The following is a 72,089-nucleotide window of genomic DNA, read 5'->3' as shown; positions in this document are numbered from 1 at the left end:
TCACTAATGTCCTTCATGTTGTACCTATGTTGATGTTTCTTTGTTTCTATTGTGCTCAACATCTTAGTGGCCTTCCTCTCTTCATCTTCATTTCTCCCAAAGTTATTTCACTCATAGCTATGATTTTAAACACTGTCTACATGCCAACAATCTCCAAATTTATCTCTCCATATCAGGCCTCACCTGTGACCTCCAGACTCAGATTTTTCAGCTGTCTACCTGGTATGTCCATTTGAATGTCTCCTCACAGACATCTCAAACTTACGATGTCCAGAACAGAACTCTTGATATTCTTGTATCCAGGTCTACAACCCATCTTCCCTATCCTGATAAATGGCACCACACTATCTGCCCAGTTATGAAATCTAGAAACCTGGAAATTATTCTTTTCCTCTTCCTTTTATTTATCTCTCATACAATCCAGTCACTACCATCTCCAAAATATATTTTGTACCCGTTCATTCTTTTCTATCACTACTGCTGTCACCTTAATCTAGCATTTCTCATCTGGATTTCTATAGAGCTCAAGTATCAGTAGGTGTATTTTGAGGCCTGTGTCTCTTCCAAATGCCAGTTTATAATGACTTTCTTCCTTTCATCACTTAAATTAAATGAAGCCTACAGGTTGTAGAAAGAAAACGAACTATGTACTATATTTCTCTGAATTTAGGTGCAAATGCTATTTGTAATATAAGGATGTTATTGGAATGTAACATAATATTTTAAAAGGATTTGTGGATTGCTTGTGCTTGGGCAGGCTGGCCTCTGAAAGCCTGGTTTCTCTCCATGGGACCCAGCATGACACTGGGCTGGCCCCATAAAAGCAAGTTTTTTTTGACATTCTCTCTAGGACAGCCTGAGGCAAGATACCCATCTTAACCCTGCTGCTTCTTTTGTACCTGTTAAGACTCTCTGGATCAATTGTTATTCTTTCCCTGATCACATGGAGCAAAACCGGTCTTTTAGGAAAACTCTAGGCTCACAGAATGGCGCCCATTCTCCAACTGTGTGGTTTGCCCCATGCTGTGCCCTGACCTCTTCTTCCTTGCTCACTGGTTCTGGGGACACAGAAGGAAGCGCTAAGGCTGGCTCTTGGTTGACTGCTCTCCTGGGAGTCCGCATTATCTCTGTAAAGTCTGGTGCAACTCGAGGAATAAATCTGCTCTTTGTTCCATCTTTCGAACTAGAAATGATCTATAGTCACGTGAACACATCTTCTAACTAGTTTCTCTGATTCCAGATTTTGCTTCTGCCAATCCATTTTTCACATAGCAGTCGGAAACTGAGTTTTAATAAACTTTAAAATTGAAATACACATACCAAAGAACACACAAATCCTAAGTATGTATACTCCTTGATAAATTATCATTAAGTAATCACTACTCAATTCAAGAAATAGAATATAACCTTTAGAGAGATGTTGTGATGAAAATGGCCTCCATCCTGGCAGACAAGTTAAATTTCAAAAGGTGCATAGTACATAGAAAAGAACAAAAGTTGGAGTCTGAAGACCTAGGTTTGAGACCTGACTCCATAACTCACTTTCCAACCTTTCTCGTACACAGCATGAAGAAGAAATTATAGTACTATTCAGTATTTAATATATATTTATTTAGTATTTAGTATATATATAGTATTTAGTATATAGTATTTAGTATTTAATATAGTATTTAGTATAGTATTGTTGTCAAAATCATTAGACATTTCCACCTTTTTTTAATTGAGGTAACATTGGTTTATAACACTATATAGGTTTCATACCTTCAACAGTATAATTCGACATTTATGTATACTATAGCATGCCCATCACCAAAAGTGTAGTGTTCATCTGTCACCATACAACTGACCCCCTTTACGCCTTGCATCATCCCTCCACCCCACTTCCCTCTACTATCCACCCATCTGTTGTCTGTATCTATGAGTTTTTTTGTTTTGTTTTGTTTGTTTTTTATATTCCACATATGAGTGAAATCATACAGTATTTGTCTTGCTCCCCCTAACTTATTTCACTTAGCATAATACCCTCAAGGTCGTTTCCACGTTCTTAAACATCAATTTTTAGGACTTTATTTGACCTACCAGTAGCATTTGTCACAGTCGATCACTTTTCGTCTTTTATGCTTCCTTTACCTTTGTCCTCCAGAATACCACACTTGTATGCTCGCCTTCTGCATATCTGCTACTTCTTGTCTTTTTCGCTGTTTCCTCTTCATCAGCCTGAACTCTTAATGTAAGAGCCCCTCCTCCCTTTCCTCTATCTATACTTCTTTGATGATCTCATTCAGTCCATAATTTTAAATATTATCTGTAGGTGGACAATTCCTAAATTTGTGTCTCCAGTCTGATCTCCAGGCTTATGGATACAGCTGCCCGATCAACACTTCTACTTGTACTTCTAATAGGCATCAAAAACTTACTGTATCTGCAACTGAATTCCTATCTCCCTCGCCAAACCTTCTCTACCCCTGGTCCTACCCTTCTCAGCTAATAGAAACTCCATCTTTTCAGATGCTTTGGCCAAGATCTTTAGAAGCATCTTTGACTCTTCTCTTTCTTTCCACCCCACATCAAATCCATCAGTAAATCTTATTGACTCTGCCTTCAGAATATGTTCAACCACTTCTCACATTTCCACACCCGGGTCCAAGCCACCATCATATCCTTCCAGGACTGTTACGTTTACCTCCTAACTGGAGGCCTGAAGTATGTGAGGGAGTCAACAGAGAACACAGGAAGAGCGGTCATGACAGAGGAACAGCTAGTGCAAGGGCCCAGTGTCTCTTCCCATCGGAATGTAAGCTCCGTGAGGGAAGGGATTTTGGTCTTGTCCACTGCTCTATCAGAGTGTCGACCAATGCCATAGCAATGCCTCAAAAATTATTTGTTAAGTCAATGAATTTTCACTTTTAATGATATCTCATGACAGGGAAACTATGGGTTTTTGGTATACTATTTTTTACAAAATTATAAAAATTTCACAAATAATAATAATTTTTGTCACTGTTACTTCTCCCTGCCTTGCCTATCTTGTTCTTTTTTATTCCACCTTTTAGTTATGCTTTTTATTTCTAAGATCTTTCCACTAACTATTTTTTCACTTCAGAAAGGGAAGGAGAGTGGGGTAGGGGAGTGATGTTTTGTGATCTAATATTTTGCAACTTGATATTTTCTTCTTAAGTATGCATGATAAGATTTGTAATATTCATTAAAATATAACAGGAGCAGTTACAAAAATTTATCTCCATGAACATATTTTTTCTTCATGAATGTTTACCTTATCATTTCTTGGGTAATATTTTCAACCTAATCATAATGTATATTTTTATTTTGAAATTCTTTGAACTTCAACTTAAAAAAAATAAGAAACATATATTGCTATTAGCTTAAACTCCTAAGTTTCAATTAGCCATTGATAAGTTGTGTTTTTCAAATAGCAAAAAAGAAAATTTAGCTGGACTTATACGTATTTTCAAGTTTTCCTTTGATAAACAATGAAAAATGACTCTTTCTCCAGTGGAAACTTTTTATCTCTTCCCTTTTTTAATGAGGAAAATGATAGTAAGACTCAAATGTTTGTTTGGAATCTTCTGCCCAGCTAGTTCAGAGTAGATTAATACTCACTTCTACCCCGAAGGCCCCATGTGTGGGAGCACAGGACTGTTCAGTGCCAGACCACTGCCCTGCCCGGCCTGCTCCCTGCAGCTGCTGGGAACAGCCTGAACTAGGAGGTCCTCCCAGGGTTTTTGGACCTGTGTCTTCTGTCCCTCTGAATCACTTGGTCTACTTTCCTGGGTTTTACAGTGATGCTGGCGGATGGCTAACCTTATTTTTCATATTACCCCTAAAACTTTTTTTTCTGGAAGATGTCCAGAATCTAGGTTTCAGTTTTTATAAAATTATCTTGAATCTCATAAAAATACCAAGTATGAATTTTGAGTGCTATGAATCATAAAACCTGTTTTCAATGCTTGTAGAGAGGAAATGCTGGTGAGCAAAGTACAGCACATTCACAGTTAGGATTGTTAGTGCCTCTGTAATTAAAAATCTTTTTCTTAATTGTTATTCGGTTTTAAAAGAAAGTGAATTTATTTGAGCCATTGTTGGTTACTCCTAATTCATAGCTGGTTAATTTAGCCTCCACCAGCATCAGCCTTCCCCACCGCCTCTCTACACACACACATGCAAGTTCTATTTTTGAACTTTGATCCCTGGAAACTACTGGGAGAAAGAAAAAGGTGTCAGCTAGTAAGCACAGTTTTCCATGAGATTTTAAAATGAAATGCTTTTAAGAATTGATCTGTAGAATTCAACTTTTTACTCAAACAAATATTCAATCTAATACTAAAAAAAACCCCTAAAAAACCTCTCTGCACTGTTACTTTGAAACTTTGCTTTTACTTTCTAATGATGTTAAAGAGCCCTTACTGTTTAATTAAGTTCTTATTGGACTCTAGAGAAAAGGCATTTTAAAAAAGCACTTATTCTATTAGAAAAGCTCATGTTTTACACGGGGAGAGTATTAAAACTGTGTCCACACATGGCAACATCCCTCATTATTGGATGTACTCTTAACCTCCTTAAATGGATAATTCTAAGAAAAGCTATATGTTTTGTGTTAGTAATATTAATAAACACATATATTTGCAATTGAACTTTTTTCAGAAGGATTCTTTTCACTGCTGGATTTTCCCTAGTCTGAGATGCACTTGCTTTGTCCTTCCAATAGCTGTAAGAATTGATGCTATGTGACAAAGGGAATATTTGGGGATAAGGTTGTTAAGTGGTGCATGCAGTTGTCGCTGCATAGTCCCTAATATTTTGACCAGAATAATAATAAACATTTATTGAGCATTTACTGTCATGAATGTGAAATTTATCTTGTCCTTACAACAACCCTATAAGCTAAGCAGAAGTGATAATCGAAGCATTTGACAGCCTGTAAGGCATGGGTTCTGGCCTATCGGAATGGATTCGCGACCCAGCTGGGGCAGGGTAACCAGGCTTCCGCTATTCAAGACGTTAGCTTTTTAAGGTTTTACTTCAGTGTTATGGGATACAGAGGAGACCGGGGGTGGGACCTGGGTGGAGGTTGTGTGTGTGGGGGCAGCGAGTGCTTGAGTGGGCAGCTATTTATCTACTAGGATGAAAGTATTTCAATATTTTAGGAACCAGCTCTCCCATAGTGGTGCGTGCTGGGGAATATTAGCACCAGTTGTGGTACTGTTATTATCCCCCAATTTGCAGTTAAGGAAATCAAGGCATAGAGCGATCAAGTAACTGGCTTAAGGTCACAGCTAATCCGTGATAAAGCTGGAGTTGAACCAGGAATGTTGGTGCTGGGGCCTGTGCTCTTAGTCGCTGTGTGATACAGCTCCACGGATGCTGCTTATCTGCTACAATGAACAGTGTAGGGACTGAGTGGAAGGGAGATCAACGGACTCTACATTGAACATCCAGGCTGCTCCATTCTCCATCCCAGATGACATCGTAAGAAATTCAGTTGTGAAATGACCTTCAGAAACCATGAAGGAGAAAATTGCAATAGAACGTGTCTGGTACATATTTTTTTAGTTTGCAAAAGTATGGGCAACTATTTGTGTAACTACATATTTTCTATGGAAACAGGCTGATTTAAAAAGAAATGAGAAAAGGTTATGAAAGTGTTTAATGAAATTGTAATGTGAGAAATGTTACATATTAAGTCTATGAATATACATATATATATTATAAATATATATTTTATATATAAAAGACATAAAAATTGTAATGTGAGAAAATGTTGCAAATTCATAAAGTGTTATATATCAAAAAATGGGTAACTACATGAGGTAACTGTGCTTTATGTTTTGCTAGATCCTTTAATTCTTACGATTCCTGACTTTTTATTGTTTCAACCTTGATCCCACATTGGTTTTTATTAGAGAGGATGAGAGCGCAGCTGCTGTGTGTGGGGTCAAGATCTGAGGGAGTGCCAAGCAATGTTCTAGCTTATGGATGCCTCAGTTTTGAGAGAACAAGACCGGATTCCGTGTCTAGCACAGTATCTAGCTGATGGGTGCTCTATAAAGGTTTGTTCCAAGAACAAATGTTTAAAGATTAGGGATGAACACAGAGGAAGATGAGCCACCATTTTGGGGCACAGGGAATGTACATGTTCTTCAGGGAGAAGAGTTCTATACGTACATGTTGCCTTTCTCTTTTGATCACGTCAGTTTTGTTAGAATAAAATGGCAGTAGTAATACATTCTAGTTTCTTTTGACATTTTGCTTTGTGGTCAATCAGCAGAATTTGATTAAGAATGTGGGCTCTGGATCATTACTACCTGAGTTTGACTCTCAACCCCCTACTTACTAACTTTGAAACCCTGGACACATTACTTACCCTCTTTGTGCTTCAGTTTCCTCATCAGCAAAATTGGGATAATAATCGTACTTGCCTTACAGAGCAAGTACTTTCCTGAGAATAAAATGTGTTAGTGAGTTAATATATGTAAAGTACTTAAGAAAGTTCTTGGGCTCAAAGAAAGTGCTCAAAAATGTTGATTACTTCTGAAAGTCCAAGCATGCTGATGACAAACTAAAGTTTACTTATGAAAATAGGGAATGTCAAGAATTTTCCAAGTGTGCTATACTCCACGAGAACCATTATTAGATGTATGATGAATGATTGAGACAAAGAGACTTGTCCATTTAATGGGATCTATTCATCTTGTTAATTACAGAGATTCATTACAGGAGATTTAGACAGAGTGTCAAAACAGAGGCCCCGCTTACTGTGCTCCTGAAGATCAAGGCTGTGCTTTATTAGCGAGTTCGTGGGGAGAATAAGACAATGGCTCTGCCTAATGAGGTGATCGAATGAGCTACTACAATAGAATCATCAGGTTCAGTCAAACATTAATTTTAATTCTTTCACTGAATTCTTTGGAATGTCAAATGTATGCTGCAGCAGAGCAGGATTGGAACCATTTTCATCATAAATTTGAATGCACCCATTAGCCACAGCTCTCCCAGCCATGAAGAGTTATTGGCTACATCCCCCAACTCTCCCGACCAAGAGGGGAGAGCTTCTCATGGTAGTTTTGTCATAATTACCTGAGAATGTTGGGCAAGTCCCCAACCTCTTTTGGGCCTTGTTTCCCATCTTTAAAATGAGGAGTTACATTAGACGTTCTCTAATTGAAATTTCTAGTCTGTTGTTATTATAAGGTTGTGACATGAATTTAATCAAATTTGGAGGAGACCTAGAGTTATCAATTACTTACTTGCTGGGCTTGGTCAGGCAAGCTACTTAGACTCTTAGAACTTCAGTTTCTTTATCTGTACAACGAGGGACAGAACAGGATTTACCTCATAGGGTTGCAGCGAGGATTCAGGGATATAGTGTGTGTGAGTTACCGGGATCATTGTCTGGCTCTATCATAGCCACTCAATAAATTTAGATATTATTGTGATTTATAGTAAAGTTGGCAGTATATTTAGACATTGTCACATTAATTCCATTCCATTGTTATTTATACAAAAACAGTACACTAGAGCCTCACATTTAACTTTAAGCTTCCAGTTAGGTTCCCATGTAGAACATTTCTTTGAGACAAATGCTAGTGAATGTTAATAATAGCCAAGCTTGCTTGAATCTCTTGGCGCAGTGCCTGTTGCTGTGCCTCATGATGGTACATCACTGGGCATCAGCAGCATCACTCACTCTGTAGAGAAATCCTCTAGGGTAGATGTGGTTATCCACGTACAATCGCTTTGCACGTATCACGTAATTTACTCTTTACAATAATATTATTAGATAGGTTTTTTTAAATTCCTATTAACAGATGAGAAAACTGAGTGTTTGTGACTCCAGTGTTCTTAGTCACACATTGCATATTCCTGTCTTATCGTGTTACGCATGTTGCACCGTGGTATCTCTCACTCGTGTGCTAGGAACAGTTTTCTCCTCCCTCAAAGAGCTGGTTATTTCCCCCTTCCTTGTTTGTCTGTAAGGACCACATGACTATTTCTTCCTTTACGTTATGTCTACTAAGAAGCTTAGATCCAAATATGAGGCTCAAATATAGTAATTCTATAACACTGATAAATTGCATGTTGAAGCTTCCGAAGTATTGATATTTTACTCTTTTTAAAAATATTTTGCCTAGTCTTGATTTTTAATTCTGAACTTACATTTTTAGTTAAAGATCTGTTTATTAAAACAGCCCCCTTTAAGCCACAGTCAGATCTTTTGTGGAACAAGACAAATAAAGGAATAAATAAATCAAACCTATATTCATAGCTTGATACATTGATCAACAGGGTGGATTAAAGATCTAATAGTTATTAATTGAGGGTGACCATTGCTTCTGATTGTTTCCACAGCTTTATGAATCCTAAATAAACGAGTGATAAAATATACGTTTTTGAACGTCAATATTGTGGATTATTATCTGGAGTTGTAGTTCTTTTCTGGGAGGTAAACATCTTTAAGAGCATGCCGAGTCTAATATGTCCTTCAATAACTGTTGACTGGCTAGTGAAACGTTCTCAATTAATAACTCTAAATGTATGTATCCTGAGAAGTTGTCCTTCACAGATATTTTACAGAATATAGACAAAACTGAAAGGAGGAATAATAAAAAAAAGGAAACAGAAGGGGGTCATATTTCCATCTAATTATTCAGGGGACATTCAATTCAATAGAGAAATTGAAAGAGGTGTTCTAAGATGTGGCAGAGATAAAGTAATTATGTGAATAACACTAGGCAGTATGGCTTCTCTGGATGCCTTTACCAGATTGTGGAATCCTCTGTGAACAGTTCTTAAGATTAGACAGGATACACTCAAACTCTGAACTAAATCTTTTAACCTACTTTTATGATTCTACCTTATATAGAAGTTTAACTTTACTAATCCAACAGAGATTTACTGAGTCCCTACTGTGCTCTAGGTTTGGGCTTGAGATACCTGAGGGAACAAAGCAGACAAAATTCTTGTCCTCAGGTGGTAGGCTGAATAATGCCCCCCAGAGATGTCCATATCATAATTCCCAGAACCTGTGAATATGTTACTTTATATGGCAAAAGGTGCTTTGCAGATATGATTAAGTGAAGGATCTGGAGATGGAAGATTGTCCTGGATTATTCTGATGAGCCCTAAATGTAAAAGTGTCTTCACGAGAGGGAGACAGAGGGAGATTTTCCTTCAGAAGAGGAAAAGCAATGTGATGATATACGCAGAGACTGAAGTGATGTGCTTTGAACATGTAGGAAGGGCCCACAGGCGAAGAAATGTGGGTGGCTACTAGAAGCTGAAAAAGGGGAGGAAGCAGATTCTCCCCTCAGAGCCTCCCCGCCAACACCTTGACTTGAGCCCAGTGATGCTGATTTTGGAGGCCTGACCTCCAGAACTATAAGAGAACAAATCTATGTTGTTTTTAGCCATGAAGTCTGTGGTAATTTGTTATAGAAGTCATGGGAAACTAATGCATTCATGGATATTTCATTCTAGAGGAGGGGACAGATAGTAAATCATAATTACAATAAACAAATATATCATGTAGTATGTTAGAGGGTAATAAGTGCTATGGAAAAGTGGAAAAGTGGTACAGGGTAAGAGGGATGGAGAGGGCATGCTCCATGCAGGGGTGCTGATGAGGCATGAGGGGGACCGTTTACTATACAACTAGGATCAGCAGAGGAGACCTCACTGAGAAGGTGAGGTTTGAGCAAAGATGTGAAGCTGGTAAAGAAGTTAGCAAAGTGGATATCTGTGGGAAAATTATTCCAGGCAGAGAGAACAACAGTACAAATACCCTGAGACAGGAGTCTGCCCGGTGTGTTTGAGGAAAACAGCAAGGGGGATTAACTTGAGAGGGAGAAGAGACAGAAGATTAGAGAGGCAGCTGTGGGCTGATCATGTAAACCATTGTAGGACACTGTAGGCCACTGTTGGCCATTGTAAAACCTACTGTGAGGAAGAGGAAACCACTTTACAGATTGACTAGAAGTTATTTTCTAGAAGATACTAAATATCTGGTCAATTCAGTTAAATAGTTTTTAACTATTTCAAACAAATAATTTCAAAAAAAATTATTGATAGGGTAAACCAGAGAATAACCGTAGACGCAGAGACATCTCCTAAATTAGTTTCAGAAAATCAAACAGTTTGGAAAAATGAAATCAATCAACTGATTATGTGTGTGAGACAAAAGTTTTCCATTGTTTTTGAGTGTAAATATCGAAGGACTCTAATTGAAGCCAACTGAGTTTCAGCTGATATCACTGCCTCCTTTTATTTTATAAATTTTTGATTGATTATTTTAAGGTCAAACTCTTAATTTTGGTGAAATAATTTCTTCTTAAAATTTTTTTTCTTCTTCTGGCATATAGTTTTGGGTTATAGCATCCACTTTTGGTGGTGTCTATATCTGGATTTAATGTATTTGAAACTGTGGCAGATTCTATGTGTGAGGTGGGAGTATCAAAGAATAGTAACTAAATTTTAGTTGGATGGCTCAGCCGCAGGCCTGCATGGCAGAACAACCTGGGCTGATTGCTTTGAGCAGAGGCCCTGGCAAGTTGGAGGCACAACGACACAGTGATTGCCAGCCTAGTCCTGGCCCAGTGGTTCAGTCCATATTCCAAGCACCTTCTGCCGTTTCCATGGCAGCAAGGTTTACCCAACGAGTTTTCCATTCCATACCCTGATGTGGTTAAATTCTAAAACTACCTGCAGATGTGGTGTGATTTTGGGCAAAATTTCTCTTTCTTTTTCACATGTTGTATTTGGATTAAGTCTACCATGCCAGTTCTATCAAAGATCTCTTGTCCACTTACATTTTGGCTACATAACTTGATGACAAACTCATTCCAGAAACAGTCTAGAATCACTGCATCCAGAATTTTGTTCAAGCTCAACAAATAAATATTTGTTAAATAAATGAATAACCCAAGGTTATTAGCAGGGAGTGTCTGTCCTTACCTTCCCAGCTACTCTTAACTTTAAGTTTTTGCAGATTCCTGGGCCTGTTTTGACGTTAGAGGCAGTGTATCAGTGGACTCAGACCATCAGCCCAGGGGAACTGGAGCAGAACTTGCATATGGGGTACCTGGGATGGGTCCCAGGCACTTGTACTTCCAGTGAGCTGGATCTTCCACAAATCATACCACATTCGTCCAATCTTTACTAACAGGCTTCTCTCTTGATTTCTTATTCTATGCTCTAGTTCCTTGTGTGACTGGTTCCCTGCATGGAATGCTATTCCAACTGGCTGGTGCCCTGATCACCTGCATGGTGTGTGGGAAGGCCAGTTTCATTTCGCAGGCCAAGGAGTAGGATTAGGGGTTTGTATCAGGGTTCTCCAGGGAAGCAGAACCAAAGGAATACCAGAATAGAGCAAAAAGAAAGGCCTCTCCAAGCAAGAGAGAATTCTCCAGTAGACTGCCTTTGAACTGGAACTGGAGCATGGCTCTTCTGGGCCTCTACCTGTGGGCTAAACCCTAATGTAGTATATCATATGTATATATGTAATATACATATATATATAATATATAATGTACACACGCACACACACATGCACATACACACACACCTTATTGGTCCTGTTTTTTCTGGAGAACTTTGACTAATACAGTATCCTAGAGACCATTCTATCCTAGCCATTTCTCCTTTTCCTTTCCTTTGCCTGTTGCTCTCCAGTGTGTAGATAAGACATCTGAAGCTCAGAGAGGTCAAGTGACTTGTCCAAGATATCAGCTAATTGGTGACTGAATTGGCATGTTGAGGTGGGGGGAGAGGGAGCATCAACAATGACCAATATATTGACCTGCCGGATACCCAGGATTGTTTAAAGGAATAGAGATGTCAGGAGAATGTACATATTTGAGACAAAGTTATACCCTCATTCGATTGTGTTTAAACCATCAACTGTGGCAGAGATTTGCAGAAGATATTCAACGTGCAGGAGAGGCGTTCTCAAAAGGGAGACATTTCTGTCTGATGATTATCCTATTGAGAATAAAGATTTGATTTTGCGAAAGAACAAACTTCCAACATGTGTGAAAAAAGCAAAGTTTCCATTTGTCAAGGACGCAGCGTTCTGACAGCAGTTTTGTTTCTCTGGTTAGTGATAACTGGCTTTCCCTGATGCTTTCACAAGACGAGAACCTCTTACTGTCAGAGAAGTCACACTCTGAAAGCCAAGATTTTTTTGAACTTTAAAAAAAATTCATGACATACAGCACTTTCAATTTTAAATTTTATTTTTTAAAATTTTATAATAGAAGAAGCAATATCAACCATGTTAGAGTAAGTTATAACTGGCTTTTAGAAACTGAGATGTGACGCTTTGACTATGCCTAGACATGAAACATATTGTGGAGAATGTGGGTCATTAGTTGCACAATTCAAGCTGAGAAAGACTTCTCCTTGCAATTTTTTTTTCCTGCCTTCTGTGTTGGATAATTTGAGAGTATTTTTTTGTTTTAATTTATTTAGTCTATAATTTTTATCTCCATTTCATATTGTCTTGAGAGATACAGTTATTGAGATAAGGGAAAAACACAAATGTATATAGTGTATAGTAAATATACATTAATGAGCATTGACAAAGAAATTGTGCTAAGTTTTATGGAAGATACAAAAATACAGAGGACTCAGCCTCTTTGTCAGTTTAGGAGGCAGAAAGTTTTTAGTGCCATAAGGGAAAAATTGTTATAGGAATTTATTCACTCAATTACTAAATATTTATTGATTGTATGTTATAGCCTAGGCACTCTGATAGAGGAATATAAATGACTAAGATCCATTGTTCAATGTGTGGAAGCTGAGAGAAAAATGCAAAAAGCAGGAAAAAAGTACTGTGAAATGTACTAAAATATAAAGCTTTTTCCTTTCTTTTGTGATCTCTCTCTCGACTTGTCATGGTGTTATTTGCTAGTTGACCTTCTAAGTAAATAAAAGTTAAAATGTTAAATTAATAGCATTAATTCTATTATTCATCTCTATATTGTGCAATGCCAATTCAAATGTAAATATCACAACATTTCACTTGTGTGTGGAGTCGCTGAAATTACACAATTTGTATTGCGTGCCTTGTCCTTCGAGGGTGCCTCTAGCTGGTCAGAGACAAACTCAAGACAAAATAAAGCTGGTCAGAGACAAATTTAGACAGAATGAAGAAGGTTGGAAGGAAGAAGAGAGGATCCCCCAGGCATGAGCTGGCTGCGGGGCAGTTGGAGCACAGGGATACTCGTGGGGCTGGTGCAGACCCTCACAGGAACCTGAGGGTCCTGTTCTGTGATTTGGCATCCATGTGTCTTTGCTTGGGCCTGATGCCTGCTGGGTTCCTCCTCCCACCAGCCAAGGGACCTAGATGCAGCTCTCCAGCAGAGGGCTGGGGCAAGGAAACTCGAGCCAGGTGTCCCCTATTTCCATGGGCCCACCATCCAACCCAAGGAAGATGGGTGACCCCTAAACATCTTAAATCTCTGAGCCAGGATGTATTCAGTACCTGGGTGAGGGTGGGGGAGAGGCTTGCCCCTGCACCGGCCCAGAAAAGTCTCCCCTGGAGTGGGAATGGCAGCAGCCATGCCTGGCCCTGAGATGCCACAGGGTGTGTGCCAACCCCAGCCCACCCCAAGCTCATGGCCAGGCCCCTTCCTAGGTGAAGAGTGGCAGCAATTGCGAGGTGGGGGTTGGCTGGGGTCTGGGACAAGGGAATGGGTGGCTGAGAACCCGTCCCAGGGATCCCATCCCGGGGAGGTGGCATTGTGCGGGAGCCGGAGCTGCTAAGCCCCTCGTGCGTGCTCCATTGTCCCATTGGACTTCACTTACGAGACACAGATTCGCAGATAAAACAATTAAGAATTTCAAGATCGACTGGCTGCATGCCCAAGAAGCCAGTCAGTCCTACTCTGGAGCTGAGATTTTTGATATTGTTTCCACAGCTGTGACGGCTCCATCTTCCAGAGAAAAGAGTTCCCTCTTTGTGCTGAGTTAGAGGAACAGTGAGCCTACGGATATTTTCCCCTTCCATCTTTCTTTACTTAAACTGCAGTTCAAGAGACTAATTTTTAATGTCTTTTAATGATTTCCTTTGCTTTTCCAAGGATGGTCTCATCATCCTTCCTGGTGGTTTCGGATTTGCTTTGGATTTGGGTGCTGGGGTTTTGAAGCTTCACAAAAGCAAAGTTCACGTGAAGATTGTGGACAAGTATTGAATGCAGTCAAGGCATCAAGATAACCCCTGATGACAACTTAGCCACAAAAGGACGTTCCATGACAGTTGCCAATACCTGGACGACCCTGCGGGCTCAAGTACAATGTGCAATGTGGCTGCTAGTTATTTTCAGTGAGGCCGTCTGGGCCAGGGTAAGGCCAAGGGGCTCAGGAGTTGAACAGACTTGGGACTGAGTTTCTCCTCTCCTGTTAGGTGATTTAACCTCTTCATCTTTCTGTGCCTCAGTTGCCTCCTGCACAAAATGAGGATCATGGTTTTATCTTTTCTTATAGACTTCTTGTGAAAGTTAATCGAATATACATGCAAAGTGTTTGTATGGTACTGGACACATAGTCAGTTCTCAGTAGATGTACATTCTACATCTTTTCATATGCAAGTATGAACTGAAAAAGGGAAGGAGGCAAAGTTTCTTTACATAACACTGTCCTCCTTTTGGCACCCTGTGCTGGGGGCCCCCGTGCTTCAGGCATTTCTGTCATGCTGCATCTGGTCCATTCTCTTCCATGCAACCAGCTCTTGCTTGCTCCTTTCACTCTTGTCAAACACTATATGTCTTGTGTCCCACCTGCTCAGGGCAATGTTTTAAAAAATAGTTTATTGGGTGGATTCAATTTGTTTCTTAGTTGCATCCTAGATATCTATATCAAATATTGAAGTCAGCGAAGTCAGGAAGAAAAATTCCAAAAGAGCAAATAGGAGCCTGGAAAAGGGGGAAGGAGAAATGGAAAAATATAGGGGGTTGTTAGCGAGAACTAGCATGCCACTTTAGATTTTAAGTTTCTTGAGGGCAGAAACTGGGGCTACATGGTCTCTGTATCCTAAATGCCTTAGCACAACACCTTGCTTACTTTAAGAGTCCAACAAATTTGTAGAATAAACAGCAAATAGTGATGGGCACCCAGGACTGTGGAGGCTGTGGCCAGGGGCAGGGTCTGGGCTGAAGGGGAGGCGCGGAAATGACAGGAGGTTTAAGAGGGTCTGCAGTGCCCCCCTCCCCACTCCTGAATGAAGCAGAAAGAGCTGAGCACTTCATGGTTTGGGTTGTAGCTCATTATCAGCATAGCTATGTGATCTTGGGCAAATAATTATGCTCTCTGGGCTTCGGTTTCCTCATCTCTCCTCTGTATAATGAAAATAAAAATAACCACCAGATGGTGTTAATGTGTGCATTAAAAGAGCTTGTCACAGTGCTGGGCACAGGGCAGGAAATCAATAAACATTATCTGTCTATTCTGCCTCCTTCCAATCGTTCCCTTCTTTTCACCTGGCAGACTTTCTATTTTGCTCCTGTCATGAAGAGTTAATAAAAAGTTTAGTGCTAAAAAAGTGCCACTGTTGTTTTTGGATATTGTGAAAGAATGTAGATGGATTATTGCAAAACTTTTGCACTGAAAGAAAAACAATGCAAGCATCCATCCTTCTGGTGGTGGGATTAGCAACAACAAACTCTGGGCGGAAGGGACAGCACTTTATGTTTTATTAAACCCAGAGGCAATACCAAGAGTTGGTAAGAGCATGGGTTTTGTGGTCAGACAGACTTGGTTTGGTCACATGTACTTGCCATTCTAATCAGGCAAGTTACTTCTTTATGCTTGGGTTTCCACATCTGTAGTATACCTACTTCATTTGTTTATTCATTCATTTATTCATTCATTCCTGAGCACCTCCACAGCCTGTGCAAGGTGCTGGAAACACAATGGCGATGACAGATGTGCAGGTAACGTGATGTACAGAAAGCACACTGACTTGCGGCGTGCTGAGCCCTGACGCCTGAATAGGAGTCAGGCAATGCATGAGGGGTTGAAGGAGGATTGTTAAAGATGGAAGGTGACTGAAGGCCAAGAGACGGGTTTCAGGAGCTGAGAATGCCAGTGTGCTGAGACACAGAGCTCTAGGGATGAGCAGTGAGAGTTAAGCTTCTGGGGTGAAGTAGCTGGATAGATTAGGAAGGGCCTTGAAAACCACGTTAAAGAATTCAGAGTTTATCCTAAGGGTGACAACAGCACTTCTCAACACTACGTCCCAGTGGGACCTGAGTCCAGTAGGACCCACTGAGAACTCTCTCCATACCAGAAGATTTCCAACGCACATTAGTATCTATTAATGTTCTTTGGTAAAGGACTCTGTTTAATACTTGTTTAACAGCTTTCTCAAACCTAATTAATATTTTTTAAAAATTAACCTCTTATGAACTGATACCCCAGAGAATGTGCTTGAGGGAAATGATGAGAAATGAGAAACCAATTCAAGGTTGTAAGGTGGGGCCCAACATGGCCATATTTGCATTTTAGAGGTAGATCTAGTGATATTTACCACATAGGGAGCACCAGGCACTCTTCAGAGCACTTAACTCATTCAATTCTTATAACAAGTCCATGAGGTAAGTATTATTATTTTTTGCATTGTTAAAGTTAGGAAACCAAGGCATAAAAGAATTAGGTAATTTCCTAAGGTTATGGAACTAGTTATAAGAGGAAGGCCTTGAACATGATCTGGGCCAGTCTGGCCTTGGAGCGCATACTCAGCAGAAGGATCTGACAGCATGGGGCAATGGGCTGGAGTCAACAAGACTGGAGACAATTAGGAAGAGGTTGTTGCCATAATTCGGGTGAGAAATGATGGCCACTTAGACTTCAGACATTTGTTTAGAGGATTAAATATTATAACATGATTAAAGTACCTAGTATAGTTTTTACCATATGGTAGGCACTCAACAAATAATAATTTTGTCATACAAATATGGAAACTTGATATATGAGATATGTATATTCCAGGTTAGTGGGGTAATGGAGGGTGTATAAGTTTGATAGGGCTGCCAGAACAAAGTACCACAGACTGGGTGGATTAAACAACAGAAATTCATTGTCTCACAGTTCTGGAGGCTAAAAGTCCAAAACCAAGGTGTTGGCAGGGTTGGTTCCTTCTGAGGACTGTGAGGGAAGGATCTGTTCCAGCCCTTTCTCCTTGGCTTATAGTCAGCCATCTTCATGTTTATACATGGTGTTCTCCCTGTATACATGTCTGTCTCCAAATTTCCCCTTTTCATAAGGACATCAGTCATATTGGATTAGGGCCCACCCTGATGACCTCATTTTAATTTGATTACTTCTATAAAGACCTTATCTCCAAATAAAGTCACATTCTGAGGTACTGGGGTTTGGGACTTCAACATATAAATTTTGGGGGATACAATTCAACTCATAATAGAGGAGTTATTTAATAATGGCACCATGAATGTTGGTTATCCATATGGAGAAAAATCCTGGATTCCCACCTCACAGAGTACTCAAAAATCATTATCTGAAGGATTAAAGAATTAAATGTGGAAGGCACAAATCTTAAAATGTTTAGAAAATAGAGAGTAGAATATCTTTATAATCCACAATCTGGAAGGATTTTAACATGTGAAACAAAAAATGCTAAAATACAACACAAAAGATGAGATTTAAAATATTTAAATTTGATCATATTAAAATTAAGAACTGCTTGTAAAAAATGATAGCATAAAGGAAATGAAAAGGCAAGCTGTGGTTTGGAAAAAGATGTTTGCAAAACATATAACTGATAGAAGATTAGTATCTAGAACACACAAAAAATCAGTAAGAAGAAGAAAAACAATGCATTAAAATATTGGACAAAGAGATGAACAGATATTTCACAGAAGAAACATGAATGGGAAGGGAAATATAATTTAGGTCCACAATGTGATTTCCTTTTACAACCATCTGGTTGGTAAGAAGCTAGACAATTCCAAGCATTATCAGAAATGTGGCTGAAGGGGAACTCTTAAGTACAGTTTGAAGGAATGTGAATTAATTGATACAAGATTTTAGTGTTATCTCATAAAGTTGAACATTCTCATACCTTATGACCCACTAATCTCACTCTAGGTATATAGCCTAGAGAAACTCCCACACAAGGTGATGAGTACGAGACCATCCATAGTAGAATATTTTCTAAGGACAAAAAATTGGAAATAATTCCAATGGTTATTGACAGAATAATATTTAAAAAATTTGGATACCAAAACATTAAGGTATTGTAGAACTTTGAAAATGAATAAAGTACTACTGCATACAACAATATACGTGAATCTTATAAATCTTGAACGAAAAAAGCAAGTTACAGAAGATTAAGTTACAAAACAAGGAAAATTAAATAATATATTGGTTCATATGCATGTTTATGTGATAAAACAATAAAATGCAAGAGAATGATGACAACCATAGAATTCAGGATAGTGGTTACATCTGTTATCTTTGGGGGCAGGATACAGAGGAATGGAATGAGGGCAGAAACATACCGATAGACGTAACAATAGCAGAAATGATCGAGTATAGTCCTTGTTATGGATTGAATCGCTCTTCCCTCAAAAAAGATACGTATGTTGGAGTCCTAACCCCCAGTATCTCGGAATGTGACCTTATTTGGAAATAGAGTTGTTGCAGATGTAATTAATTAAGATGAGGTCATACTGGAGTAAGGTGGACCCCTACTACAATATGACCTGGGTGCTTATAAGATGGCCATGTGAGGACAGAGACATGGAGAATGGCATGTGAAAATGAAGGCAGAGACTGGAGTGATGCATCTACAAGATAAGGAATGCTAAAGATTGCCAGCAAATCACCAGAAGGTAGGCAAAGGACGTGAAACAGATTTTCCCTCACAGCCCTCAGAAGGAACCAACCCTGCCAACACCTTGATTTTGCACTTCTAGCCTCCATACAGTAAAAGAACAAATTTCTGTTGTTTAAGCCACCACATTTGTGGTACATACTTTCTTATAGCAGCCCTAGGAATCCCTTAGTGGATTTAAATTAGGTAGTAGGTGCATGGATGTTTTAATTTATGTTATAATTCACAACTTACAAATGTGTTACATATGTTACTTTTTTTGTATCAAATAGTTTTGTTGTTAGTGTCTTCCATACTCGGACTCCTAGTGACCCTACGTTACAGCAGAGGGAAACCCTGCCCAGTCTTTTCGTGCTATCCTCTCATTTTCTGTCGCCATATCAGACAATGCTCTGCTGCTATTAGTACGGTTTTCATCAAATAGTTATGTAATAAAAATAAAAAGACAAAAGAAGGTATTATTATGTTCATTACTACCAAACTGAGGCATGTTTCTATTATTAATCTTTATGGGAAATTCCAGAAAAGCCTTTCTAGACAGTTTTATTAAAACTATAAAAATCAACTTCCAACACTCCCTTTGATTTTTATGGAGTTTTTAGTTCAACCTCCGTGTCACTGAGTCCCTGTCTCTCTGACTTGATTTATAGTGTGCACATCTTCGGAGGGAAGCGTCCTGCATCTAATCCTGAATGAAAGTGATTGCCAAGCACACACCTGTCATAGGATGTTATCTCCCTGGAGACAGGCTGACGTCAGCTTTGCATCCATTTGACACAAAGGGAGCCCTGGGCATCTAACATCACATCAAGGTTTCAGGCACGCATGCCACAAAAGTGCGTGCCTTCCCCGAGCCTAGAAGCCACACCAGAGCAGAGACTAGTATGCTTTGTTCACACAGCTGTACTTCTGCCTTCTAGAAACAGCACCTGACATAAAGTAGGCAATGAAGACCTTTGCTGAAGAAATGTATGAGTGAATAGTTTTACGGGGGTCCACTTCTCAGATATCAGAATACAAGCTACCACTTTTCAAAAGAGTTTATCAGCCATCCCCCATCCCCACTAATTTTTGATCTGCTTGTTTCCTCATCCGCTGAGTCACCAGCTCTTCTTCCTTATGCAGGCGGTCAAAGACTTTCTTTAGGAACTTTGAATAGGGGATCAGATCTGGGTCCCATAAGGCCAGATACATACACACACGTGTGTGCTATTATTTTTTTCTTTTAAGAGTAGTTAGCTGTTTAATCTTCCATACAAATTAATAGCTTGCTCTACTAATAGCAAGATATTCTTTCTATATTTACGAGAAGACATGTAGGTACTTTAGAATCTTTTATTGATACTCAGCTGAAATTCCTTGATTAAGGAATAGATTCTAAAAAAGGAACTCTAAAAATACATGCAAAGTAGATAAGTTTTTAAAAAATGGGATTTATCTAGTACTTTGAAAAATAAATTACTATTGTTTTGATATATTACATAACGAATGTTATGATTTGACATTGCATTAATGAGATTTTTTTTTTCTTTTTTTACCCAGTAGATAGAGCAGCTGACATTAGTTAGGGGTTCCAGTGAGAGAAGGAGAGTTTTCCAGATCTCGAACTATAATACTGGAAATGCTGACTGTACAATTGATAAATTCAAGCAACATTTGATAGGTGACCAGGCATAGTTCCAGGTGAGGTTGGAGAGATGAACAAGACCTCCACAGGAATTCAGTTCAGTGGGAGAGACATAAGTAAACAGATAATTGCAATGTAATGTGATTAAGTGCTATTAATCATTAAAGGAAAAGTGGTACTCTATGTCATTCACATTTTCAATGTGGTTTATCACATAGTTGTTCTTTGGATACTGGCCATCCAGACATAATGTTTCTCTACTAACCAGAACATTTGATTAACTAACTTGTTCAATTTCCTGACCATACCCGAGTAACAGTTTATTTTACAAGTCATGATCATATCATTAAAAAAATTCTCAGTATCTACCACAAGGGAAAACTGTGCAATCATTCTTTTCTGTAGTTAATGACTAATTTATTTTATCTCGCTTCAGCATTTTATGATCCTTTTCAATTTCCAGAAATTTAGAGGCCTCTTCTGATTTTAGAATGGAGAAAAGAGGGTTTATTTCCATGTGGCACTGGTTTTTCACATAGGTGGTAACAACGTTTTACTAAAATAAAAAGAGCAAAGATCAGTAATAGATTCCCATACGTGGTTACCTGGAAAAATGAGACAGTTAATAGGTATGGGTCAAAATGATATTAGCAAAAAACAGTTACAGTATTAAAACGGCTCAAATCACAGTTTCTTATGAAGTAGTGGATATTTGTCTACTTGATCACGAAATTTTCTGCACAAAATTTTTAGATTCACATCTCTGGGTAAATATATCTAGAAATTCTCTCACCATTGGGCTTTTTTAATCATTAAAATGTTACAATCCCTTATCTGCAGGCGCCCTTCAAGAATACTTCTCATCCCTTTTCTCACATTCCTTAGAAAGCCAGAAACATAGTCCAGTCCTCTAAGTGACAGCGAACCCTAAGGCAGGGACTGTTTCCATTTACAACACGTGGCTTGACTACCTGTTTTTAACCCCTGGGGATATCAGCCACTAAGCCTTTCTTCAAATACACCATCTCTTTCTTTCTACCTGGTTTCTTTATCCTTTTCGAGCTGGATTTGGGATGATTTCGCTCTGCAAACTGCAATCTGACAGTCCAACACGCTATCAAGCCAGCTGTCTGTAAGCTTTCCTCAGCTCTCCAGATTCCTATTTTGCAGCCTTAGAGATGGCGCCTTTCGCTTGAAAATGAGTTAAAACAAAACTTTTCCCTAAGTGGTCGGGCTGCTGAGAGGGCAGCTCTGAAGCTGCTGGGGGTGCCGTAGCATCCGAGCGGGATGCCCTCGTCTCTCCGGGTCCGGCTCTGGGCTCATGGAAAAGGGGGCGGAGAGGAGGCAGAAGAGAAAGAGGCGGAGGTCACCCGCGCCCTCCATCTCGCCCAGGCTGCGAGCGCCGCTGGGTGCTGAGGGATCGGAGGAGCCGAGCGCGCCCGGCAGGTTCCGCGCTGGGGGAGCGCGCGGAGGGACGCGCGGCGAGACCCGGCCGGAGCCGGAGCCGGGGCCGGAGCCGAGCGCGGCGCCCGAGGAACCCGCGGCGGCGGAGCGGAGCCGGGCGCGATGGCGCACCGAGCGGCGCGCTCTGCTTCTCCGCCGAGAGCCCTGCCGGCGGCCCGCGATGCCAAGGTAAGCACCCTTCCAGCGGCTGGATTCCCACGCGTCGGCCTCGGGATGCTCAACTCGACGGAGGTTTGGCTACCCCACCTCCGGTCGCCCGGCGGCAGCTGCAGCCGGCCGCACTGGAGGGCACCTTAGCCTGAGCTTGGCAACAGGTTTGGACCAGATGCCCCAAGCTGGGAAGATTCGCAGAGAGCAGGGTACTCGGGCTGACCCGTCCCGATTCTGCGCTACCCGCACGGGGACCGGGTAGAGAGGGTCTCAGAGGAGGGAAATGGGCGAAGGGAGCGATCCCCTTTTCGCCGCGTGGTTCCCTCCCGGCGACACTTCGAGTCCCGCACCTGGGCCAGAGCAGGCCTTTGGCGCCCCCGGGGGTGGGAGGGAAAACGGCCCTCTGGCGTTTGAGCAATCGCAGAAAGTTTCAGCAAGTTAGGAGGTTTGGGAAGGATGTTGCAAGCAGAGCAATGCGGGCGGCGGGGACGTAACGGGAGAAAGTCGGGCTGTGAGTAAGACCTGGAGGAGGCGGCCGCCCTCCCGGCAACCCGGGCGGCCCCACTGGAGCGGGTCCCAGGAAAGGCTGGCTCCGGAATTCCCAGCCTCCCGGAAAGCTGCTCGGGAAACGCCAAGCGAATTAGCTCGGGGCGGGGTGGCTGTGGTCGTGGGTATTGAGGGTCTGTGACTCAGGCCTCAACTCACTAGGGAAAGAGCGACGAATAAATACTTTGTGTTGGATGTTGCTACCCTGAAGCCGTAACTTCACAGCATCTAGGCAGATGTGCTCATGGTGAACGCCCTCGCCTCCTTTCCTATCACAAGCCAGGGTTTCTGCACAGGTGGTAGCTGGACCAGAAAACCGTTCTAGAGCCTCAGCGCTCTGCCTTCCATGGGTCACTGATGCGTGTGGTTTGCTGATATTTGATCTAAATCAAATAGTTTTAGAACTTATTCAGAGAAGCCCCATTTAACATCAATGAGCTTGCTGGTCCCCTGTACCCCCTCCCAAAGTTTGGAGCAGACTGTTTTGTCTGCCTGACAAACAGGTAGTTCACCTAAGGACTAATCTGCAGTTTGGGGACAAAGCCCATCAAAGAAAAAAGCGAAAACCTTAAAATATTATCTAGTTATTTAAATAGACTATTATGCCTTTAAGAACTTTATTGGGTTTAAATCTAATCTTGTTAGTGATTTTTGTAAAAGTTTTAATGTGTCAGTGAAGTGTCAGGAGGAGATTCAGGAGGTGCCCCTGTGCAGAGGGGCCACAGAGGTTAACCAGGGGGTCTCAATTTTGGCAGCTTCTTTACCTTGAAAATGAGTCGTGGAACCACAGGCAGATGTGTGCTGTTTTCACTATGATGCAACCTTGCTTTTGATAGGCCAGATAAATTTGATTCCCACCACGGGGTGCTGGAGCGCTTCGGTCTTAAATGTCAGATGAGCAGTTACCGGTGCTCATAAATCCTCTGTCTTTATGCTACAGATGTCTGGACGGCAAGCCTGCACTGTTTTGAGAGGGAGATGACTTGAGTGGCCGGCTTTTATCTCCACAACAATGTCCATGAACAATTCCAAACAGCCAGTGTCTCCTGCAGCTGGGCTCCTTTCAAATACAACTTGCCAGACGGAAAACCGGCTCTCAGTGTTTTTTTCAATAATCTTCATGACAGTGGGAATCTTATCAAACAGCCTTGCCATTGCTATTCTCATGAAGGCATATCAGAGATTTAGACAGAAGTCCAAGGCATCGTTTCTGCTTTTGGCTAGTGCCCTGGTCATCACAGACTTCTTTGGCCACCTCATCAATGGAGCTATAGCAGTCTTTGTATATGCTTCTGATAAAGATTGGATCCGCTTTGACCAATCAAACATCCTTTGCAGTATTTTTGGTATCTGCATGGTGTTCTCTGGTCTGTGCCCACTTCTTCTAGGCAGTGTGATGGCCATTGAGCGATGTATCGGAGTCACCAAACCAATATTTCATTCTACGAAAATTACATCCAAACATGTGAAAATGATCCTGAGTGGCGTGTGCCTGTTTGCCATTTTCGTAGCTTTACTGCCCATCCTTGGGCATCGCGACTATAAAATTCAAGCCTCGAGGACCTGGTGTTTCTACAACACAGAACACATCAAAGACTGGGAAGATAGGTTTTATCTTCTACTTTTTTCTTTTCTGGGGCTCTTAGCCCTTGGTGTTTCCTTCTTGTGCAATGCCATCACAGGAATTACACTTGTAAGAGTTAAATTTAAGAGTCAGCAGCACAGACAAGGCAGATCTCATCATTTCGAAATGGTCATCCAGCTCCTGGCTATAATGTGTGTCTCCTGCATTTGCTGGAGTCCATTTCTGGTAAGAACCTAACATTTTGACACTTTCTGCTTTCTTCGGTTAATTCATGTTCAATACAAGTTTTGTTGTCTTTTTCAAAGTGGTTAGTCTTGATGGGCAGCACTGTTCAGTCTTTTAAATGCTACAATTTACACCTTACTTCAGCGCTGAGCTCTGGCTTAGAATTAAGCCATTTATGCCACACATGGTTATTTCCCCACAAGCCCTGAACTGAAGGAAATGCCTTGCTAAACAATTCTAATGGTAGTGTTACCTGCTTGTATTGCAGTATAAAGTAATTTTAACAGAAATAACATAGTTTTAATATATTGAATATGATTAGTTTCTAAAATGTGAAAAAAATGACCAGCTATAATACAATATTGGACTGGACTCCAGTAAGTCTTGGTAGAAAGTTATCCAGACTTTTAATTTATGGTCAAGCTACCAGGTTCTTCTAAACACAATCACCAGGTCTCAGCTTGCAAAGGGAGGTGATGAGTCGAGATAGTTGGGTGGTTCAGGTGAACTATATGGATAGACCAGGTAAGGAAGTCACGAGTTCACTAACCCAGGAGCGATGCAAGGAGTGCAGGGAGAGGTCTGATTGGCAGGAGGGCCAGGGATTCTTCCATTATCATTTCGTTCCTTTTTTTTTTTTTTTTTTAATTTAGCCAGCAGCTATATTTGACAGCTTGGCATTTTTATTTGGAAATGAAGCCTAAAATTATGGAATTAGCAGCAAACATAAGTCATGTATATTACTTTCCAGGTAGAAGACAAGAAAAAAAATGCTTATGATTGATAGTCTGACCTTAACTCCCTCCAGCAGTTTACTTTATGATGGAAAGAATAACAACATGCCAGGAAAGAAAAATCCTTCTGTGCGTAGCTAATGATGGCAGCAAAGATTATTTTCATTCTTTTTTTTGTAGCAGTGGGGAAACGGGCTGGTGTCCAGGTGATACAAAGGGAGAGGTGAGGCAAAGGGGTGAGACAAAGGTAGACATAACACAAAGGTCGTGGTCACACCTTGCATGGTAGTATGAAGGTACTGGTTACTAAAGCAGTTTTCTTAGCCCCCAACAGGCCCATTGCCCACGAATTGTTGCCAGTGGAGTTTTAATAGACAATCCTGATGATCCTGATGCACAGAAAAGTTTGTGGGAGCTGCTGCTGCAGACAGATCGTATGATAGCTGCTTTTATTTTGCAAAAGGATTTCTGCTTTTTGAATATTTATTTAGTTCCCTTCATGTTATTTCCTCACCATTTGAATTTAGCTTCTTGCATTGTTAAATCATTTAAATATTTTTTCATGGTGTTCCTGAACTGGTCCTAGGAACTGACCCACGGTGGGGCTAGGCTGGGTCTGTCTAGGCAAGTCAACACTTTGAGGCCTGCTTGTTGTCAGTTTAGATGACCCCACGCAGGGATCTGACCTGTGCTCACAAGATAATTGTCTCAGTCTGAACAGCAGAGGCCAGTTCTCTCAACACTTGGAATCATTTCAGTGATCATTCTTGAAGAGTTTAATTTATGCCACTTGACAGAGGGCATTTCCTTAGAATAATGCTTCTTTTTTTTCCTTAAACTTTGAAATAGAGTAGCTTTTCAAAATGCAAAGTGAGTCTGAGCAGAGTTAAAATTAATTTGGGGGTTGGAAAGGGAATACGAATAAGGAGAGAAAAAAGGAAGCTGAAAATATTTAAAGACATTTTAAAAGTGAAGTTCATAGTCCTGAAGAAAGCCTGAAAATAATGAAATCGTGAACTGAGTGGGAGACAGAGAGTCTGGACAACTGAGGTAATCACTGGGGCTTTGGTTTTTGTTTGATCTGAGTCACCTTTAAAATTTTGCTTAGTTCTGGTTTTTGACTTGGAGAGCTAGGAATGATGGGTTAACTACTAGACTATGGAAGGTAGCAAAATTTCACTCTCGCCATGGCTATTTTGAATTTATGTTTTCCTCTAATTTCTTTTCCTGAATTTTTGGTTTGCTTCACTGTTAAAGTAGATATTACCATTTAATTCATATTTTGAACATATTTCCTAGTGGAAACATAATTTTATTTTTGTGAAACATTTTCTGAGGTCTACGTTCTATTTAACAATGAATTATTGATACGTCTGTGACATCAATAATATATCAGTACTTCTCAAATGCTTTTTAGTGTGAAAATTATTTCTGTGTTAGATGTGTAGTAGGTGTACCACAGACACTCCTTGATGGATTGATATTTTGAGTTGTTTCAAGCATTCTTTGCATTCCTGGTTTCTCTTGTGGAGACTTGGCTCTTCATGGCAAGTTCTGGCCAAAGAATTTATAACTTCTGTGGGCTGAACACAAGGCCTTGGGCGTTAGGTAAGGCCATCAGACAGTTCTAAGTGGAAACCTAGTAAAACACTCAGGCTTGGAATGCCAAAATAACACCCAATACTAATACCTCAGTTGAAACATTTCTCCTTTTTTTGTTAAATGCCTAGGAGGAATTGCTTAGATGTTAGTGACTGAGCCATCATTCTCCTGCCCATCCTATATTTTAAAAGCTTCTTAGTTTTTTAGAATACCTCTGAAACCAAGCTTCTATATGTACTATAGATGTAGTACTATATACTACTGCAGATGTACCCATAGATGTACTATAATGGTGACAGCTTCCAGGTCAATGCCCTACTTTACACCGTGTACCTTCTCTCTATGATTGATAAGCACAAATTGTTGGATTTGTAATTTGAATTGAACATCTGCACACACTCTGTGACCTGTGCTCACTGTCATTTTCAAGCCTCAAAATGAAGCAAAGGTACAGGTGGCTACGCTAAAAGGAGGAAATGAGCAAGGCAGATGATGGTGTCTGTACTTGATAGGATGCATTGCATCAGGGCTTATCAATAGTGGCATAATTTCTAAAACTATTTAAATTTGCAGCTGATGACAAAGGAGATACTTTATTAATTTTGATGATTGAATTCTAACCAATACAAAGGTAAGATGTTCATGATGTTTGTTTGAATTCTCTCTCTCTTTTTAATACACTTTATTTTTCTTGAGTAGTTTTAAGTTTACCAAAAAGTGAGTGGAAAGCACAAAGTTCACATAGACCTCCTCATGTCTCCCCCAACCCCCCAGGCGTCCCCAAGATGTTAATACATCTTGCATTGGTGTGGGACACATGTTATGATTGATGAGCCAATACCGATGTATTGTTATTAACTTAAGTCTTTGGTTTACATTAGGGTTCTCTCCTTGTGTTCTACGTTGTGTGGGTTTGGACAAATGTAGACTGACATGTGTCCACCATTACAGTATCATGCAGAATAGTTTCACTGCCCTAAAAATCCCCTGTGGTGTTTTTTTGTTTTTTAAATTTTAATTTAATGTGTTTTATTTTCCCCAAGGCGGAAAAGTGTGTGTGTATGTTTAGGAGTTGAGATTTAGAAATGTAGTACGATCATAATATTAGTTTAACATATAACTTGTTAATGACTTCTTAAATTTTACAATATCTCTATTTTATAGTTTTAAATATGGTTGACATATAAATTCATTTAATTACAATCCCAGCTGAAAAATACAGGAAACTATAATAGACACTTATTAGTTTACAGTTCCATTTAGCAATAAATTAACACAAAAATTTTTGAGAGTCAAATGGCAATTATAAAATCATCTTGTGTGCCTCCTAGGTGAATTCTTTTCCTAAATAAATAAATCTTGAAGACATTCTTTTGATGTTTCTAGAGTGAGGGGAAAAAAGACATTTCTCAGCACTTTCAGGTAACATTTTCTTAATATTCTTTGTTTCTGTCTTTATACAGGTAATGATTCTTTTTAATGTTCTTTCTAGAGTATGTAACCCTAAAAGGAATCTATTGTTATTGCTATGCTTATTTCACTAGTTTGGCAGAGCGATAAATACTTGTTGACTGGTTGACTGTAACTTAAGTGGTATGAATGTCAAAAGATTGGAAATGATTGACCAGAATGTGGATTCTGAGTTTTGTAGGTAAGAGTTAATTAAGCAAATACTGAAACCAAATGGTAATTTTTAATCTGTTCCCTAAAGCAGCAACTGTAGACGTTATGACACTATTAAACTTCAGTGATCCTTTACTAGAAGGCTGCTATATGTTTGTTTACCTTCTCTTCGGGGATAGAGGATCATTTTGAATGGGAAAAGAAGCATAAAGTATTTGAAGGGCAAAATGATTTCTTATGTAGGTGAGTTTACCCAAGAAATGTGTTCTCTTGCATGTGTAGAGTTTGAATTTGATTTTTCTAAGATTGTTACTCTTATGCTAGTATTTCTAATCAATGTAGTTAAACATTTGATTACTAAGGTGTTTGTCAGATATAAATCAAAGAACTGTACGGTTAATTGAACTTGACTGAATTACTAAAGGTATCGGTATCATAATGACCAGGTCTTACAGGGCTAGTGGCAAATGATGGAGCAACACAACATCATAGAACATTTTGACTGTTAGTGAAGATGGTTTTCTTTGAAAAGCTGGCCCTCATTATCATATTTAAGAACTACGTAATGAAAATTTGTGTACGCGTCTTGTATACTTGCCACTACACCAAAACGGTGGTGAATGGATGTACATTTACACGTTTTAAGTGAAAAGAAAATGTGTAAAATGTATAAACATGTACATATGTAATGTGTACAGGTGTAAATTATTTCCCAAATTAAACAAAAATTAATTAACCAATCCACCATTGTATCTGTACTAAATAAAAGGGTTTTGCATAGCTTTCATTCTAAAATTAAGAACAAAATGGACTCATAGTTTTATGTCATATCCTGGAAAGTAGGTCTTTTGGGTTTATTTTTGGATTGCTGCTGCTTTTAGAGGTGGTATTCTCATAAATTGTTTTAGCTGGTTTCCTTTGTGAAGTGGGAGTGCTCGCTTGTTTGGAATATGGAAGCAGCAATGACGTTGTCTGGGTAAAGGGTTGATGACACTTAGGATCTACTTCTACAAAATTCTTTAACTACTCAGACACATATAATTCAAAATTCATATCCAGAAGAAAAGGTATACTTTAGAGATATATTAATGTAGTTTACCTTATGGGAACTCAGGCTGCTTTTGTGTTTGGGTGGGCATGGAGTAAGCTGCGTGAGGTCAATGACAGTGGCTGGCAGAGGAGCAGTTCTAGAAGATTTGGGAGCACATTCCTGTCTCTGAACCTTGGCGTTCTCTTGCCTGGAGCACTTTCCTCCTGACGTCCGTGTGGCTCTCTCCCCTACTCCACTGTTAAATATCACGTCCTCTATCTAGACTATCTTAAAAAGTACCCTTTCTCTTCTCTCTTCCCTTTCTCGACTGTGTTTCTCTCATAGCAGTTAGCAGTATCCGATAACATAGGATACATTTCTCTGTTTATTTGGTTGTTGTTTGGCTTCTACCTCTAGCCTATGAGCTCCTTGAAGGAAGGAACCTTGTTTATTGCTATATCCTCAGTTCCTAGACCCATGCCTGGCACAGAGTTGGGGTCAATAAGTATTTGCTAAATGAATCTCACGTACGGAGGGCTCAGTTGGCGATGGCACTCGTTTCCACTTTGGACCCCTCTGCTGACAAGGTCAGGACTCGCGTGGTCGACCTCAGGGATACTTCTAATATCTCGAATTGGGATTTGGATTGGAGAGGTCTGAGAGGAGGAAAGTGTGTTCAGAGGTTCCCCAGGAGTATCAGTTGAAAGTGAAGTCCCGGAGAATCCTGAACATTCTACAGTTTGCACCTGGTGCTAGAATTTAGAAATTTTGCCAGCATCCAGAGAAATTTTGTGGGTAAACTAGGATTGGTATTATTTTATTATGATGCTATTACAATTATTTGTCTACATGCCAATTTTCTCTCTTAGTGTCGGTGGTCCCTGGTGCTTAGGTTCTATATTACTGGTTTGTGTTTTAGTTTCTATAAGCGGTAGGTCATAAACCAATGTTTGTTGAATGGATGAACTGAGGAACCAAGTATTGAATGGGAGGTGTTGAAGGTAAAGGAAAAAAGTAGGTGATATAACTTATTCAAAGTCATTTTTGCCCCATTATCTTTAGCACTGCCTTTCTCTCTACACTCACACATTTTTTCCCCCCAAATGTATTTATTTTTATTGGTGTTTTATCTTTGAGGGGGTCGTGTCAGGAGACAGAAAGAGAAAATTACTTTGAGTAAAGGCCTACAGATATTTGTCGTTCATTGTCATAAATGAAATCTCTATGGTAAATGTTGAAATTTTTCTATAAAATGGGCTTGCTTACGTCAAGTCTTTAGCAGCTGATTAAGTGAATATATGGCTCAATTTGTATTGCTAATCAGACTAAAAGATTAGGTAGGTTTTATATTCACAGAGGATTAAGTCTTAGAAAATTCCAACAGACCTGTTTCATGGACACTGTGGTGCCCCACCCACATCCCCTTTTGGGTGAGTCTTGCTCTCAGGGAAATTACCCTCTGCCAAAGGGAGCTGCCCCCAGCCCATGGTTGTACCCCCCTCTCTTTGGTCATTCTGTGTGCAGTGACAGGTGGATGTGGGGGTACAGAGCACTTACCTCCTTGCCTCACGTGGGACATTTCTGAAGGGTCATCCATGATTCAGAGCTTGCTGAGGCCTTTCTTGCAACTGGATTGCATCTCTGCTTCTCCCTCTGCCCAACCCTGCTTCCCTCACCGCCTCACACTCCCCAGAAAGCTTCGTGCATGTAGATCTTTGTCTCAAAGTCTGTTTCCTGCAGAGTCTGGCTTACGACAATCTTCCAGAAGTCCATTTGTTCACACATTATCTAAATAGAAGACATATTACACGCAGGTTTCCAGTGTGGTTTGACAACTATATTGAGCTTTGTATAGGCCTCTGGAATTGAACTCATTTGAGTATATCATCTCCCTTCATGAAAGTGTATGGTGTAAAATTTGTCCAGCAAAGGTCAATTAATTAAAAAAAGACACTGCTAGGTTGAGAATTTACACAAAAATCTGTTGCTTCAGATGTCCACGATGGTCTGGTATTAAACTTGGCCAGTTAAAATTGGCATTTTAAGTTCATTTACTCTTGGCAAAACATGACTTCCTGTTTTTAAGGAGAAAGACTTATAAAAATGCCCAAAGATATCATAAACATTGAGACGGCACTTACAAAACATTGCTTGAATGATTCAAGTGTAAACGAATCAGAAACATGTGGATTAAATTTATGCCGTCATGGATATAAAAATCTTCTGGCTTACTGTGTTTTGGGGTTTTTATTAAGCCCCAAAACATTTGAAGAACAGTTCAAGATGTTGATTTGCCCCAAATCTCTCTGGGTTGCCAGTTTTAAATTTATTTGCTTAGTCTTATCCTTACAGGAGATATAGAAAATGCATTCCATTTATATTTGCTTTGGAAGGCATTTATAGTCACACCAAACTTCACCTGATATATCAATGCCATTTATCTGTATTTAGAGAGGACTTCATCCAATAGGAGAAATTTGTCTTTTGATATTTGTAAATATTATCTTTCAAAGCTTTTGTAAATTTGTCATTCTGTCTGTCCTCTGTCCTGGGTATAAGGATGGTAATGCCACAGAGGAGTGGATATAATTGTGGCTTTATACACTCAGGGAGATAGTTTTCTCACTCGTGCTAAGCTATTGAATCCCCAAATAAAATTCAGACTGTGGAATGCCAACATGAAGCGTGGCTGTGGTGTGATGGTGGAGGAGACAGAGGCTGGATTATGTAAAAGGATTTATTTTAGCTTTTTGTGCATAGTCCCAAATCAAGCCTTCCTTTTAGAATACTGTGGTTATTCAAGTATAGGCCAGGGGCAGGGTTCAGCCCTACCACCTCTTAGCTGTGACCTGGAGTTACTCTAAGCCAATTTTGCACAACTGTGAACGGATTATAATAATAGTGCTTGCTTAAAAGTACTAGCAGAAGAAAATAATTTGACCTCCCTACAATCTCATGATACAGTGATTGGCACAGAGTAAATACTCAACAAAATCTAGAAATCCTTAAAAAGTTTGTTGCTTATTGCCATCCACCATGTCAGTTAGAAATAATCATCTGTGTTTAGTTCACTTGTTTTCCATTTTCTCCTCTAGTAAGATGGTTTGGTTGCAGTGGAAGGGAAAAGAGGGAGCTCATAGCTTCAGAAAACTTTCTTGGACGTTTCTGCTTGAAATTTCAGATTGTTGCTCCTTGTTTCATTGTCTCACCAGAAGTAAAGATGTTGCCTGCTAATCTTTTGCATCTTATTCAAATTCAAATATTCTAATAATTTATAATAATAAATAATTAATAAATAAATAATAGTCTATAAGGCATTCATTTATAAATTATTGGAATCAAGTTAAAATTAGCAAAAACTTATTAGGACCGTTATGTATAAGGCACTATGCTTGGGGTTGTGAGTGGTTCCAGATAAAGCTCTTTCCTTAAAGAATTTATAACTTCGTTGGAGTAAAAGATATAACCTGTCCAGGAGCTAAGATATTAGCTCTTGGAGAGGCAATGTAGTGTCGTAGTTAAGAGTCTGAGTTCAAGTCCTGTTCCTTCCACTTGCTGGCTGTGTGATGGTAACCACCCTGTCCCTCAATTTCCTCATATGTAAAGTAGGTCTAGTAATAGTATCCTCTTCATTGGGTTGTATGAGGACTGAATAAATTAACATATGTAAGTTAAAATAGTGCCTGACGTAGTAAGAACCGTATGCTTCAGTTATTATGCTATTGTCATTATTGTTGCTGTAACTATTAAATATTAATGCTGCCAGCCAATAATTTTGTCAACGAGATGATCAAAGGCACTTTTTAACTAGTTATAAAGTGAATAATTGTGCTATAGTAGGGAGCGGTCACTTCCAGTTTGGTGGTCCACAAGTCATTATTTGTTCATTTATTTGACAGATATTTATTGAGCACCTACCACGTACCAGGCAGTGTTCTAGATCCTAGAAGAACAATCTCTGTGATTTAACTGGTCACAATATCTATGGCCTTAAGCAACAGTACTTATAGACAATGAGAAGCGAGGACATGTGTAGGAAATTGAAATATGAAGATATTCAGTTATATTTTCTGTATGTGGATGAGATGATTTTGGATAACTTATAAAAGGGAAAGATTTCTATAGTATATCATTTAGAAGGAAAAATTACTGGAAATAAATGTGATCCAAAGTCAAGTAATGTAAATTATAAAAACCAAGGAGAAAAGAGATTAGAATGTGTATAATTGCTGGAGCCATAAAGATGTACAAATAAGAAACTCTTTAGTACTTGGGACAGGCTGGAACAAGGGTAGAGTACAGCAGGTTGTAATAAATTAATATTAAAAGTTAGAAGAATTTTCAAGCAATGAAACATGAGTAGTAGAAAAATTAAATCAGAAATAACAATTTAATAATTCAAATTAGTATTTTATACTATATTTTGATAAGGAAAATCAGGATGTAGAAGAGAAATAAATGTTGGTGAAATGAAGCATTACAAAAACCACCATCTCTTTCTAAGGATTTAGGTTAAGAAAGTGTTAGAAAGGACTGAAAATAAAGAAAAACAAATTGCTGTGAACATTAATAATAGAAATGAAGAAAATAAAGCAAATTCATATTCGTTAATTTACTCATTGATTTATTCTTTCAGCAGACTTTTGCTGAGCAAAATGTTGGGTGTCTCTCTAGGTGGAGGGAAAACCATGGAGCAGAGACAACACCTGGGAAAATATTCCTGAGGCAAATTCTAGAATTATACTTTCTAGCTCCCTCATTTCATCCATGATCTTTGCACTCTCTTCTCCAACCTCTAATTCATATGTGCATCCTCCTTTTTCTTCTTTTCCCACTTTTAATATGGGATAAATACAACCAATTGTAATTTTCTGGCCTTGCCTGGGAGCAGGGCAGAGGATTTAGTGATAGTGGAGGAACCTATGGGCCCAAAGGTGCATCAATAAGTATTAAATAATAACATGGCTGTAGTGGTGACAGCAGCAGCAGTAATTGTTATTATTATTATTATGATTATGTATTCCTTTATTTTGCTTCTTGCACTTAGGTTAACGGCATAGGACCAGAAAACAAGGAAAATAAAAGCCACATGAATGACAGAGACAGAATGAGGAGTGGGGAGAGGGGCAGAGACAAGGTAGTGAAGGATGCAGGAAGCTGGCGGTGTGGGGTGTGGGGTGTGGGGTGGAGAGAGGCACTCTCAGGTTTTAGGAACTCCGTTGGAAAGGAGAGACCTCCCTTTATTTCCACAGACATCTTCTCCTGGTTGAGGAATATTAAATTTTGTGTATTATATTCCCTCAAGCTACTTTAAAAAAATATAATGTTTTCTTTAATTGTAAAATTTGATTGTAAAAAAATACAGTAAACTACAAATTAAAATGAAAAAAATCTTCCAAATCTCACTATCGAGAGAGAACCACTGTTAACATTCTGGGTGCATCCTTTTACTCATCTGATGAACAAAATATGTTAATTTAATTTCTTTGATTAATAAACTTTTTTTTTCTTATATTATTGGGCATCATCTCCTTTCTTTTGTGAATATGTGGGTATTTGTAAATGATTTTCCAAAACTCTTTGGATAACAAAGAACAGATAATGCTAATACATAAAAATAATTATAAAATCAATTGTTATAAAAGCAGTTGTTTTCCTAGGTTCATTGTTAGCCTTTTAATTTAGTATTTTAATTTATAAAAGTGGTGAATGAATCAACAATGTCTTTAGTGGTTACTGCTGTTTCATGTTAAGAAATACTTTTCTCGGGCTAAGATCATATTGGTATTCATCTCTTTTTCTTCCAGTACTTTTACTCTTTCATTTTTTGTATTTATGTTTTTAGTACATTTATAGTTTATTTGGGTTTAGTTTGCAAATTAATAATATGAATTTTCTTTAGAATGGTTAGCCTGTTGTCCGCAAATCATTTATTGAATGATCTTTCTGCAGCTATTTTAAATTTCTACTTTTATTATGTGTGAAATTCTTAAATGTGTTTGGACCTTTCCGGACACTTTATTTCATTCTGTTGATCTATCTTTAACTTTATGTACAATTATCATCTTCTTCACATTTTATTTAGACTTGTGTTCAATTTATCAATTACAATATGGAGTATTTCCTTTCACGATTGTGGTTAATCTCTCGTGTTATCAAAGTCATGTCTTGAGTAATAACTTTGTAGTTTTCTTCATGACAGTGCTTCACATCATTTTTATCCTAGGATTTTAAAATCTTTTTTCCTACTGTAAATAAAATATTATTATTATTTTCTTTTGTCATAGAAGTATGTAAGACAACACCAATCTTGATACATTTATTTTTTATTTTTTTATTGTGACAAAGTTCACATAACATAAAATTCACTGTTTTAACCATTTTAAAGGGTACGATTCAGTGACATTTAGTACATTCACAGTGTTGTGCAACCATTGCCATTGTTTTGTTGAGAACATTTTCATCCCCCCAAAAGGAAATCCCATATCCATTAAGCAGTCACTCCCCATTCCCCATTCCCTGTGGCCCCTGGCAAGCACTAAGCTGCTCTCTGTCTTTACAGATTTGCCTATTCTGGATATTTCATATAAATGGAATCTTACAATATGTGGCCTTTCATGTCTGGCTTCTTTCACTTAGCATTATGTTTTCTAGGTTCTTCCATGTAACGGCATGTATCAGTACATCATTCCTTTTTGTGGCTGAAAAATGTTCATTCATATGGCTATACCACATTCTGTTTATCCATTCATTAGTTGATGGACATTTGGATTGTCTCCACCTTTTGGCTATTGTGAATAGTGCCACTATGAACATTTGTGTACAAGTTTTTGTTTGAACACTTGTTTTCAGTTCTTTTGAGTATATAACAAGGAGTGGAATTGATGGGTCTTATGGTAATTTTACGTTTAACTTTTTGAGGAACCACCAAACTGTTTTCTGCAATGGCCTCACCATTTTACTTTCTAATCAGCAGTGCATGAAGGTTCCAATATCTCTGCATTTTTGCCAACACTTGTTACTTTCTGGGTTTTTTGTTTCTTTGTTTGTTTTATTATGGCTCTTCTAGTGAATGTCATTATAGTTTTGATTTGCATTTCCTTAATGACTAACGATGTTGAGCATCTTTTAATGTGCTTTGTTGGGCATTTTTATATTTTTTTGGAGAAATCTTTCATGCATATTTTTGTGTTTAAAAATGTTATGTTGGTCTATAATTTCCTTCTTTTATTTTATTCTTCTGCTTTTAATACTAAAACTATACTAGTTTTAAAAAACAGTAGGGAAATTATTTTTCTATGTACTAGAATAATTTAAGTAACTTGGATGTTAGTTGTTTTGTGATGATCTGGCAACATTTCAATGTATTTTTTTGATAGAGTTTTAGGTTTTTTTCCTGGTTGTTGATTTGAGTTTTCTACTTTTTCTTGAGCCAATATTGGTATATTTTAATAGAATTTAGTCAATTTCCTTGAGAGTATAAATTTAGCAGCAAAATTTTGTGCCAAGAATTTGCTTATAACTAAAGATATTCTTTTCTATTAATTTATATTTATTAGACATATACAAATTACATATATATGCATTTATATATGTGTTTATTTCACCAATATTTTCTATAACAGTTGTATTATTTCCTTTTAAATTAGCCTTTTCAGAGGGTTTTCTAGTTTAATAGTTAAAAAATTTCTTATACTGATTTGTGTCTTACTGTTTTCAAATTAGCTTACTTATTATTAGATTTTGTAAATGTTCCATGAGCATTTGAGAAGAATTTACATTCTCTTTTTTTAAGTTCACTGCCTAGCTATTAAATTAAGATTATTGTTTATAAAATCCTATTTGCTTATTTTTCTTCTAATTGTTCTGTCAAATAATGTGTATAGAACTTAGAATTTTATTACATTTGTGTTTTGTTTTTTTATGTTTGTATTTCTAGTGGTTTTCAATGGATTTTGATGATTTAGATTTCAATGTAATGCCATCAGGGGTTAAAATTCATACTTGTTATATCTTTGTTGTGAAGTTACTCCTTTTATCAACATAAAGCAACCTTCCCTCTCCACTTTAAAACATTTTGCCTTGAATTCTTCTTTATCTCACACTGAAAGTGAGCATTATTATTGCAATAATAGCAACAGACGGGTATTTTGGATTTTGTTGTGCATTTACTATTATTGGTAAAGTCTAAGAAACTTAGTGCCATTCTTATTACTGGAATACAGCATCCTACCATTCCAACAGAACAAGTAGAGCTTTTCTTTCCCTCTCTGTCATGCCCTCAATACCTGTTGGTTGGACTCCAGAATTCTGACACTGAAAAAAATATACTGTGGGGGGTAAATTTTCTTCTTATATTCTGCTGTCTGTATTCTGTTAACTGCTTTAGTTCTGCTAATGTAGGAAGTGTGAAGTTAAATGAGAAGGGAGTCAATGAATGGAAAAGCGTGGCTAAATTTCCAGTTTAGAAAGCCCATTAATTCTGCCTAGTCCCAGGAATTTGCTGCAGACAACAGTGGACTTCAGCACCTGTGATTGGCCTGTCCCTCATCCAGTCCTGCTCGAGGCTTTTGTTTGTAATTGTCTGAGACCTAGGCACTAGGAAGAAACTTCTGAGAATATTCCTCCAAGCTATCATATCTTTTGGATCTGCTTAAATTAGAAATGCACTCTTTTGGGAAAAACTGGACTAGAACTGCATATAGAAAGAAAAAACTGTGTGACTACCTTCTTACTCCTCATTTCCTTATATAAAAGCTTGTTTCCAAATTGCAACACAAAAGTAGCAATATCTCTCTATCATTATGCTTGTGTTCATTGCAGTGAGCAGAGAATTAGTTTCTGAAACAGTTTAATCTTTATATGCTTCTATAACGATATATTTTTGACTGACAATTTCCGTATTTCTCTTATATACTATTTCTGAATCAATCAAGTACCTGATATACCAAATCATTTTTTAAAATTCCCTAGTCTTTATTAACTTTGATAGCACTAGGTGGTTTTGAAGCTATTATAGGATGTGTGGTGATTCTTTTCTCCATTGAAAGTCCAAAGACAGCTAACGCAGATTGTTTTTTATTTCAAAGGAATATAAAGCATTGCTACTTTCAGTCAAAAAAAAAAATGCCAAGCAGTTCTCAATGCATGGCATTTGGAGGTGATCTTTGCCTTTTTAGCTCATCTCTCTAAGGTCACAGCAGGCTGGTCTGTGGATACAGATGCTGAAGCCAGCTTGCTAAAAGCTTTCCAGGATGGTGGAGAAGACAGCAGTCTGTCTAGGATAAATTGCCATTGTGCGCTGCTGACCTTCTCCTAATTGCCCGCTTTAGGTTTGTCTGTATAAACGAAATGGTCATAATACAAGGCCAGTCTGCTTATTTAGATAGTTTTACATCGATGTGGATTTCCACATGGTTGATTTAGCAAGCCATTTTATGTTTGGCTATCAAGATGTGTAAATAACCTGTCTTACTTATATCAGTGCCCCGTCTCTAATACCTCCTTTGTGTATAAGTTGACATTAAGATGTAACCACAGCGTTGGTGCCACCTTTCTCTTGGACTTGTTGGTTTGTTTTACATGCTTGCCCAAAACTCAAGTTCAAACCAATTCAACTCACCCAGAGATTACTTACCTGTTAAACAGTAAAGAGACAAGCAAGCAATCAGTTAAAAATCATATGCATCACAGTGGTTTCTCAATGATGCCCTGTATATTCAGGTACTGAGCAAGTAATAGAACCCAGTGAGTCCTGAGGAATCTCTCTGTTACCCCCACCTGCCCCACCCCTCCCCCCATAAGGCCAAAACACTCAAAAAAATGTTTCGGCTTGAAGGATGAAGCTCTCTATTTTGGAATTAACCTCATTTTTTCTGTCCAGTGAAAGCCACTAGGATCTGTGGGACACAGTCAGGAGCCTTCTTTCTGGTAGGTAGACGGGGAAACTCTGCCTCAGGCCTCCCTACTCAGTGACAGAACTGCCCCCAGCCTGAAGAGGGGATGGGAGATGAATGTGCTATCATGACTTTAAGGTAAAACAAGTAAAAATGGATAACTAAATAATGCTTTTATAACTAAAATCAGAACACTTATATATGAATGCTGGTTAAGTAACTAGGTAATTTTTCTTCCAAGATGCTTCAAGAAACTCCAATGTTTCATAACTAAAATGCCAGAATTGCATGGTTTAGCATGAAGTGTAGTCAAATGTATATATGGCTGGTGGCTAAAAATCATTTCTCTAAGAAGTATATGTTACTATAGCACATTACACTGATTCAAATCTAATTTTCTTTTTATTAGAGGAATTACATTCTGAAAGTCTTGATTTGTTTTCCTTTACATTTGTAATAATTTTCTCCATGAAACCTACTCTGATTATTCTAGCCCACATTTCTCTCTCTTTCTATGGATAAAATATAGCAACTAATTCTCTATGATCATAAAATTTGCACTGTTTGTTTAGTGACTGTCTAATCTGTCAGTGGATAGGAGCCCCTTAGAGACAGAGTCAACATCATATGTTTCTACTCTGTTTCCTGTGGTGCCTGGTACACAACTTGGAGAGGTTCAAGGAAAATACAGCTCATCCGTTAGAATCCTGTAATCACAAATGAAATTAGTGAATGAAACAACATCTTTATAGTTATGGTTATTAAATGCATATGACTGTCACATAAGGATTTTATTTTTAAAATGTTGTAAATATAACTACAGAACTATAATTGTGATGATCATTTTTTTTTTTTTGTGAGGAAGATCGGCCCTTAGCTAACATCTGTTGCCAATCTTCCTCTCTTTGCTGAGAAGGATTAGCCCTGAGCTAACATCTGTGCCCATGTTCCTCTATTTTGTATATGGAATGCTGCCACAACATGGCTTGATGAGTGGTGCATAGGTCCGTGCCCGGGATCTGAACCTGCGAACCCTGGGCCACCGAAGCGGAGTGTGCGAATTTAACTACTGCACCACCGGCCCAGCCCCTGTGATGATCATTTTATATATAAAGTTCTTGCTTAGCAATTTTGTTTTGTAGTGTAAGAATTAATTAATTAATTTAAAAACCTCATCTATAACTCCTACCACGTGCACTTTACAGATATTAACCCATTGAATCCTTATTACATTTTCAGCTGTATAATTCCTCAGATATGGAAAATATTTATGACTCTCTATGTTCAGAGGGTTTAGCCAAAGGATACAATCATATTAGGCTTGAGATTATTTGCATTTAGCATCATGAGCAGTCGTGCAACATCATTGGCCGTGTGTTATAACTGAAATTTTAGTTAAAATTGAAATGTGTTCAGAGGTAATCACTATTCATGGGGAAGAGCTCTGACATGAAGACAGCTCGAAGACATTGAATTGGTTGTGATTTGTGGAGAAAGATAAACGTGATTAAAAGGAGGATTATTTTTGTAATATATTGTTGTACTGACATAGGCCTGATGAAAGTAAGTCTTTGAACAAATTTGCTAAAAAGGCTACCTTCAATAAATTAAAAAAATTTTTTTTGCTTCTCTTCTCCCTTCCAGAGCATTGACAATGCCCTTAATTTCCTACCTTCCCCTGTCCCCCAACTAAATGTGTCCTGATTTATCTGTGTAGATTAAAATTTCCAAATTAAAAAAAAAAATGGCAGCTCTATTAGTTGGTATTGAGTATTAAAAATAACCTAGATTTTGTGCAGCATTTTTTTGCCCTTTGAGAAGTGTTCTTTCTCTTCTTTTCTGTCACTGAAAGGTTAGAGTCCCATCCAGGGGAGAGAAGTCCTTGCTGAATGTTTTGAGGGACCAGTGAGTCTTTGATTGAAACCAGAGGATGCCATGAGGAGGCGGTTTGAGAATTTTGATTACAACAAAACAAACTTTTATCTTGCAAGTGTGTTCATCTCTTACTGAACAGTGTGTTTATTCCAAATGTCTTGCAAAATCTGATGGTTTTGCTGTCAGGACTCTACCTTTTGCCATCATACCCAGGCGTGTTTGCATCTGGAGGATGCCATCGTCCTTGATTTTTATAGAGAGCCAGAGATATGGCCTTAGTGAGAATTCATTACAAAAAAGCAATCAAAACATATCCATAAACATAATATGTTTAGAAATGCTCTTTCCTATATTCAATAAGTATCTTTCTCAGTGCCTTCCGTGTGTCAGACACTGTTCTGGGTGCTAGGGCTGTGGTGCTGAACGAGACAGGCAATATTTCCCCCTCTCATGGAGATGACATTCTTCTGGCGGTGGTGGTGGCTGGGGCTAGGGGCTGTTTGGAGAGAGAGAGATAATGAGTAAACAAATAAATTAAGATGATTTCAAATAGCAGTGAGTGCTGTGCCTGAGGGTGGGGCTGGGGCTCTTCTAGATTGGGTGGTTGAGGAAGGCCTCACGATGAGGTTAACCCTGGATGATAAAAAGGAGCCAGCCATGGGGAGATGTGTGGGCAGGGTGGTCGGGCAGAGGGAGCAGCCAGCACAAAAACGCAAGGGTGGGGATGAGCCTTCTGTAATAAGGGACAGAACAAAGGTCATCCACTGGAGCAAGGGGAGCAGGGGTGAAGGTCATAGGATTTCAGGATGGAGAGGAAGGCAGGCGTCAGGTTGTCGAGGACCTTACAGGCCATGGTGGCTTTGGGTTAAAATTCGGTTGGAAACCATTGGAGAATTTCTTAACAAGGGAAAGATATGATCTGATAATTAGTTTAAAAAGATCATTTTGGCTGCTAGATAGAGAATGGATTACAACAGAGCAGGAATCTAGCAGAAAGTTTTTTGTTTGAAATTTCATTGGACACATGAGTAATGAATAAATTAATTTTCTAGAACTTATATGGGGAAGTAAGGCAAATAATAAATCACTATTAAATAAAGATTAGCTTGTGAGTAATAAAGGAAACACTGAAAATAATTCTCCTTCAGGCTTAAAGTACAGTTATATTTTGTGGCAAAAATTTTAAAGGAAACATATTTAGTTATACCTTATCTATTCTGCTTGATTAATAATCTCGTATCTTCTCTGCTGGTTTAGCAAAGGGCATTTTGATGGGCATTAATTTGGCTGAGAATACGCAATTATCCATCTGCATTTTGCTTTTGAGATGAAGTTATTTGGCTCTCTTTTAATTCTCTGTATTATTATTATTAATTTTTTGTTTTGCACAGCATCTCACACACACAGACACACACACACATTTAGGTAACTCCATGTTTTAGTTACAAATGGTTTTCTGTTTCTTGACTCTAGAGAAATCAGCTTTGAACTGCCTTAATAATTATTTTACTACAAAAGAGAAATGTTCAGTCATTACTGCATTTGTGATTATAATATGAAGGACACCCATGTACATACATTTATAGGAAAGCGTGTATTACCTGTCAGACAGACCAGGGGCCAGGAGTTTACATATCTCCTTGTTTGGGGTTTATTTAGGCTTTGACTCTGGAATGAAAAACATTTTTTTTGCTACCGATTTTAATATTATAGCTCCCGCCATTTCACCTGTGTCAAATATGAATAGGGCATAACATTTTATTTTGCAGGGCCTTAAAATATTTAAAAATATAAATGTCCTGCAGAAGTGAATCTTTCTGGGCAGAGAAAGAGAGCTGGCTCCACCCACAGGCCTCAGCAAATTCTGATTTAAAAAGAGGCTGGGCTTTCTGAGGCAAGAGGCTTAACTGGTCTCCAGCTTCTGTTATTGGGAAAGGATCGGTATTCATTCCCAGTCGAATGGCATAGTTGAGACCTCAATAGGATCCCCTAATTTGGAAAACTGCTTGAGTTTCCCGCTTCAGTTCTGCATTCACCTACCAAATATTTAGCAGGCACCTACTATATGCAAAGATATCTTGACTTATGTTGTCTATGTCAATGAGTATCTTCCTCAGTGTTAACTCCACAATATATGACTCTACTGAATCTCCTTAGCCTATACTCGAATCCGTGGTTCTAATTAGGAGAGTTCCTATAGCCTATTGTAGTGGGCAGAAATTTCCCACTACCTGAGTTTGGATGTACGAGCCACTTCTCATTTGGCAAATTATTAAGGATCTTGTTAAGGCTACTGACTATATCACTGATTTAATCAAGTAACATGTGAGTTTTCACATGATACCTGGCAAGCATCCAGTAAAAGGTGCCGCATGATGATTGTTATTACTATTATGACCATCACTCCATTTGGTACCAGCGTAAAACTCAGTGGTAATTTGAAAAACATTTATTGAGTGCCTACCATGGACATTTGCACATGTGCTACATGGGTGTATAAACGTGACTAAAATGGGATCATAACTTCAAAGGAATTTGTAGTTTGTTTGAGGAAGCATCAACAGAACCAGCTCTATTACAAAAGAAGCCTGTGAGCAAGTGCCCCTGGCCTTCCAAGGAGCAGCTTTGCTGAGAAACTTCGTGTGTTTAGTCTCTGCCAAGAGTTCTTGACCAAAGTCCCCTTGAGTTCACGTTCGTGGTGGTCTCTGGTGGTCTTTGGGTTTAGTGAAGTAGGTTCTTAACTACCAATCATGAGACTGAGTTCTCTTCTAGAAATGCAATTCTTGTCTTTTGATTTAATCATTGATTTATAAACTTTCTATTTTCTTTTCTTCCTTGGGTTAAATGACCTCATCTTTTCCTCACACTGATTTCTTTTCCATAAACTTATAGTAGATGCCATTTTAGGTTTATACAGCTTCTTTTCTTTTCATGATGTGCTTCTTAATATGAATGTGTTTAATAAGGCCAATTCTTTTCTAAGATGCCAACCAGACACCGTTTCACCTTTTGGAATTTTGGACCTTTGCAGTTCAGGGCTAGAGGGGTTTTGGATCCTGTATCTTTCACTGGTTAACCCAACCAGGGAAATCTGAAGGCTGGTTTAGTCCATCTTCCTTATCAAATCACTAACTTGAATGCAAAGCGTGATTTCTTGTTGATTACATATGTTTATCTCCTCTCGTTTATTTCTGGGAAAAGTCATGTTCTTTTAAGTGAGGCCATTTTTGTGGTATTGTTTGCAAAACCTCTTAGGAATTCAATGTCTTCTATATAACCACAGAGGAAGGACTTGGCTTTCTGATGTTGCAAATAATACCACAAAACTTGGTAGCTTGATGGAAAAATTACGGAGAATTTATACACTGGAAAGAAGAGAGTGGATTTGGAGCTGCAGTTTTACAGTAGTGCAAGGAAGAAATTTCCTGAGCTTTTGCTGACCATCTTCTAAGGGAAGAACAGCACTTGCTGCCTTTACTAGTCATTTTCAGATCTCTCAAAGGATTACTTAGACCTTTCCTAGTGATTTGAGTGAATCATTAGTGCAATTCGGTGACAATTGGCCTTCAGTTTGGGATTGATTGTGGTTAAAGTATTCAGACAGTGTCTCCACTGCCTCCCTTGAATGTGTTTATAAAGTGAAAATAATTTGACCTCTCAAGCTGCTTTTTATGTTAAAATTTACATACTGCTCCATTGGATTTGGTAAAAGTACTTACTAAGTATGTTTCTGTGCTTTAATTATTATCTTTTTATTACCCCAGGGTCTGAGACTCAAGCTCCATGAGGGCTTTTTAACTTGGTCGTTTCATAATTTGAAGGCAGGTTGTGGCGAAGTCCCCGCCTTGGAACCACTGAGTTCATGCAGGGAGATGCAATCTGAGCTCCACTGTTTTGTTCTGTCTCCTCGGGCAGGACAGGATGGTCAGCCTGCTTGTCAGGTACAGACCACGTGGGCTAGTTCCCTTTCTCACTGTCCCATTCTCCAGCTCCGCAGACACGCCCTTCTCCTTCTATGCCAGCTCTGTTTTTCGCTCCCTGCAATCTTTTAAGTAAACCATCTTGCCTTATTTATCTAACTGTTCTCTGTTCTCTTTCTCCTGACTATGGGAAAAATAGTTAAGTGAGAGAAATTCCTCGGAGAAAGTGGAAGGCTAAAGGTTGTCCTTCCCAGCCAGTTCAGAGAGAGAAATATAATAGTCAATTAACAATTATAAGGTGCAACGCTCTTCTTCACCTGGCACGTGCCTGTATGGCCGAATGGCTTCCTTATTGCCTGGGCCATTCTGATTGGTTGGTGCCAGGGTTCTAAATATTTTGAATGTCACCATTGATAATGGTGTATTTTTATTAGGGAAGTAATATATGTTCACTATATAAAGTTTGAAAAACACAGAAAAGGAGAAATTAAAAATTTGAGCCCCTTTAAAGGTCTTATTTCTTCAGTAAATTCCTAGGTACTTTATAATTTTTATGCTATTTTGAATGATATTTTATTATATTCTATACTTGGTAGTGTTGTAGAGAGTTAGTGTAGTGTTTTTGATTTTTCTAAGTTGGTCATGTATTCAGCAACTTACTGAACTCTTTTATTGATTTTAATCATTTATTGATTCTAATCATTTCCAGATTTTATCTCTTTTCTTCTAATTCTTATATACCTCGTCTTATTTTCTTACAGCATTAGCCAGAAATGACAATTACTGTGTTAAGCAGTGGTAGTAATAATGGGTATCCTTGTCTTGTTCCAGATCTTAAAATGCATCTATATTTTCTCCATTAGGTGTAATGACTGTTGTAGGTTTTTGTATGTAAATTTTACTGTTTCTAATTTTAAGTCCCTCGTAAGTACTGTATTAGTTTTCTATTGCTATGTAACAAATTCCCACAAACCTAGCAACATGAAACAGTGCCCACTTCATTATCTCGCAGTTCTGTAGGTCAGAAGTGGGGGTGGGTTCAACTGGCTCGTTGCTCAGGGAGCTGAAATGAAGATAGGAGTGGGGTTGGACTCGAACCTAGAGGCTTGGGGGAACAATCGTCTTCAAAGCTCGTTCAGGTTGTTGGCAGAATCCTCCCATTTCCTGGCTCGCTGTCTGCGGGGGGGCTGTTCTCTGCTTCTAGGGACAGCCGACCTCCCTACTCCTGCAGTCCCCTCCGTCAACAAACCGGAAACGGTGCACTGAATCCTCCTCACGCTTGGAATCTCGCTGGCTTCTTGTGGTACCAGCTGGAGAAAATTCTCTGCTTTTAAAGGAGCTCATGTGATTATATTAGGCCCACCTGGGTAATCTCACTGTGTTAAGGTCCACTGTGTCATATAATGTAACATAATCGTGGGAGTTATAGCTTATGTTCACAGGTTCCAGGGATTAGGTTGGGACATCTTTAGGGCATCATTTTAGAAATTCTGTTTACCGACCACAAGTACATACTCAGCCTCTAAGTACCGTAATATTTTTGTTTATCTTCTTTCATGCTTCTTTCAAAGTGTGTACACATGTAATAGAGAAGCTGTGTTGAGAGCGTGACTTTGGGAGCCAGATTTTCTTTACTAACTGTTGACCTTGGGCAAGTTAACTTACTTTTGTCTCTCTTTCCTCATCATTAAAATGGGAATATTAGCAGTACCTATTTCAGAAGGTACATAGTAATTATGCAGTAAGTTTTAGCTATTGTAATAATTATTACATTAATCAAACTGAAATGCTATTATTTTGTAATGTTTATTTTATTAACTATAATGTAAATATTTTGTCTTATCTGTAAGCATTTTTAGGTAACATCATTTTAATAGCTGCAGACTATTCCATTGTGTAGGTATACTATAACCTATTTTATAAATCCCTGATTGTTGGAGGTTGCTTCTATTTTTCTGCTTTATAAACAACACTGAGGTGAACATCCTGTGGATTTTTTTTTTTCTTTTGGTGAGGAAGAGTGGCCCTGGGCTCACGTATGTGCCCATCTTCCTCGGTTTTGTATGTGGGATTCTGCCTCAGCATGGCTGACGAGTGGTGTAGGTCTGTGCTTGGGAACTGAACCTGCGAACCTGGGCTGCTGAAGAGGAGCGTAATGAACTTAACCACTCGCCACCAGGCTGGCCCCAACATCCTGTGGTTTTTTGCACACTATTTGCATTTACTTCCTTAGAATAAATTCGTAGACATGGAATTGATACTTTTAAGGGGAACTACCTTATGAAGGCTTGTGATATATTTTACCAAATTGCCCTAGGGAAAAATTGAACTAGTTTGCGTATTTCGCTCTCTTTTCCCCAAGAAGTCTAACTTACTTTTGAAAAACACTTTTTAAATTATGGAATAGTACCATTAGAGAGTGAACCCGAGGGAAGGGTTCTTGGAGCAGTGGGAGGAGAAATAGTTCAATTCAAAGCTCATGCGGATTTGGTCATGAGTAGAAGTCTAAGTTGGAGAACAGGTTTTGGGGAAAAGGAGAATGTGAAAGACAAGTCTAAGTACCTTTGGACTAACAAGGAAATAGGGAATCTGGGAGTCAGAACTCTACATGGCTTTCATATATGACATGAAGTTCAATTTAGAAAATAACTTACTTTTTTGCTGTGAGGATTACCAACATTGCAACAGAATTTTATTCTAGTTAATTTTTTGTGTCAATGGCACAGTATTTTAAACTAACTTATACAATAAGCAGACTCTACTTTATTATGGTGAGCTATATTCTGTGCTCCAAATGGTAACTTATATTGTAAAAGTTTGTAAATCAGGGAACTGTCTGTCTTTCATTGTTTAAAGAGATCTGGAGGGTTTTTCAAGTACTCTGGTAATTCATTAGTTCAAACGTCCTGATACACTCCTAACTGGGGAACGAGTTATATACCTAGCATGTCTAAAAGTGGCCTCCAATACAGCAAAAGTATCAATACCAGATTTCTGAAAAAGAAAATCTCAGCAACTCTTTTGAAACACAAAGATCTCGTTGTAACTGACAGCGCACAACAGTGTATGGACTGCTTAATCTTGATGGTGCTTTTCAGGCAGCTGGTGTAGTAGCTCATTGAGTATAATCATCTCTCATTAAAAGAGAATGATACATGGGCCGGCCCCGTGGCTTGGTGGTTAAGTGAGCGCGCTCCACTGCTGGCGACCCGGGTTCGGATCCCGGGCTCGCACCGACGCGCTGCTTCTCTGGCCATGCTGAGGCCGCGTCCCACATACAGCAACTAGAAGGATGTGCAGCTATGACACACAACTATCTACTGGGGCTTTGGGGGAAAAAAATAAATAAATAAAATCTTTAAAAAAAAAAAAAAAAAAAGAGAATGATACAACTTGATGAGGGCAGTTGTTGGAGGCTAGTGAAACCTTCTCCATCCCTGCACTTGTCCTCTTGCACCTCCGCCCCCTCCCTCAGCAACTGCGTGTACACAAGGCTTGATGAGTTAGTTTGCCCCAGAATGTATTGGAGCCAGTTTACTCCATCTGACTCCAACAAAATGAGGAAGAGGATAAATACATGCTGTCTACAGTATAACTGGACTTTTATTAGTTCTTGAAGTAACTCCAGAACCAGAAAATTGTGATAAGAATAACAACAATGACAAATATAATAATTATGGTAATGTTCATAAGCAAATATATTTTATTTATTTATATGTTTATTTATATATATTTATATTATTTATGTATTATACTATATAAATTATTTATATATTTATATTTATAATACATAAATAAATATTTATTAATATAAATATATTATTTTATTTAACCTTATTCACTTATAAAATTGTTTTTATTATTGCCATTTTACTGATGAGGAAACTAAAGCACAGAGAGATTAAGGAACTTGCCCAAGGTAACATTGCTAAGTGATAGAATCATGTTTTAAACCCAGGATTCTGATTCTAAAACCTATATTCTTTTTTTCTTTTTTAAACAAACAGACATACAAGCTTTTATTTAAAAAAATAATTTTAGATGTACTGAATAGTAACAAAAATATTAAGGAGAGTTCCCATATATATACCTTTCACCCAACTTGCCCTAAAGTTAGCATCTTGCCTTACCATAGTACAAGTATCAAAACTAAGAAAATCACATTGGTACAATATAATTAACTTAAATAGAAACTTTATTTGGATCATCAGCTTTTCTACTTATGTCCTTTTTCTGTTCCAGGGTCCAGTCTATGATCCAGTGTTATATTGTCATGACAGCATTCATTGTCATGTCTCCTTAGGCTCTGTGACAATTCCTTAGTCTTTCCTTGTCTTTTATGACCTTGACACTTTTGAAGAATTCTTGTCATTATTTTGTAGGATCCCCTTAATTCGGCTTTGCCTTCTGATAGTAAACTGATATTCTTAACTGCTAGCCCTCTTAACAAAGATTTAATTGCGTTTTCTAGGGAAATATGTTATTTTTTTGTATAATTAGTTTATATTTGTGTGTTTGTTTTGATGGACTGGGTCACTTTCAGTCCCTGGAATCCTGAGGAGCTACACAAGGATTGCACAAGCAGCAGCATTCCTCCAGCTGTTCCTTAGAGAACTGGAGAACATCATGTGGGAAGGACTTCTGGCCCAGAATCTCTTCCTTGCTTTCCCCTCGGATGGTGCTCGGCCACTCAGTGGGCTGGAGGTCTGTGGGGGCTCTCTTTGAATGTGCTTACACGCTCAGCTGTGGGTGCCTGATTCCTTCACTCTCTATCTGGTTTCTTTATGCCCCTCACCTGAACCCCTCACTTGAACCCCTCACTTGAACTGAGTTTTAACTGTTCAGACAAAGAATCAATTCTACGTTCTTTGTCACAAGGCTTCTATAATAGAGGCTGAAGAATACTAGGTTAGAGGCGTACTAAGCTACGTAGAAAGAAAAGCAACAAAATAAAGCATTCCTGTTGAGAGCTTCAAGCAACTTGGCAAGGTCATGTCCCATGTACGCAATAGGGAAGTTGGGTTTTTCTTTTCTTCTTTTTTTTGCTTAAAATCGTTTAATGGCTTGACGTGCCCACAGAATAATGGCCAAATTCCTTAGTCAGGCAGAGAAGACCCTTCCATGGTATCCCCAGCTTTCTTCACTATGCTCTCTCATGGCCTCGACTATAGGATTTATACAGTTGCGTTTATTTTTTTATGAAGGATGAAGTTCCCTCCATTAGAAAAGAGGGGCTTAATAATTAATCTTAACATCTCCGAATGCCTACTACTGATTTATAATAGATGTTTTATAAATGCTTATAGAATAAGTGAATATCTGCATTGGCTACCCGTTTTATAACGTAGGTCAGCAGAAATGTAGAGAGACATTAAAAGTGCTACTTTAATGATCAATAGAAGAAAGACAGGACGTTTGATTATATGCTGCGTGTTTTTCGCTCTCTCTCTCACGGGCAAGACAACCTGACTAGAATTTATCTGTCTTTGTTTCTGAATAATGTCTTACCACAAGGAGCTTGGGAATCAGAGTATGATTTTAGATGTTACACATCTTATCTAGTCCCAGCTCTGATGCTAAATAGCTATTGTGCAAATCACTGTCTCCCTGGCCTTAGTTATTTTCCTCCCTGAGAAATGACCAAATTAGACTACAGGATTTTTAAGGTCCTTTCCAGGTTCCAACCTTTTCTACCTTTCCATAATAAAATATTTGTCTTGTGTCAATCAGAGGGGGATTGTAATAACTTCATCCAAAACTCTACACTTTGAGCAAATGCAAGAATTTTTTTTCCCACTGGTTACACCTAGGATAACGACCACTGCTTATTTGAAAAGTTCGCACATATCTTCCAACTGCTTCTTAATGGTATGAAAATAGTATCCCAATCCCCAGTTCCAACATACGAGATTGATATCAGGATGCCTAAACTGAAGCAGTCCAGGGCAATGGTAATACCTCCAGCCTTACCTAACCTTTGTCACACTGACATGCTCAAAGATGTAACAAGGGACCTGCGATGCAATTCTGATACTGACTGCCCAGAGTTATTTCAGATTTCACAGGCTAAGGGCACAGACTCCCACAAGACTGCCCTCGCTTCAGATACTAACTGCAAGCTTGGAGATTCTCAGGCCACCTGCATTTCTGACCAAGTGGCTACAAATTCAGGGGTTCCCACTACCTCCTAATATTTGATAATTCTCTAGAATGACTCACAGAACTCAGGAAAGTATTATACTTACATTTACCATTTTATTGTAAAGGATACAAATCAGGCTAGCCAGAAGAACCCCATAGGGTGAGATCTGGGAGGGTCCCAAACGCCAAGCTTCCATGTCTCCAGGATGTTTCACCTTCCCATGACATCAATATGTAGCAACAACCTGAGAAGCTCACCTGAGCTTTGGATGTCCAGAGTTTTAATTGGGTTTCATTACTTAGGCATGATTGATTGAATCATTGACCATATCAGTCTTCAAGAGGTCAGGCTGTAATCACATGGCTCAAAGCCCCAACCCACTAATCATGTGCGTGGTCTTTCTGGCATAGCCCGCCTTCATCCTGAAATTATGCAGGGGTCCACTATGAGTCACTTCATTAGCATAAATTCAGGCATAATTCCAGGGGCCCACCATGAATAATAAAGACATACTTATCATTCAGGAAATTTTGAGAGCTTAGAGGCTACTTCCTAGGAACCAGGGATGATGGCCAGCCAAATTCTTTATTATACCACAGGACCTAAAAGTGGTATTACAATAATTTTGTTTGTTGCTCTGAAATCTTAGAAACAGTTCCAATTCAATAGTTATAAATTGGCAGCAGTCTTCTGGAATTAGTGATGTGCTTACATAATAATTCTTCACATAATGATTACACCATGGAGACCTGAAGATGATTTTGGTCTGTTGGATAAATAAATAGACTTGTTTATACTGGACTGACAATATGCCTTTAAAAACAAAAACAAAAACAAACAAACACGAAAACCCAGGTCCTGCCCTGTATTGCAAAACTATACACAATTTAAGTTATTCACTGGAACTAAAAAATTATTGCTAGTTCTTTTCTTCAACGTGGTGTCCTATTCAGTGATGGAAAATTGAAAGCAACCAATACTTTTTTCTGAGAGGCTGCTGAAGTATAAGGTTGATGTAACATTAGGTTTAAGACCACATGGAGAGCCAAGGAGGCAGGAGCTTTCCTGAACCTACTCTACAGGCATGAGGCATTTCTAGAGAGATTCTGAAATGAGATGACTGAATTCTGCTGGGCATGTCTAGTGCTCTTGCCTTTTGCTTTGTTTGGTGTCATTTGTCAGCACGGAATGATTGAAATGTGCAGTGTAAGTTGACAGAGTAGGGATATAACTCTCAGACCCCATTTGCCACAGACATCCAGGTTTCCAAACAGTTTCACCTACAGAGTCTCCTGAACATTGAAGGTCAGGGCAAGAACACCAGTGGTTTTACTGGAATGAAGCCAGGTCACCAGCGTTTCTATATGTTCTTTTTAAAATAGGTCCTCAAGTTGGGACGAATAAAAAGAATAGGATCACCATGTGTATTGTTGTTAGCAAGCTGCAAGTGAGGCAGTAAGCAATACCTCAGTTGTAGCATGGCAAGGAAATATTCATGAGGGACACTGATCTGTGGGAGTGAGGTGCCTTTGGTGGAGCAGAAGTTTGTGGTCAATAATGAATCAAGGAGACATTTCATAGATGGATTATAGTCACTCATTAAAAGGGATAGAATGTGCTTGTGCTCGTAGTAGAAAAACCATGGCTTATCCATAAAATAGATAGAGGACTCAATCTGCTTCATAAAAGGCAGATTTTGCAGGGCCTTGTAGCCCTTGTTAAGGATAAATGATACCATGGCTGATGTTTCCTTTGGTCGGGAGAGAGGGAGAATCTCCCTCTGCCCTTTTCCTTAAGGTTCTTATGGCTGGCCAAATAATTAACAAGACAGGTGAGCAGGAGAAAATAATACCAAGTTTAATAACATGTATACATGGGAGAAAGCAGGGACACTGCGTTTCTCAACACAATAGCAGAATTCTCGTCTTAAATACCATGTTCAGCCAATGACAAAGGAGGATGTTGGGGGTGGGGGGAGTCAGTTACAGGAGATTACCACTAAAGCACAGTAAACAAGAATAAGGTTATTATGCAGATTTAAGGCCTCACCTTCCACATTGATAAGTCTCTAGAAATGAGGCCATCCCCTCTCTTCCCAATACAGAGAGGGAGATACCTTTACAAATGGAGATTTCCCTTATAAATGTAAATGTCTGTCTGGCAACTCCTTGCAGGGCCATCCAAAGAATGTGGCCAGAGACAGAACTTCTGATAAGATGGGCTTGTTGGTGCCTTTCCTATTCTAACATCTATTTTACATTATATTACAGCCATCAGATAGAAAATCTGTTCCAAGAAGGAGTTACTATGTCAAATTCTTTAGGCAGTTAGTGGGGGAGGTCAAATGTCCTCAGAGAAAACAACCAAGGTAAAGAGATAGATTTCAGGATGGCCAAATCTTGATCTCCCTCACTTTCTAGTAGACCATTTTGACACATTCTCAAAGTTCTCTTTTTATACTTTACCACAAGCCATAGACTTCAGCTACGGTGGCAGCAGATATAATTCATATTACCACCTATGAATTTTTAGGTAAGATAAAATGCTTCATAAAAGACAGACAGAAATCTGACAATTAGTACTTTTTTCGGAAAGAACATCCACTCAACCTAACAACTATATATATTGTATTGTAAAGTTTTTGATTTTATTTCAAAGTTGGATTTTTGTGATTTTTTAAAAAAGCTATGGAAATCTTTATTTGAAAGTTTAAATGGTATAAAGGCAATACGTTTTCATATTGTAGCAAAATTGCTTGATTTTTAAACAATAATTGATAGCTTCTCAGTCATAACTATATCTTAAACTAACAAAAGAATTTATGGCAATGTTCGATTGTTATTATTATGATAACATACCAGTAAATGACATCCTGTCTGAGGTTTAGGGAAGTAAAAATTAACAGACTGTAAAAATGTCATCAGAATTGCATCCCACAAATCATGCCAAAGAGGTACATCAGTGGTATGCTTATGTTAAGCTTTCAAGGCCTAAGTTTACCACTTCAAATAACTTAGTCTCTTACCAAAAATAAATAAATAAATAAAATTAAAAAAATTTAAAAAGATGCCCCAAAGCCCCACAATCCATTAAATCTGTCTTCTGTTGGATGCTGAACATAATAGTATTATGAACTTGATGAATGTTGGCTATTCATTTGTTTCTGATGATGATGTGGCCACTGAAGCAAATTGGGATAGTTTTGTGCATTACAGAGAAGGCTGTACGCCAGTTAACAGTTAGGTACCCGCTATGTGCTTAGTGTAGAATTAGAGTCATGGTTTGTGGCCTCCACGCACCCTAACATTTCTTGTCATTCATTCATTCCTTCATTTGGTATTTATTGAGTGCTAGTGATGTACCAAGTATTGAGCATGCACTGGGGATAAAGGAGTCCACAGGACATACAAAGTCTTTTTCTTGATGGAGTTGATGGCTTAGTGGAGCCATGGTATTCTGAAACGGTGGAGAATGGATAATATGTCATAAAGTGTCAAGAGAGAGAACCAGGTGGAGTATAGCTATTGCACTAGATTGTTTTGTAGAGGAAATAGGTTTGGAACTGAGCTTTGTGCCTAGTATTTTAGACCATGAGATAACATATGTATTTGAAGGGCTGATAATTAAGGCTGGTAGAGGGTGAATATGATCAGAGATTTAGGCCAGTAGCTGTTATCTAGAGGACACTAGAGTATACATTGACTTATATCAAAGAAGGTGAATTTCAGTTTGCTACTTAGATACTCTGAAGAAAAATTAAAAGTGTAACTACAGAATTCCAGGGAAATAAGTTCAGAAAGTTAAAAAAAAAAAACAAAACTCAGTGATGAACAAGTTGTTTTATCTTTGTGACCAAACAACCAAATTGACTCAAATGACACTGTGAAACTGAATTATTTTTAATTAAGTTGACTGGATAATCTGCAAGGTCTGATTTTTTTCCCCCTGATCAGACATATATGTTGATTTCATTTTGAACTATACTCATATTATGCTTTGGAGTTAAATAGACATTGGCTATAATCCTGACCCAGACCCTTCCTAGCCATGTGTTCTGTGTCTCAATTTGTTCATCTATAAGGAGGATATAATAACACCTACCCATAAACTTGCTAAGAGCCTTTGCATTTGGTCTGTGGGCTTAGGTTGGCTTTTTCAATGACTGATTTTCTCTTAAAAATTATGGATATCTTTTATCTATAAAGGGACACTCATTTTGTTAAAAATTCCCATTAAATAATAAATTATTCTACTAGAGCTTAGAGAAGGCATCAGAAAATCTTTCTGAATTTCTGTAATAATAAACTAAGTTTGCCAGTTGGAAATTTCTCTTTGGAAAAACATAATGTGTTTCAGGGCAGATGTTTTACCGAAAGACCTTACGGCTAGTCTCCTTTTGTTATTAAAACAGTGTTGCCAGCAGTCAAACAAAGTGGTCTTTTGTTCCTGAAACAGTGCGCCTCCAATACTGCAACTGATTTCCAACTAGTTGTTTTCTCTTTAATTTATAGATGAGTTGCTAATAATTACTTTAGTTATGACATTTTAGATAAATATTTCTTGATTAGGATGAAAATGTCTTATGCGTCTATCATTGCCAAGGTTTAAGCATAACCGATGTTTAGTTAGCCTAACTATGAGTTTGAGGTAGGTAATCATAGCTAGAAAGAGCCCGAGTTCACAATGCTGTTAAGAGCATAGTTGAAAGGAAAATGCCTCAAATCACTTTTATAACAAGGCAGGACACATACCCAAACATACATATTTTCAGGCATGTTTTCTTCTTCTAAGACCTAAAATTTTTACCTACTGATTTTTTATTTTCGTCATTGCCAAAGAACAGAAATGATGGAATAAGGATACTAATGAGAAGTTTGGATTGAAAAAAAATAATAAACAAGATCCAAAATGATATCTGAAGACCAGCTAAATGTCAAAAGCTGAGAGGAAAAAGACTGCTAAAATGAAAATCATGCTATTCATCATGGGGGAGATATGAATAAGGGAACAAAAAGGTGCTGAGCTTTGTCTCATTCTATCTATCACTTTACATCTATTACTTAATATTAAAAAATATATACCTTTTCATTTGGGGACAGACAGCTGTCTTTTGACCTTTCATGTTTTTGACAAGCACTCTTCTGAAGGACCCTTCACTTGTGTGGTGTGCAACTCATCTGACTCACCTGTCAGTTACATCTGTTATGGGCACAGGAGATTTGGAGCAATGCGTTTATTAGAATAGGTTCCTGATTTAAAAAAGAGACACTAGTGCAAGTATATTAATAGAAATCCTGGGTGAGAGGGAGAGCTAGAATCAGCTGGAAAGACCACTAGACATAAGCAGGCAGAAATAGAAACCTAGAGAGTTAAAAATGAGATCTGCTGATGCCAAGGAGGTCAATACATGAATCCTTACGCACCATCTTCTGCTTTTCACATTTTGGTTGGGTGACCTTGGCCAGTTACTTGACTTCTCCATGCCTCAGCTCCTTCTTCTTAAATAGGGATCATACTGCTTTCCTCAAAGCGTTGTTCACAGAATTAAATACGATAATAGATATAAAGTATTAAAACAGTGCCTGGAACATAGTAAGTACTCACTGAATGTTAGCTATTATTTTTTTTTATCATCTTGCTCATAAATATAACATACTACCACGGGTCTCATTACTGGGAATGGTGTAGTGAAAGATCATGGGCTTTCAAGCCAGATAGACTTGGGTTTAAATTCTGCCTCTGCCACTTACCAGCAGTGTGAACTTGGGCAAGATAACGTCTTTGTGATTTAGTTTTCTTATCTGCAGTATCAAATAGATAGTAATTATCCCTGGGAGTTTTGTAAGGATGAAATGAGTTAAAATACATAAAGTGCCAACATGACTTTTCCCTTCCCTTTTCCTGCTTCCTTGAAGGCACATTGGGGTAAAGGAATTCCATGATTCCTGCTGTGCCTAAGCCACCCCAGTGGACCTGATCTTCCTGCACTGCCCCCGTGGCTGGAGGCGTCGGAAGCTGACAGGAATAGTCAATAGCCAGCAGTAGGCGGGCCAAAGCTTCTCTAAGTTAAATGAAACTAATTGATTAGCCAGTGAGTTTAGCAGCAGTTGAATCTAATAACTTATTATGCAGAAGGTGCAGGGATGGCAGAAGTCCTTTAGCCAAAATAAAGACCTCCAAGACAGAGAAGTCTCTGTTGTAGCACCTTTGAATGTGCCTTCCCCTGACCCCATTTCCAATCTCCCAAGCCTTCTGGGATCTGGCCAGGTGGGAGTCTCTGCATCTGTGTCTCTTGTCTTCACCCTCCCCAATGAGTCTCAATTTTGACCAAAGACTATGAGCCTTCCCTATGGACAGTAACGGCTTCTGGGGAGATGTTTGATTTATCACCTTAAAAAAATTAAAAATTTAAAACTCACTTTAACTGTACCAGGTACATTTACTCTTAAATGAATAGGCACTTTTGGGCAGACTAGAGATTAATGGTCTCAAAGGGTCTGAGGCGTTCCTTGAAACACAAGACCATTTAAGCTTTCTTCCAGTTCTGTTGTTTTTCACCTTAAATCTTTGATTTCTTGGATCTGGGGTTGCCTGGCCTGCTTTCTGCTTAACCCTCCGAACTTCTGTACTTGAAATTGCCTGTTTTTTCTTGTCTGTCTCACCGCAACTGTGGGAATCTTTTCTCAATTATCCTGTGTAAAGTGGAGGAGAAGGATTTGAGAATGTTCAAGACATAATTCCTACTCTCAGGCACTTACAGTATAATTGAGGGACTACTGTACATGTACTGACATCAACTCATTATATTTTATATATTGTACTGGCACTGTGTCTATCAATGCTAAAGGAATGGTGCCAAGCATGATGGGGGTGTAGAATGAGAGATTACTGAGCTGTAGAGAGATTAGGGAAGACCTCCGGGAGAAGATGAGATAGGAATGATGGAAGGATTTAGATAGGTCATTCCTAGGGAGGAAAGGAGAGGAAAAATGACATGTTTTGGCATTTATGAAATATTTGATAAATAGAATAAACAAGTTGAAATAAGATAAATGAATAAATAAATAAGTTGTGTTTGGAAGACCAGTGAGGAGGCTATAATATAATGATCTGTTTTTTAAGTGATAAGATAGGAAACAAGAGGGAGCAGGCTGTGGGTTTGAGAGACGTCATAAAAGTGGACCAAAGAGCGTGAGCATGGGTGCTGGCTCAGGTTTGACGTCTGAGGCTCCAGAACTGGATGCTTATTCCGTAAAGTAAATCCATTGGTATAGAGTCACAGATATGGGACTTCAATTCTGCTTATTTATTTCTAAATATTTATATATCCACACATCTAAGTCTGAATAATTTGGAAACAAGCAGGGAAAAGTGAAGGTTGTCTTGCTCTACATATATGTTATGAATAAAATTAATATGTAAGAAGCTTATTTCCTGTAATGTACTAGGAAGTAGGATCAATTCACAAGGGGGTATGCAAAGGAGAAACTAGCTAACATCATCCTGGAGGCACAGGTAGCAGTTTGTCCAGATCACAGAAAGTGATTGTTCCTTTGAGCTTTGTGCTTATTGGACCATATATACATTGTTAAGTTTATTTCTGACCAGTGCATTTTTTTAAAGGAAGATTGAGAAACCAGAGTCTAAGAGATGGACAGCTAGGGGTTTGCAAAACACATTGTATGAGGAACAGTTGAAGAAATGGAGAAATATACAAAACTGGTGTTATTTTTAAAGTACGTGAAAGCCTGACATTTAGCAGGTAGACTTCTTCCCTCATGCTCTAGAGAACAAAACTAGGATATGTAGAGTAAATTTTAGCTCACGATAACAGAATGGTCACCAGCTCACACAAGTAAAATAGAAGAGATTGTCTCATGAGTATTGCTCAGTATTTTCCACCAGATACTTGACAACACTTGCAAGGAATCTCTGCTTTGTGAAGAAGACTGGACTAAATAAAGGAAACTTTTCTGCATCCTCTAAGATTTTGTGATTCTGTCTTCTCATGTGAAGTGATGGGGAGAATTCTGTGTCTGTAATATATGAAGCACGATTTTTCCCCCCTGCTCTCGGAATCCCTTCAATTACATTTCTGCTTTACTCTCTGAAGCATCAACGTGGGTCTTGGTGGTCATGAGCACACGGAACACAAAATCATTTACTGGAGATCATGACTAGCTTTGGGCTGAGAAATTTGAACAGAATTCCCTGGACCCCTCTGACTTGGAGACATCAATCCTAAAGCTTGTTGGGTCATCCCTGCGTTATCATCCTTGGCCTGTGTATGTATTTGTGTTAATCCGAAGGGAGAAAGAGAAGGGCGTCTTCAGGCATTTTTGCAACTGGATCAGGGCGTCATTTCTGCACTGCCTTCTCCTTCCATCTGATCTCTGCCTCAGGGTGGAGAGAGACATTGACAGGAGCACCAGCTCTTGACATTGCAACAGATTGCTAGGGCCTCCTCCTCTGTGAGATCTCTGTTCCTTCAGACAAGTGCCTCTCTAAGTGTCTCCCACTCTTTAGGAAGCTTTCTTTACTTTCCTGGGCCAAGTTTGGCAAGAAGATGGAGCAAGTAAACTGCAGGGCCTCGAGGCAGTCTAGTGTAGTAATTAGAAGGACAGGCGCTGGACAGGCTTTTGTTCAGGCCCTGACACTTGCCATGGGCCGGCCCCTTCTCTTGATGGACCATAGTTTCCTTATCTGTAAAGTGTAGACAGTACGTATGTCACAGGTTTGTTATGAGGATCATTTGACCTCATATATAAAAAGAGCCTTCCTAGCGCAGGGAAATGCTCAGTTCTAGTTTTTGTTGTTGTTATTCATGGCTGTGTCTCTCCCCGCTAGGTGGTATAGCACGTTGCTGTGGTTTACAGGAGACTTTCTGCCTTTCCCATGATTCAGGATCCCATAACTGCCAGAGTGACAGTGCTTATGGACTAGCGCTAGCCTGTGTTTTGATAGTGGTCAAGTTCTCTGATAGAGACTGCAGTTTGTAATAAGGATATTTTCTTAACTGTGTAGTTTGTTCTCATTCAGTTATGAATAATTTACTTTCATTTTAACTCAATACAATCTCTATTTGGTTTGTAGAACATATCTTTTGGTTGCATTCATTTTACATTTCCTATTTTTTTCCTTAAAGGAATGATCACATGTAATATATACATAATATATATAATAAAAATATATAATAAAAATATTTATATAGCTATATTATGTATTAATATACATAAATATAATAAAATAGATTTTTATATATTAAATAGGTATTTAATATATATGAATATATATTTTATATATTATATATATAAATTTAATTTATTTAAAATTTTTGTTTTATTTGGTATCTGGGATAAATGACTTTATTTTATTCCTTTGAAAAGTGTCATAAAAAGAAATTACAACATTATTTTGTAAGAAACTGTCAGCAGGGGGCCGTATGGACAATTATTCCAGGGAGTTCTGGCATAAATCTTCCCACTAAACAGACACAAAAAAGGTGCAGGCCTGGGAGAGGAGACTGGAATAGAAAATGAAAATACATGGATTCTACAGAAGTACCTTCTCTACAAAGATTAACATTTTGGCTTTTCAGATAGTATACATTTTTCTTCTTTATGTACTGTTCAGTTTAGAATTTTTCCCACTGTTCATGTTACACATCATTTCCTCAGCTGGCGTGAAGGAACCAAGATGCACATAAAGTATTATGATTTGGGATTGTTCCCTTCTAGAGGGAGCAATGTCGACATAGCATGTCCTGTTTTCTCATTTCTTTATAGCTTTCAAAGTCTTTAGGGAGACATAGGAATGTGCTGTCAATTGGACCATTGGTTAATCCTCTATCAACAAATCAAGCAGAAAATTATCTGTACAAGTGTTTGTATTTTGCAGCACTGAAGTATACTTTGGCGGTGGACAACATTTCACAGCTGTTCTAGAGTTGTGGTATAAGAAATTCCATATGCTTTTGTCCTTTTTTTCCCCTACTAAAATATTTCTGTCTTACTTATCTCTGAATCATTCACCATGTGCAAAATACTGTCTTAATTTTAATGAATAGTCAATAAATGAGAAGTGATTGAAATATTATTACCTTCTATATCCAACAATGTAGAAATTTATATAATTTAGGTATGGAAAAAGTTTATAGTTGAAGAGATATATCCTGTCAGAGCCTCTACGTTTCAATTTGTTACACCTTTTTTTTTAAGCCTGTTATCCTGGAGTTGCACAAGAGTAAGTTTTTTTCTGAAGGTTCTTGTAATCACTGTTGCAGAGATAAAGTATTCTATTTTAAGAATAAATGCTGTATGGTTAAATCACCACAGGTATATTTAACTCTAAAAGTTACCTGTTGAGCTGAGATGGCTTCAGTGATTTATATAATGTGCCTTTTCTAAAATTGCCATTAAGGTTCAATTACAATGAAATTTCTCATTTGTAAATGCTCATAGATGCTGTGACATTTAAAAATTTGTCAGCCATACATAGTTGTTTAGTCACTTGTTATCCAAATTAACACATAGGTTAAACTTCTCAAACATGGAGATGTAATGAAATGGTCTCTTGGTAAAGCTTCCAGATGGACCTTTTTCATCATCTGGTAAGGCTGGATTGTAATCATGTCATCACAATTGGCCCCCTGTCTCTGTGGTTATTCAAGTGCCAAATCTAAAGATCAGTCTTTAGATGACAATGTTATGAAGGATACTAACTTGCAAATCAATGAATTGTACTTCTGTGTATGCCTTCATTCCCCAAAGAAAGTGTCTGAACTAGTCTTCTATGGTGACAGAAAGGAGGAAAGGAGTGGTCTGCTTCTTGAAATAAGATAGCTACGTGTGAAAATACCTGCTTCAGTGGCTAGATGAGAACCATAGATAATTGTCATAAATATTGTTCACATGAAAATAGATGTTGATTAAATTCTAAAAAATGGCTTAGTATCTAAAGAAGTTGGACATTCTGCCAGAAATAGTTTTGATTATATATTCATTGAAATTTCCTTAAAAAAAAATGGTACCAAGGAGAAATTCAGAAAAACTGCAGCAGAATCACCATAAATTCAAAATTAGTCAAATTGGAATAACTGAAGTTTTGATGTACTAGAAAAGTTGCAAAAACTTATCATTTTTAATGACCACATCTGCGATCATGTACCAGTAAATAGCCCTGCCTGTGGCACCTTTCATGTGTCTTTATTATATTACTTACAACATTATAACTGTTTGCTTTCTTGTTAGTCTATTCTCATAGGAGCTTCATTTATTCAATTCATTCAACAAATATTGACTGTCCTCCTGTATGCCAGGTGTTGGGGATACAGCAGAGAACCAGTTAGACAAAAATATGTACTTTGAAGATTATATTTTAGTGTCAAAGACAGGAATAAAATCTAGATAAATAAGCAAAATATATCATATGTTAGGATTTCTCTAAATATTCATCTCTACGTCACTAGCATCTAGCACAATGCGTAGACACAGTGGACACTCAAAAGCTACTCATGCTGGATTGATTTACTTTTATGATTACTCAAAGGAACAGAAGCATAATTCTTGAATTTACTGTTGCTTTTAATTCTGAACAGCCACTAAAGTCCTGACACTGGCCAACAGATATACTGACTTAGGGTAAGGGATGAAGGAGTAATTTCCAGAAAAAAACTTTAGTGAACGTGAGCTGCGTTATCTATGAGTAAAGTAGCCTGGCAGATTAGTTAATTTTGGTGACCTTAACAGTTGATATAATTGTATTATGTGACCCAAATAAATGGAGATTTTATTGTGTCATCTATCTTATTTTGTTCTTTGCAACCTGGCAATGAACATAAACTCTCCTTCCCATATACTTCTTTTTTTTTTTTTTTTAATTTTTATTTATTTATTTATTTTTCCCCCAAAGCACCAGTAGATAGTTGTATGTCACAGCTGCACAGCCTTCCAGCTGCTGCATGTGGGACGCGGCCTCAGCATGGCTGGAGAAGCAGTGTGTCGGTGCACGCCCGGGATCCAAACCCGGGCCACCAGCAGCGGAGCGCACACACCCTACTGCTAAGCCATGGGGCTGGCCCCCCATATACTTCTTTGACCTCATTTTTTCTCTCACATCTTAGTGTTGAGTATTCAGAGGTATCAGGTTAATTAATTGATTTTTCCATAGAATATCCAAGCATTGGCCCTGTCCACTTCTCAGTTAGAATGCTAATCATTAACAAAGATGAACAACTGTAATGTGCCAAGGTCCAAAGGAAGGAATTTTAGAAAATAATGCATAATAGTTCCATGTGCTGGGTAGCTCTTGGAAACTAGATGAAAGGCTGTGTGTGTGATGAGAATCTGTACACAACTCTCTGGAATTCAAGTTCGCGTGGACTGGCCAGGGAAGAATGCTCTCAAGGCTTGTGAGGTGACTGTTGACAGAGCCCAGGGAAAAGGGCAGATGGTCCTTGTTCTTACCTCGGCTCCTACACTTCTGCCAGTCTTATAAGGGCTCAAATTTTTCAGGCAATTCTGTGGCACGTCATTCATATACACATAGACATGTATAAATAATCCATATTAGTTCTGATTCTTTGGTACAATAGTATATTTCAACAAATTACTTGGGGGAAAAAAGCACAAATTACTAAAGCAACACATGATCTATCTAAAAATTTAGTAAATTAGAGACAAACCAAAGGAGAAAATCAAAATCCTCTTTAATTCTACTATCTAGAGTTAACCAATGAAGACATTGATATACATCCCAGTCTTTTTTCTATGCACGCACAAAGTTACATATTTGTCTTTTTTTTCAAATTTGGGATCATACAGTCAATACACTTGGTAACTTACTTTTTAAAAAGTTAACGCTGAATCCCAAACATTAATATTTGCATACTTTTCAATACATGAAATTACCATAATTTATCTTTTGTTGGATACTTAGGTTGTCCTAAATTTTCAATAATATATTATTATCAATAATACGCTAATGATCTTTCTTTTACGTAAATACTCCACCAAATCTTTATTGGTGGCTAACCAGTGCTTCTCCCAAGTCAGGCTCTAGAGTAACCTCTTTTCCAGGCTGAGCTGGGGATGGAAGGAGGGAGAGAGAGAATGAGTGCCTGGGCACTGCCCTGGTGTTCTGGAGAGAACCTTGGGCACTGGCTTCCCTCAGCAGAGGACTGAATGTCTTTTCGTGGCTGGTGATCACATTGCTGTTTGCAGGAGAGAGTCAGAGAAGTGCGTGCCATGTAACTCAGGCGTTTTTAATTTGCACGTCTCTAAACCAGACCCAGCTGTTTCATGCAATTACATTGAGCATCTTTGTTCCCAACTACACAGACCAGTATCTTGGCTGGGCTCTGAGACCCCCAGGAACGTACCTCGTAGTTAATAGGAAATGCATTCGTTTAATACTCATGAGGCAAGATAAATATTTATTCATTCATCCTTGAACCCAATGCCCTCACCCAACCCTGCAAACAGATTGTAAATTCCATCTGGGCAGGCACAGTGTCTGCTTTCTTTGCCATTGTATCCTCAGTGCCTAGCACATTGCCTGGCACAGAGCAGATAATCAATAAATATTTGGTGAGTAAAGAAAATATAAAGTGAAAATATCGCAATCCAACTGCCAATTGGGTCTTGGCCCTGCTTTCTTCTAAGAGGAGCTGGGTCCATATAGGTTTACTTCTTCAATCCTGTTGGGTAACCTGGGGAGCAGTGACATAAGAGTCTGTATCTGACCCAGGTACTATTGTATGGGGACTGTAATTTTTTCTGGGTTGAGACTTGGTCAGCCTTATTCAGCCACAGAATCTTTAGGCCTGCAGTTTGATACATTATTGTCCCAGGAAATGAACCCAAGGGAAAGAACCATTTCCCAAGGGATCTGTGTGGACTGCAAGATCCTGATCCTACTAGTGGCAACAAACCACTTTGAAGTCCTTCACTAGTGGATGCTGTTGTATTAAAACTTTTAGAACATTTTAAGCCTCAAAATATTAGACCATTGTGATGGATGGCCAGATGTTTCTCTGATGACTAGTTGCTGTGCTTGTAGAAATAGCCTCGATGAATAAAAAAATAGGACAATTTTATTCATTCCAACACTTGCTGAATACATCCTAGGTGTCAGCTTTGTACTGAGAATTAGAAACAAAAGAAAAAGAAGAGGTGCTCATAGATATGCAGATAAACGCATAATTATCCTTCAGTGTGGTAAGTGATACAACTGGGTCTGGACAGGGTGCTCTGGGAGCACAGAGGAGGGAGCAACTTGCTAATTTCTCTCAGTGAAGTTGGGGAAAGTTTCCCGGAGGTGAGCCCATTTTTCATGGGGTCTGAAGGTGGATAGGAGTTTGTCAGGGAGAGAAAGGGGGACCAGGAGTTCAAGACAAAGAGAAACACGTAAGCCAAAGCTCAGAAGGGCATGGTGCTTGTGGAACAGGTGAGGCCTTCACAGCGGTTGGGGCTTAGGGTATTTGTAGGGGAGCGGAGATTGTAGAGGTAGACTTCAGATGCATCATCAAGGAGCCAGCTAAGGAGTTTGTGCTTTGTTGTGTAGATAATGATGGTTTTGATGATTTATCCTTCAACCATTAGCATCAGCAGGCCAAATTAAGACATTTCTTTCTGATAATAGTCCATTAAGAAGACCAAGAAGACTTGTTTTTCTTTTCTTTTGGGTTATAGGCTTTGTTACATCCCTCTTAATCTTAGTGGCTTAATGACCCATGTCTCCCTTAATTTTTCAGTTTCACCTTTTGTTCATTTATTTCTTATTTGTTTTTATATTCAAAGTGTTTTCATCCCCACCCCTTGTTTGTCTCTTCTGCAGCTGTTATTTGGAAGTCAAAGCTGGGTTCAGTGGTTAGACCAGTTCTAATATGTAGCTGGGATCATTTATGGAATTTATTCCACAAAATCATCTCTTTAACATTACAAGTGGTCAGGAAATGGACACATGAGACCAAACTCTGCATTGTTATTGTTACATCTCAATGGTAGTGTAGAAGGGGATTCATTTTCTCAAAGCCCTTAGAAAATTTCATTGCATTTTTGAAATATTTTAGTCAAGTTAAGGCTAGAGTGAGAGATGCAGAAAAGGGAATATGAAATAGAAGACACTAGTGTCATTGTAGTTACCAAGCAGAAAATTCTAAAAGTCACATTCCAGAACAACATTAGGTACCATGTGTGAATTAATATCAGATACTCTAAATTCATTCTCAAAAGCTCTTATGTATAAGTTTATCTATACTTTAGCTTGTCTATAATTTATTTACATAAATAAAGTTTAGTTTTTTTCATTTAAATATACAAATGTGTGTTGGCTTTGAACTTACTATTCCCAAAAATAGGCAAAGGTCAGTTACTAATGTCCGTGTGCCTTCTCTTAGGTCATTCTGCTTGTGCACATTTGCCTTACTATAAAAGTTATCAATTCTGTAGTTCTGATGTCAATTTGAATTCAAAGGATTCAGATGTCTCCATCAATGTCTCTGCTATTATTCATTTGTTTTTGTCGATGTTTTTCAAAATAACATAATTTTGTGGAAAGCGAAATGAATACCATGTAGCATAGCTAGTTAAGTTAAAAAACTATAGGTAACCGAGAAAATAGCTGTTATCAACTGATTTTCCTATTTTGTTTGTTTTGCAGGTGACAATGGCCAACATTGGAATAAATGGAAATCATTCTCTGGAGACCTGTGAAACCATACTTTTTGCTCTCCGAATGGCAACGTGGAATCAAATCTTAGATCCCTGGGTCTATATTCTTCTACGGAAGGCTGTCCTTAAGAATCTCTACAAGCTTGCCCGACGCTGTTGTGGAGTGCATGTCATCAGCTTGCATGTTTGGGAGCTTAGCTCCATTAAAAATTCCTTAAAAGTTGCTGCTATTTCTGAGTCACCAGTTGCAGAGAAAATAAATCAGCAAGCACCTAGTTTAATAGGGTAGTAAGTCAGTGTAGATCTACGATAAAATTTAAAAAGTTTTGGCAGTATGTCAGTTAATTTGATACGTATATAAAGACTAACTGGAAAATTCAGACCTCAGCAGGTAGTATGGGGGCACTTTTGTTAGATTTGGCTTTTGAAATTTGTTAAATTAACTGTTTAATTGCACATTTTCACTTGCTTTTGTCAACTGGACGTAAACACAATGCAATAATGCTGTGGGAGTCAAATTGAAAACAATTTTGGGCTTATCTGTGTTAGTCATGCTTTTGAAGAAGTGACTCTGTTGAAGCCTAAAGCATTTACTTGGCCTATTTGCTAAAGAATGTCTTAATGCTACCTGCACAGTGAAATGGCTGTTTGGGGGTCACTGCTCTGCAGCTGTTCTTTATAGACTAGGCTCAATGAATTGGAGTGCCCTCATCTTTTGATCGGGCTTATTTTACCCCTCATTATGTAGACTCAATCAATGTATGTGTGGTCATGCCACTTAGGATTCACTGTGGCTTGTTATAATGACCTCTGCATACACCGGGTCTTGCTGTTAGGTTGCCTCATCTTACAAGCCTGTTTAGAATGAGCCCATTCTCATCATATTTGACAGATATGATTGTTTGCATTTATTATTATGAAGGTCAATTTTCATTTGAAGGGTTTTTTTGGTAGGTCATAGATTTGCACAGTTTTCAGATAATCCCCTTATCCTCTGAAAATTCTAGTGCATTATGCACAATAAGTAATCTTTAGAGAAACAAAGGCTCTATCTCAGCACACATAGAGGCGACTTGCAGTTTCCAAGAAGCTCTACCATGGATAATGCAAACAAACAGAACTTAAACCCGGTGATTGGTGTCAAGAACATGGGCAAAGGTGTTTTACTTTGAGCCATCATTTCTGTGTCAGAGAACAAAAGAAACGCAATCTGTGTATAATATTCAAAGACTATCTGTAGCTAGTGTGTTTCTGCTTTCCACTTACACACACATACACACATGAAGGCACACACACACACATCACACATATATACACACTCCAAAAGGACATCAGAAATTTCTGTTGATAGTGGGTTCATTAAATCTGTAAAATGGCATCTTCTAAAGCCTATGGTACCAGTGTCAAGGGGAGGACTGGCAATTAGCCAGGCGTTTGGAGATCATTATGATGGTTAACCATGAAGGCAGGGGATAATCATCTCTCCCCAAATTTCCCAATAATACTTGAGACTTTTTCTTTTTTTGTTTGTATAATTCAACCCAAAGAATTTTATAATCATTCAAAGTGTCCTGGGTTCATCAGAGCATAGGGCAGGTAGTTCTGCTTTATAATAGGGAAATGCATTTCTATGAAAGAGTTCATTACCTTCATTAACTGGGGTCCATTTTAAAATTAATCTGAGAGATTGCCTGATTTCAGATTCTCTAGGAAATCTGTGCAGTTCAACTAGACTTAAGTTATTATGTTCACAAATTTTTGCTTTTGACTTGTAATTTACATTGGAAGTCTTTGCTAACTGTTGTGAATTTTGGTAAATTCTCATGAATAAATTAAAAGAAATTAAGCAAATAGCCTCATTGAAGATTTAAAGGCAACCATTTTTCCTGTGAATTTAAAGAAGGGAAACACACATACACACACTGGCTCATGATATTCTTAATTTAAGGCCAATAAATGATTAATCACACAAATTTAGGTTATTCTCATATATAGAGCACACAGAAGATGCTCGATAAATACTAGCCAAATTGAATTACAGTTAAGAATTTCTTGGTGCAAAATGAGCATGGAATTGCAAAGTTTTTGTGCATTTTTAATTTAAACTGACAATTACGTATTGGTTATTGTGACATATATGTTTATATGTATACATATATATACTATATATGTGTGTGTGTATAAATCCAGTGTATATGCTTAAAAAAATTCATTGCAATTTGTGATTGCTGTTCATTTCATAAATGTTCTCAATGGTTCAAGAGCACTTCAAGTCCAGAAGAACTTTTAGATGGTTTAGAGGAGATGTCTGTTTCTCACAGCTACTTAAGAGTGTTGATGTCCTGTGAACCGAGGCACAAGGAACTAAAGCTCCGTCCTTCCCCACGCTGGGCAGGATGCTCCAGCGAACACGTCCATGTGTTGTGACCCGGGAGAGGCACAGCGGAGAAACTCTCATTTAGAGTTCCAGGCCTTTTCTCCTTGAGGCTTCTAGTCAAATGGCAGAATTGTTGCTTGTTTGCCGTGATGCCACCCTGGCCACGTGCATCTGCATTGAGGAGATATTGTGACATGACCATGTGTGGGAGTGCATGAGCATGCAAGGTTTTCCAGAGTAACAGGGGAGTCACCCTGCGCATATCCTGGAAGGATTATCTATATTATCTGAGCATAGGTTTAGGGCAACTAAACTGGTTTTATGATGATGTCTACTCAACAAGTAGGCTCCAAAAATTGAAAAAAAAATTTAGTAGAAGAATATCAATTTACATTGTTTTAGGCTTTTTGCCCAAGGAAAAAAAATAAAGTAACACAACAATGTACATATATGACTTCAGAATTTTATTTCTGTTATTATATATATTTTGGTGTAGTTGGGCAATTTATTGTATAATGAATAATAGAGTGGATCATCCACCAACAACTTTCATATAAATGTTCAAAATGGAAGTATATTTGTTCGGATTACTGGAAATAAGTGGTACAAATGGTGTTCAACGAGTTTACCAATTTTGAAGTTTTAAGCTCTATTTTGAAATTCATAATTAGACCATAGAGTAACTGAATTTCCCTTCTCATTGGGTAGAGTGTCTAAGCAACTTCATATACTATTTGAACGTATTATTTCTTGGGAAATATATTATTCCAGGCAAGTGACTTGAAAATGCCAGGCTTTTTCTGATGTTAGTGAATTTTTAGAAAAATGAGACCGAAAAAACTAATCCAACAGCACCTGGGTGTTTCTGATTATGAATACAAAGACAGATAATGCCGACTCATGATTAGCTGTGAATGCATCCCAGAACATCAGCCTTTTTACTAATGGATTTAACTAGGTGATAGAAACAGGCTCTTTTAATTCTTTTTCTAAAGGCAGAAAGTTACTTCTAATTATCTGTATTGCTGAAGTGGAAAATACCTAAAAGTTAGCAGACAGGCACACACACACACACGTATATCTGTCTTAGTAACAAGTGGCCTTGTTTGCTCATTTTCAGACTTAAAAAGAAAAATCTGCTTTAGTTTTGTGCCTAATCTGAAGTTAGACTCCAAATAAGTGGACTTGTTAATCACATAAAGTGAATTTTTTGTGGAACTTGTGGCTAGCTTCCCCTAGCTGTCATCATCATTGCTCCAAATTAATAAACGAAGGTCAGAATATAAAGGATGAGAATGTCCATTCTCTTACTTCCTCATCTGGATGTCAGAATATTTTACCACCTGGTAGATAGTGTTGGACTTCAACTTGTTACTGACACATTTTAACACCAGATGAAATGTGTTATGCGAATAAACGTATTTTGTGTTCTTCATACTTGTTGAATTGTATAAGAGATTAAATAGTGATATGTATATTTTGTTGCTTTCATCAGTATGCAACTCATGTAATTTTAGTGCTTGGACTAGTTTAAAACTTCAAACAAATGATTTTGTAATAAACTTGGACTAGTGTTTATCAAGAGTGGTTATTTTTAGGAAGATCATTGTATAAAACTTGGAACCCTTGGATCTAAACTCCCGTTTTGATCTGCTATTAGATGAGAACGATTTCAACTTGTTTTCTCTTGTTACCTGTTGCTCTCCCTTTTCTGCTCACACTTCCGTGACATCTGCTTTCTTTCTTTTTCCTGTGCCTCACCTTACCTAGGCAGATCATAATTCTGGTGGGAATCTGATTATTTCCAGAACAGAGTGGCCCAGGTGTGTCGGTCAGGATAGCCGAGGTATGTCTGTGAGAACAAACAAACCCAAAATGGCAGTGCTATACACCTACAAAGGTTTGGATCTCACCTAGGGCTCCTGTCCACTCAGAAAGGAGCTCTGCTCATTGTAATCACTCAGAGGCCTCAGGTGACAAAACAGCCACCAGCTTATATGTTGCTGTTTGCCGTACTACAGGGAAAAACACAGCATGGTGAATCATGCACTGGCTTTTAGAACTTTCACCCGTAGGTAACACATATTGCTTTTTCTCACACATCTCTGGCCAAAGCAAGTGCTATGGCCCTACTAACTTCAAGGGGGCCAGGTAACTGCAATACTATGATATGCCCAGGAGGAGAATTGAAAATAATTGGTGGACAGCACTAGTAATTTCCACATTAGGCAAAATTTTTTTCATTCCTGCCTTCCTAATAGCATTCAAACTGGAACCATGCTTAAAAAAATTATCTAGGAACATCATGAAAACATTTAGTATGAAAACATTTAGGACTCATTCTTCTATCTTGTAATCCATAAAGATAAGAGAATGAATGTCATATGCATGCCACATGCTTTTTGCAATTAATAGAAATTTGAGATGATAAAAACCACTATGGGGGGCTGGCCTGGTGGTGCAGCAGTTAAGTGTGCACTCTCCACTTCGGTGGCCCAGGGTTTGCAGGTTCGGATCCTGGGTGCTCACCGACACCCCGCTTGTTAAGCCGTGCTGTGGCGGCGTCCCATATAAAGTAGAGGAAGATGGGCATGGATGTTAGCCCAGGGCCAATCTTCCTCAGCAAAAAAACAACAACAACAAAAAGGAGGATTGGCATTGGATGTTAGCTCAGGGCTGATCTTCCTCACATACACACAAAAACCCACTATGGAATACAAAGGGAAAAACTTGGTTCCTAAAAATGCAGGAAGCGAG

At 38.4% G+C, this 72,089-nt stretch overlaps 1 protein-coding gene across 1 annotated transcript; it reads left to right on the top strand.

Moving 5' to 3' along the window:
- Positions 1 to 21,533: 21,533 nt before the first annotated feature.
- Positions 21,534 to 70,908, top strand: PTGFR (prostaglandin F receptor). Its single transcript, XM_004431529.3, has 3 exons — positions 21,534 to 22,124; positions 23,593 to 24,462; positions 66,945 to 70,908. The coding sequence occupies exons 2-3, from the start codon at positions 23,665 to 23,667 to the stop codon at positions 67,242 to 67,244; spliced, it is 1,098 nt and encodes a 365-aa protein (XP_004431586.1). The 5' UTR covers positions 21,534 to 22,124; positions 23,593 to 23,664; the 3' UTR covers positions 67,245 to 70,908.
- Positions 70,909 to 72,089: the final 1,181 nt, after the last annotated feature.

Source organism: Ceratotherium simum, chromosome 2 (genome assembly GCF_057802395.1).
Source record: "Ceratotherium simum simum isolate JZ-2026a chromosome 2, ASM5780239v1, whole genome shotgun sequence".
NCBI lineage: Eukaryota > Metazoa > Chordata > Mammalia > Perissodactyla > Rhinocerotidae > Ceratotherium > Ceratotherium simum.
This window is presented reverse-complemented; position numbering and strand designations above follow the sequence as displayed.

Coding starts and splice junctions, on each gene's coding strand:
- PTGFR (XM_004431529.3), top strand. CDS start 23,665: ATGTCCATGAACAATTCCAAACAGCCAGTGTCTCCTGCAGCTGGGCTC. Junction 24,463..66,944: donor TTTGCTGGAGTCCATTTCTG/GTAAGAACCTAA, acceptor TTTGTTTTGCAG/GTGACAATGGCCAACATTGG.